At 37.8% G+C, this 72,089-nt stretch overlaps 2 long non-coding RNA genes across 2 annotated transcripts; both read right to left on the bottom strand.

The window, feature by feature from the left end:
- Positions 1-11,193: 11,193 nt before the first annotated feature.
- LOC123384748 lies at positions 11,194-27,756 on the bottom strand. The gene is made up of 3 exons (XR_006596246.1): positions 27,446-27,756; positions 26,456-26,555; positions 11,194-11,240 (listed from the first exon to the last, which is right to left on the bottom strand). It is a non-coding gene; the product is annotated as an uncharacterized LOC123384748 (long non-coding RNA).
- A 30,212-nt stretch (positions 27,757-57,968) lies between these two features.
- On the bottom strand, positions 57,969-66,580 carry LOC123385196. The gene is made up of 4 exons (XR_006597390.1): positions 66,454-66,580; positions 64,104-64,237; positions 63,798-63,873; positions 57,969-58,097 (listed from the first exon to the last, which is right to left on the bottom strand). It is a non-coding gene; the product is annotated as an uncharacterized LOC123385196 (long non-coding RNA).
- Between the last annotated feature and the right edge of the window lie 5,509 nt (positions 66,581-72,089).

The following is a 72,089-nucleotide window of genomic DNA, read 5'->3' as shown; positions in this document are numbered from 1 at the left end:
TGCTCAATTTTAAAAACCTTCTCATGAGACAATAAAATAAAACTTAAATCTTCTAGGCCCATATACTCCCCTGGCAAAAAAAAAGAAAGAAAGAAAGAAAGAATAAACCTCCAGTAACCATTCATGATTATAACTCCCAAAGAGTTATGCATAGCGGAGAATTTTCTTACCTTGAAAAACAGTATGAACAAAAAACCTAGAGCCCACATCACACTAAAAGTGGAAAGACAATAATTTCCCATTAAGGTAAGAAATAAAACAAAATACCCACTCCCATCTCTTCTACTCAATGTTGTTATGACGCAAGAAGGGAAAAAAAGAAAATAACATTCAGAGTAGGAATGATTTCATGATCCTATAGAGAGAAAACCTAAAGGAATATACAAGAAAGTTACCAGTATTAACAAGCAAATTTAGCAAGATGCAGAATATATAGTCAATAAAAAAACAATTATATCTTTATAGAAAAGCAGGGAAATAAAACCGGAAAATTGAATTTAAAAACAGATTCATCTTACAATATCATCCAGAAGCAAGATATTTAAAATAAGTATAATAATTTTGGGCAGATACATACAGCGTAAACTACAAAATATTACTGAGAGAAATTAAAGAAGGCTTAAGTCAATGAGGAAATACACCATATTCAAAGACCAAAGACTGGAAATTGTTAAGAAGCCAATTATCTCAAAATTGATCTTTAGGATCAAGGCAATCCCAATAAAACATGTGTTATTTTTCCCTCCTCCCTTATTACTTCCATCGATTTGCTTTCAGTATTACAGGTTGCTCAAGAGTGTTTCTGAGTCTTTGGAGTTGGGGTCGGGGGAGAAACAGGTAGACTAGAATAAAAGGAATAATAATTAGTGATTTATTCCCAAGAAGTATCAATGTTCAGGACACGGGAGAAGAAGAGACACTAGTGAGTGAGGGTAAGGGTAAGTTACCAGGGAAATCATAGGACAATTGGAGTGTTTCAAGAAGAAAAGCAAGGATGAGTATCATTTGCTGCGAAGAAATCAGGAAGGATAAAGAAAGAAGGGGAACAAAAAGATCATCGAATATAATAAGGAAATGTCTGTGGCGTCTGTAACAAACACCCCTAGAAACGTGCATCCAGTTTGTTACATCCCTTCCTTTGAGAATCATCCCTTACCCCCCTACCCAGAGGGCTGTGTGCCTTCAGTCATATTCCTCCTTGTCCCATCAGCATAAGTTGATGATCGATGCCAATAAACTTCTCTCTCCAGATAAGTTGGAGTTGCAATTCATCGAGTTCGGTTACTCAGTACTGAATTACTTAGAGGACTTAAATTTTTTAAACTACAAGGTGAGCCTGTCATTGTGCCTGTCAGCAAATTGTCAGTATCAAAATGTGTCAAACTAGATTCCTGAAACTGATCATAACCTCCAATTTCCTATCTCAATGAATACCACTCCACACACAATACATAACGTTTACACCTTCATTTATTCAACTTTAAGATGCGCACTCTATTTGGCATATATTAATAGTTCTCTTAATTACATTGTTCGAGCCCTCAATTGCTTCGTTACATTTCGTGTATTTGACAATAATTTAAAGAGAGTGGTTTATTAATGACTCTATCAGTAATTGTGCAGTTTTCAATTTACCTTAGATTTTTGCAGGCTTTTGTAATAGATATTTTGCTGCTGTATAATTTGCCACATAGTTTAATGACTGGATTTTCTTCATCACGAGGAGTTAATGCATATAATTAGCCTTCTGTAATCCACACCACCCACAGGCAAAAGCGAATACTTATTGTCTCACCAATAAAAAGTTACCCCTCTTTGGCCCATTTTGTTTAAAAAGTGCTTTTTTTTTTTTTCTAGGAACACTATGCACTCGTCACTGTGTCTGGCCTGTCACTGTGTCCCCGAAGAATTCACATTTCGGTGAGACTCGGTATTACAGCCTTATTAAAGAATGCAATAATTGTCTATCAATATAAAAATTACTGTCTTTTTAGTCTGATAAATGTGTACCCCTTCCTTGAAAACCTTCAGTGTAACTCTGTTTTAGGTTTTTCCATTGTTAGCAGCATACAATTGAATTTACTTGAGTTTTTGTTTTTAAACACAATCTGAGAGCATTTTTGTTTCAGTAGGGAGCTTTAGCCTAGGGCCATTTAGAGGAATAACTGTTGATCTTGGTTCTGTTTCTATTGTTTTATATTTTTTGGTTTATTAGACCCCCTATTGTTTCGTTTATTTTGTCTATTGTAATATGCACAAAACTCATCCTTTACTCTTCCCAATGATTAGGAAGTCAACCTGTTTTTAAATGTCCAGGGCTCTTTGTCTCTAAGTTTTCCAAAACCTACATGAGTTGACTTCTCCAAACACAAAAGTTAAGAAAACACACAAAAATGTTAATCTCCTTTCCCTCATACTGAAAGAAAAAATATCTGTGGCCTGTCTACCTCTTACCTCTCATTTCTATTTCCTTATGAACTGAATCTTGAAATGTCAATCCGAATAATCACTGTTTTATTTTTCACACCTCATAAGTAGTGCCCTTTTGTTTTATGGATTCCAACGGGAACTGATTTAGATTTGTCTTTTCATGTTAATATTTCAGTCATCCTGAATGCATAAGTATTTAAATATTATGAGCCACACATTCTTAAATTCTTCCTTTCTATTTGTCTCTAAGTCCTTTGTTCAGTAGAAGTTGAGTCTTTGAGACATTCACTCTCCTGCTGTTACCTCAACATCTGGAAAGCCATTACATTGCTGATGCATTTATATGTAAACATCAACTTGCCTGGGTGTTGACCTTTGATTTCAAAACCGTTTACTCTCAAAATTTTAAGCTTGGCTATTCTACTGTCTTCTGGTATTTTGTGTTTTGGAAGACTATTAATACGAGACTTTCAGTGTTGTTGTTGTTTTAGTAACCAAGGTTGTATTACTGTTGCTCTGGTTGAGAGCCAGTCAGATTTTATCATCTGCTTGAGACTGAAGATGCCACGCGTACTTCTGTAGGTGACGGTCTTTTCCTCAACTCTGCCTAGAGAACAGCAATCTCTTTCAGGCTTGAAATGTTATGTTTACTTCACTACCGTTGTTTTCATTCATACTACATTCATTCTGGTTTTTAATTGCTTCCGTTCCATTGGTTTGGTTTCTGATTCGGGATTTTATTCTTTTACAAGCTTAATACAAAACATTTCTACTCACTGTCTTACCTATCACTATTTTATCTATTTCTCTGCCTCTGTGTTCTGAGTAACGTATAAAGTACCTCATCTGACTCACTCAATTTTCCGTCAAGAGCTCTCTACAGGTGCCTGTAGTTCTCAGGCCTTTTGTTGTATTTTTAGGATTCCTTGCTCTTCTCATCTCAATGTCTCTCTTCATTTCTGCCCACCTCACAGCTCAGCCTTTTTCTTCCACTGGATTAAAAGTTTTCCCAACCGTGTGTGGGTTCACCGTTCCCTTCCCCAGACTGGCTTCCCTGCTCAACATCCAACTTGGCCTTCGTGGTCCCTTTGCCACAAATCTGTACCTCTGGAAGGCAAATCTGATTCTTCACCCACAGCCCAATACACGGTTTTCTTCCTCTGTTTCTTAACTCATTGATAAGCACGTACTGCAGATCTATGTGGACACATCAAAGGTCGGATATGATATGCCTTTGCCAAATGGGGTCTGTCTCATATCAGAGTGAATTTCTCCTGGTAATTGTTCCTCAGGAATCATTTTAAATAACTATTTAGCATAGTTATTTAGGTTTAGCATATACAACCTAATACACAAGTAGAGACTATCAACAATAGTATCATATTTAACTCCTAATAGTTTACATCAATGAATAATAATTTTAAGTAAATCACATAATTATTTTCAGTAAAACTCAATGCAATTTATCTTTATAATTTAGAATCCTTTACCTGTAAGTCTTCTCAAATTACATCATGAAAGTGGGACAAGTGGAAGGACATCCAAAAATAAAAACAGGTATCATTAATTCCTCCATGAATTTTTCTCAGGTCAAAGTCCCACGTAGTACAGAGAGAGTAGGTATGGAGCCTCCAAAGTTACCATGTATAATATAACATATCATGAAATACATGCACAATATAATATTTTTATGTTATAAAAGTATTTCCTATCTTGCACACAATATTCCTATCCTATAATATAGTCCCTGTTATGAAAAGTACTTGTTACTAAAGTGAAGGGTCAGTATTTCCCGAAGCTACTTTGGCCGCCATATTGTTCTCTGAGCCTTCTAAACTAATATCATTTCTCTGCATTCCCCCAAAGATCTCACGCAATCAGCCTAATCTCCCTCTGCATCTGAGACACACACATTTCAAAATTAAACGTATCTATTTTGAAATGCTTTCACTACCTGAGTGGGGGTGAATGGGAAGCAGCATGATTTGAATTGCATACTGTGATCACTGAAGACGTAACATGTGAATTTTAATACCACCTCAGAACTCCTCTTAATGAGGCCGCATACAAAATATTTGAAAAACAGTTACCAAAGTAAAAGGCATCAAGCCATGCATATACGTAATATACGCAGAATACTATGTGATTTGCACACATTCATTCATGTTCTGCTTGTCCCTCAGTGAACTTGAAATCATGTTAATACAACCTCATAAAGTATCTCTGAGATAGATAATCCCAGGTAAAACCTTTTTAAGAATGAGGATCCAAATGATTTCTTATTACTTCAGAAGGACCTCTACGTATATTAGATGCATGTTTTTTTTTATGAAGAAATATGTTAACCCACTGAATTTCAACTCAATCCTCTATAACTCTTAAGCTTAAACTCCATATTCTGCTTCTTCTAAATTGGTTTATATGTGATTTCCAGAATCGAAGCCTGTGAACTAGGGATTGTCTATTCTCTTTTACAGTGTAGACAGGGCAACATTTTTGTCTATTTCAGTAAGAACATTAGGTCTCTTCGGGGGGTTATTCAGAGCACTGCTAACCCAGGGTTTTATTTTAATGTTGAAATTATTGTTTTGCTATTTTGTAATTAAAGAGATTTTTCTTGATGCAAATATTCAGCAACATCCTTTAGGGACATTTTTAAGCAAATGTTCACATTTTGCGTGGTGTAGCAAATGAAGTAATTCTTGTATTTTTCCTATTATATTGTGTAAGACTGTGAGACAGCTTTGCAAGAATGCCCTACTACGGCTATAAGCGCAGTGGTGTGAAGAAAAGCTTTGAGAATACAGAAACACAATTTGAAACAATGTGGAATAACTGTCGACTTTTGGGAGAATAACAACAGCAGACAGACCGACCTGGCACACAGCAATCAGAAACGAGGTCATTCACATTTAGCAAAAGCCTTGGGCCTTTCAAGGGAAGAGAATAGCCAAAAACAACCATTTCCCCGAGCCAAAAGATTCTTCAGATATACAGCAAAAAGGCTCCCGATTCCATAGGGATCCTTGCAGGTACCTTTATGCCGACAGCTAACAATGACATCAGTCCCTATATTGTCTTCAGATGTGGAGTCCACCAATATCATGTATGAGTGGGGTTTCCACAAATTTCAGTTCTTTGACCAAGCTATTCAACATTACTTTCTCCATTTTCAACTGCTGACTTTAGCATTCTTATCCTCCATAGTTATTTCTTCAAGTAATTTTCTACATATTCAGAGAACTGGAAAAAAAAGGTTTATTTGAGAATTGTGAATCATGTTCAGCTAGCTAGTAATTGAAATGCCTTCTAAGCACACACTTTCCAGTAGGGTGTTGCTATCGGGGAAAATCTACCTCCCGTGGATTGTCTTCAAAGCTATAAAAACTCCTTATTTTGTTTTCTTATGCTGAGGGTGGGGTGGGGGGGTTGATGTTACATCCTCATTCAGATCAAATGATTTTTGTTCCATATGTTCTGTTTGAAGGCCTGTAATTTCACCACTGTTGATGGTGGAAATGAAGTTTGGTGGAGGAAATGATGTGGAAAGTCGCATTTGATATTTCTGGGCTGTCCCAGTGAGGTTGAGAGTGAGCAAGCTAACAGATTTTATACACAGCATCTTCCATGCCATCAGAAAGCTAAATATCCTTTCCTTTTCAAAGAATAATTATTTTGGTTTGATTTATCAATAATGCTTTCGCTGTAATTATAACAGAAATAATGAATGGATCTTCTGTCTCCTAAGAATTATGCTCTCTTGTATGGAGCTTGTTTGGTGGGCTCTACCAATAAGTCAAACAAATTTAACATATTAAGGCTGTTATGCACAGTAATTTTCAGCAGAGCGGCAGGGTAGCTCTATTTCCAGGCAATGGTTTCTTGTAACAAATTGACATCAAAACAAATGAAAAGTTGGAAAGTTATTTCTGCTAATACAAAAATATGTATTATATAATGAACCTGTTTCCATGCAGGTTTATGGTGAAATCAACACTTCATCTCGATGCCTAGTACAACGTTAAAATGCAGAAATGAACCAGGCTCAAGTCGAATGGACATAGAAAGCTCTGAAGTTGATGGTAGAACAAAGCATAAGTTCAAAGACCATCATTGCTCTTTTGATGGGCTTCCCCGCCTTCCCTTCCTTCCCCATTCTCTCTCCTTCCTTCCTCTTCCTTTCATCCTTCCTTCCTTCCAACAGACCTTACTAAAAAATGAATGTAACCCTTTGAATGAAATAATGCCACTTGATTTCTCAATCACTTAGCCTTTGCTTGGCCATTTGGTGTGGTCACGCCTGTCACCTCATGGCTACATGCAATAATGAAAATGGACCTTTTAATTAGTTATATACAACACATAATGGCTGCAAGCCTCTAACATCCTTTATGCAAATGATTCTTTAGAGATTATTAATTAGTTTTTGAGGAATATTAATTTCTCTAACCCTCCAAAATTATTACTACTGGGAAATAGGCCTGAATTCATTTTAACTATGATAAAATTGCACTCAGTGACAATTAATCGAGCACAGCAAAAGAGACCTTGGCGTTAAATGAGAAGTGCACTCGCTATCGCTTCTTGTGAAGACTTTTAATTTGTAGGCACAAACATGATTTTAAGCAGAGTGAGTATGATCTCTGGTCAAGCAAACGTTCTGGACACCTCTCTTGAAAATAATTTATATGCAGAAACACTGAGTTCAGAGGTGATTTTATAATCAACATGCGTATGTTTACATATAGCTTTAAAAAGAAAAGTAGAAAGTCAAAGCACGCCCAGAGGAGCTGATAGTGTTTTGCAGGAACACTATTTAAACTCAACCAATAGGATCGTCACATGATGCCAGGGGTCCGTCTTTTCTGACTACAAATGAGGCCCTTTGTTTTAACTAGAGATACCTTGGGGCAAACCTTAAAAAAAAATACATAAAACCCTGATGAAGCACAAAGTTAATTTTATTAAAATTAACAGCATTTTCTCTTCTACCAATTTACTACCAGATACAATACCTTAGGCAATATTATGAAGCAATCTATATTCAAATTCGTGGGTTAGGTATGTCGAAAGTTCCATTTTTGTTTTCTACCTTAGTAGAAAGTGAATATCATTACAGAACTCAAATATATTTTTTCAAATCTATTCTTGGAAGACAAAGTTGAAAACTCCACATCAAAAAAAATGTTTAAAAAAAAAACAAAGTAAAACTAAATATTGTGAACTGCATGTTGTGATTTATTTTTCCCTATATTACATGCTAGTTCAAAAGATTAGTAACCGTGACCTATTAAGAGAGGAAACTGACAAGAGAACAATTCATTTTGCAGAGAAAAATAACCCAGGAAGATTTGGAGATTCTCAGGGAAACAAAGGACAAGCTGTATTAATGAGTAGCAAACAAATGTTTCAAGGTGTGGCAAGCTGTTTATGTAAAGAGACACCATAGCATATGTGCTGTATATGTATGTATATACATAGGCAACATACATCAAGCAGTAGAGTGACAAAAAGACAATAGCAACCATTGGAACTTTTCACTAATTTTTTCATGCAGGCATATGTGTGGACTCCATTCAAAAGTGGTTCTGAAGTCATTAAAAACAGGTCAAAGGTATCTAACCTGTTGAAAGATCTCAGATCCCACCGAGAATGTGAGTAATGCTTTGGACTATTTTTCCAGGAAAATAATAGATATAGTATACATATAATATGTATCTTTACACACATGTATGTGCCATTGTTGCAACTATTTTTACTGTGGTATGTTCTTCACAAACATGTGGAACTCTGCAGGCAATTGTGGAGTCCTCTTGTAACCCAAAGATCCATGGTAACAACGTATGACTTAACCAGTGAAAGGCTTCAAAAGTTGCTGAAAACCTAACATGTTTTCTAAAAAAAAAAAATCTGAAAACATTACTCTTATTAGTCTGCCTTCATGCCTAAAATGATCCACTATTAATATTACAATATTATATCTCAAAAATTATCCACATGTATGATAACTGTAAAAACATAATATTATAACAGCAAGGGCAATTTTATCAGAATACCAGGGTATAACTTTATCAAGAAAAGCCAGGTAGATGTTCAGAAAACTGTCTACACTGAGGTGTTTTTTTTTTAATTTTTTTTCAACGTTTATTTATTTTTTTGGGACCGAGAGAGACAGAGCATGAACGGGGGAGGGGCAGAGAGAGAGGGAGACACAGAATCGGAAACAGGCTCCAGGCTCCGAGCCATCAGCCCAGAGCCTGACGCGGGGCTCGAACTCCCGGACCGCGAGATCGTGACCTGGCTGAAGTCTGACGCTTAACCGACTGCGCCACCCAGGCGCCCCTACACTGAGGTTTAAAACAAAGTGGACAAACAGAAACGCAGGTCCATTCAGACCCAGGTAAGGTGCTGGGGGAACCAGGGAGAGCATGAGGGCTCTAGGGTCCTGGGGGATGGTTGGGGGCAGGAGCCTCATAAGAAAGGAGTAGAAGAAGCTGAAGGCCAACATTTCCTCTTTCAAAATTTCTGTACTGAATGTGCCTAGTTTTTGATAGAGCTGATGTGCTGCATATCATGCATTAGGCTGGTGACCATACAGAACTGTATGAATCCAGAAGCTTGAAAATAGGCTAGTGTTTTAAAAACCGTTATCCAGACTGAATCATTTCAGTACTGAAAATTCCCAGGAAAGAAGCTTTGTTCTTCCCGTTAGGAAATTATTGGGAGACATTTCCAGTAATCAGAAATGTGGCCTACTGATCAAACAAGGGCAGAAAATCAGCTTAATCAAGCCCCTGAGTCCAGTATGCCTCAGTAGTCTGTCTTTGTCATTTCCATTTCCTATTACAATAAATAAATAAATAAATGTATTCACTGCAGGATATGTTATTCATTCACATATACTTATCTGTAACTCCAATCTTTCCCCCTCTTTTTAAAAAAAGTAAGTTCTATACCCAACATGGGGCTTGCACTCATGATCCTGAGATCAATAGTCACATGGTCTACCACCTGAGCCAGGCAGGCACCCCTCCTTAACTCTAATCCTGATACTCTATGGTAGGTGATAGAGACATAGCAAACTCCCCCCAGATAAGGAGGTAATGATTATAAAGGAGTGGACTAACCTGCAAAGAAATAATTCTACCGTGATAAAATGAGGCTATGATGTAGAGAGCTAACTTAAGGGGAGCACATGTTGAGATGGAACTCTGAAGCAAGTAGGATTTCTACACTTAGAGATTAGAAGCCTGTAAGCAGAGGGTGAGGACACAGAAGGACGAGGAGAAAGGTGGAAAAATGTGAAAGGCATTAAGTCCAGGAGGCATTATGAAACCCAAGATTGCCTTGATAATTCACTCTCTTCATGATTCAGAGTAGTATTGGAGGTATCATGAGATCCATCTAAGAGATGGCCTGCTACGCTATTACTACACCAACAATAATCTTGGAAATAAAAATGGATGGTTGTTCCTCTGAGATGAAAAAGTACGGGAGAGGAAAGAGCGATGAGGCCGTTTTAAGGCAGAGCAGAAAGAGGTGGTATTAAATAGCCTTGGTCATTTTATTAAAACCGAAGAGAAAGTCAGGTAATGAAAGGGAAGGCAGCTCTTGATGGGAATAAATGAGCTGAGGATAGCTAATGTTCAGAATTCAAAGGCGACAAAGAAGTGAAAAACTTTGTGGAGCAGCAGGAAGGATCCAGTTAGTGTTGAATAACACGAATTTGAATCGAACTCCATCAGTTCCAACACTTAACTTGCCATAACATTTGTCAGAATGGAAGCGGAAGCAGTGGAATCAAAACTCAGAAATATTCGGGGAAGAGAATTTCTTGAAAGAAACGTGTTGATGAGCTACTCCAAGTATAAGGTTAGCCGAATTGACCAAGGACGTGATCTTGTAACAAAGGGTGGTTTCAAACCTAAATGGCACTTGGGTTGCTGAGCGCTGGCATGAGTTGTGGTCAGTAAGTCTGAAGACAGAAAGCAGGTGGAGTAGAATAGGTTTTCATCATATAGAAGAACAGCACTTGGCTAGGTGATAAATGACTGACTATGCAGCGTGAAAAATTTGCCCTGTCTTCATAGTGTGTTGGGAAAGTGCCAAGGAATGAGATGATAGAAACAGAGTGCCCCTAGTCTTTAAGCCCTGTTAAGAAGTACAGCCCTTTTAACACAAGTACTACAAGGATATTGAAGAGCTTAGTGGGAGCCTCTAACATGGGGGTCTCCGTATACAGCAGCCTAGGTTGGGTTGAGGACAACTCAGGCAGTTACACTTAACTCTGCATAGTCTGGAATTTTACCAGGTAGGTGACACAGAATAGTGACCGCACACAGGGAAGAGAAGGGAGGGATGACAAGACTTAGAATCCAAAGTACATACAGAAGAAAGTAAAAACAGAAGGTGCCATTAAATTGGATAAATATGGCGGCAACAATAGATTGAAAGATCTAGTTTAGTCCCTGCGGCTGTTTCCAATGTTCCACTTTCTCTCCAGCTGCTTTTGGGGAGGGGTCCTTTTCCCGTATTCTCCCCCCCTCCCCAGTCTCCGTCCTCTCTCCACCCGCAAATGCGGTTCCCAACCCTCCATGGCTTCTCGCTCCCCAAATTCACCTCTCCACGCTGGGTACCTGCTGAATACTGTGGTTCAGGTTGTGCAGATTGTTGTGTTAATCCTCCAATCAGTTTTCTAAGTGTGTAGGATGGTTTAGTGTTGGTCTGGCTGTATTTCATGGACACGAGACACACAAAAAACTTCCATGCTCTTCCGCCATCTTGGCTCCTCCCCCAATAGATTGAAATATCTAAAAAAAGAAAAGAAAGAAAGAAAAAGAGCATACTTAAGAACAGCTGAGTAAAAACTGAAAGGATGTGTTTGGATTTTTCTCTCAACTTTATATTAGTAATACACTTTCTTCATGAACCTCTCTTCACTCAAAACAGTTCTGTCCATCCTACTACACACACACACAGTGGATACTTAAAATATTCCAATGGCATTACACATTAAGGCTTTTTCCTTCTCTGGCAAAGCTCAGGAGACTTAAATATTTCTGTTCTTCATCTTATCTTCATAATCTCAAGGCTCTTACAAATGGATTTGCTTATAAAATGGTTTTAAAACAGAGTATTATTACTCAGTATGATTTAAATCCTTTCAGTCTCTTCTGTACATGGGAGAAGGGCTCCTGTTTATATATAAATATATATTTATATAAATATATATAAACGTATATATAATATAATATATAGAAGTGTGGCCAATGAATTTTGTATTCCTCAAAAGAATGGTGGAAAATATATCTCTAGGTCTTTTTTTTTCTTTTTAGCGATGGCCTATTATTTTGTACATGATATATGAAAAATGAAAAGCACGGGGATACCTAAAACCCAGTGAGGAAGTGACTTCAATGTATTATGGGTACTACTCTTTTTTTTTTTTAATTTTTTTTTCAACGTTTATTTATTTTTGGGACAGAGAGAGACAGAGCATGAACAGGGGAGGGGCAGAGAGAGAGGGAGACACAGAATCGGAAACAGGCTCCAGGCTCTGAGCCATCAGCCCAGAGCCCGACGCGGGGCTCGAACTCACGGACCGCGAGATTGTGACCTGGCTGAAGTCGGACGCTTAACCGACTGCGCCACCCAGGCGCCCCTGGGTACTACTCTTTAAGACACCTGTGGGAGCAAAGTTAGATGAGTTTGTAGCTTCTTCAGGGGACCCTGGAGTGTCTCATGTAAAAATGTCATTTTAATTATTTATGCAGGAAAAAAAATTGCATCATGTACGTGAACTTTTTTTTATTAGTTTCAATGCACTTGTAGAAAGAATGAAACTCTGGGTTTATACAGTACATTTTGCCTTAGGAATACGAAGTGCTTTGAAAGCGTTATTGTAGGTTTTCCAATAGAGTGAGATTTGATGCCTATTTTTATTCTCGCACACAGGGTAGAAGAGTAACGTGGGCAAAGTTAGCCAAGTTAGTAAAAGATCTCAGAATTAAATTCAGGACTGTAAATTCCAAAACAATGCAGTTTCAACAAGGATAAATACTCCAAGACAAAAAGACTTACTCAAAGGAAAGGAGCACAGAATTTTTGTCCTTAAACTATACGTTATCAGATGGATCTTAAATAGCTTTTGAAAACCAGAATTCAAGACAGGATATACTACTAACAGGATTCTTAGAGGCACGTAAGGTAAGTCATGAATGACCCAACCAGTGTAACTAAAACATGCAACGCTGAACAAATGCAAAGTAACCATTTCTCATTTTTCTCAGGAATTAAGCTTAATGACTTAGGAATTATGAAAACACGATTTCCTTCGACAAGAACACAGTGCTGCTTGTTTGGTCTTGCTTGTCATTGAGACTGAGGTTGAGATGACTTTGCTGATTGGGTGACGGCAACCTTAATAAAAAGGAAAGTTCTATGCCTTACATTTTTCTTCAAAATAAACACATATGAGCCAACAAGTCATTCTAACCCCAGAAGAGGGTTCTAGGGTCAGCATTCTCTTGGTCCTCCACTGGAGTTTTCACACTATTGCAAATACAACTTCTGGAAACATTCAGCAATGGTGTCCTTGTGTCTTTATTCTCCTGCTATCTAGTCACATACTGGTGCTTCCTTTACAATTTTGGAAATGTTTTTAACGTAGTAATCTGTTGGCTCAACAGATATTTATTAAATGGCCTGCTCTGTGTCAAGTTCTGGGGACATGGAAACGAGGGAGAAAGCGGTTCCTATAGTCACAACCCAGGGAAGATGGCAGTCACATAAACAAGTATTACGCCATGTAAGGGATGTGTCAGCAGAAATATTTATGGAGTAAACCGGAGGAAGCAGGACAGCTGAGGTGCAGCAGAGAGAGCCTTGCCTCTGTTGTGGGTGCCTGGGCAGGCTCCGTGGGGAGGGGCAGACAACCATGGGTGGAGCTTTGGGTGAGAGAGGTCACACTGGTAACATCACCACGCATCCTTTCTAAGGCTGGAAACTATATTTCCCAGAAACCATTTGGCTTAAACAATGTGGGTTAGAATCTGCCCCTGGGAGGAATCTGTGGAAGATTTGGAAGGAAGAAGGAAAGCTTAATGTCAACCATTAAGCTTGACATTTTATAGTAGCCTGTGCTGCAAGTTCTGGATCCCTCCACAAACTTCCAGAATCAACAGCATCTTCCAGGCAGACATATTGACTATTTCTCTAATCTCCCAGCCTCAGCCTTCTAACCCTACCATATTCAGATAAACTCTAGTTCCCATATTAGAGGCTACAAAGATTCCTATACTAAATCACTCCTCTTCCTAATACTCATAGACAATCTTTGCCTGACTAAACTCAGGTGATGCAGATAATTTCAAAGAGAAGTTAAAACTTGGACAGGGTTTTGAAAGCGAAATAGGAATTGATCCGGCAAACAAGCTATAGACATCATTCCTGCAAAACTGAAGAGCGATGGGCATCAGATGCAAATTAACCGTTATAAGCCCATGAGAAAACAAAAAATAGTCATGTCTAAATACCCGCAGAAAGGTTCTTCCCTCTAGCCATGAGGACAGAGGATGCATTTTTCTGCTTAGTCTTAGCTCCTTACCCAAATTCTTAGGGGTGGCCCTGCCTTGGCAGAAAGGCTTCAGTCATCCTTCACCCACATCACCACATATAGATAGTTCGTCTGACAACAAATCCAAGAAGGCAGCTAGGCAGACAGCCAAGGCTGAGTCCTAAGTGAAATTGGTTTGTCTCTTGGATTTCTCAGTTGTATAAGAAAAATTTAAAAAAATAAAGAAAGAAAGAAAAAAAGAAAACCTTTTTTTTCTATAAAAACACTTTGACTTCAAGTTTATATTCACTCAGAAACAAGGGCGTCAACAATACAGTGAGAAATGTACACAGTTGAGTAACATTGAGATCACTTCTTGGGTTTCATACCAATGCTGAAATTACTACAAACAGTACGGGAATGAGGCCTCACAACTGTAATTCGTTTTTCAATTAATATTTATTGGGCCAAATTGTGCCTGGCACTGTACTGGGTACTAGGCATTCAAAAAGACAGGCAAAGATGTAGCCCTCAAGGAGCTTAAGTTCCCCTGGGTAGAATTATAAAATAATTGGAAATTTTTCATAAATAAGTATGTAGCATACCACACAGATGTAATAGATTTGCCCTTCCTCAACCACAGGTGACGGAAACAAGAAAGTGTCACTAGTTTGTGACGTCTGAGTGACAGCTGCTTGACAAAAGTTCCCTTTGACCCAGGGATGCCCCCAGGTCCTATCACTGGACGCTCCCCAGTTCCCTCCTCCCTTAAATGACACCTTATAACTCAGTTGATAAAGGGTCCTTACGACCTGCTGTGATAAATTTAGAAGAACAAATGTCCTTTTTGGAGACACCTGCAAAGGCTGGTTAAGGTTCAAATCCTGTCAGGTGATGACTAATAAATACAGTCACTCCTTGATCAATACATAAATTCTATTCCTTCTATAATCCTGCATTTCTCTGATGACCCTGTCACCGCCAATCTCCAGCTGTAACTCCTATTTTCTTCTGGGAGTCACTGTTGGTATGTATATTAATAATAAACCTTGTTCTCTTATGCTTGGGGTTGGTTATGTCCTTAGCTCAAGCATCTGGTACCTTCCTCAGTGGGAAGAGCACAGTGAGTTTCGGGGTTTCTCTAGGTCTCTCTAGGGTTGACTGAAACATGGTTTTATTATTTCACTTATCGGATCACATCCCCAAATCTCCTCCTTCACCCTTCCATCCACACCTTTAGTTAATGAATTTACTCATACTTTACAAAGAAAAATGGGACAACTGCAAGGTAACATTTAACAGACTCTCACCACCCCATCTATCACCTACCAGCATCCGTCTGTTCTCCCAACCTGTTAACTTAGATGAAACTTCCATAATCCCATCCAAAACCAATTCCTACACTTTACCCAGGATCCCCTCTCCTCGTGAGGCCTCCAGGACATCACTGCACCAGTTTTTTCCTCATTTTCCTACATCATTCATAATTTCTAAATGGTTTATACTGATAACACACAAATATGTATTTTTTCATGTAAAAAAACATGTGTATATATACACATCATTCTCGAGTGAACTTGAAAAGGAGCCTGAGAAGAAGGAGCCGATGAAATAGGAGGAAAAGAAAGCACATGTGATTTTGGTAGTTCATGTGGGGAAAAAAATAGTGTTTTAAGGAAAAGGAAGAAACCGTCACGCCACCGCCAGTAAATCAGACAAGATAAGATGACGACATCTCGCAGCACAAAGGGTGGTATTAACACAGAAGTCACCGATGAGTCATAAGAGCAATTCTGATGGAAAAGTGAGGGTAAAAACTTGATGGCATGTTTCACAGAGGCTGGGACAAGAGGACAGGAGCTAGAGTGTCAGCTCCTTCGAGGAACAAAGTGCTGTGATACTGACAAGGCAAATGGGGATACTAGTTTTACAGACTATCACAGAAACTCCTTCTGTGGGAACAGGAAAAAAAGCAGTCAGGCATTAGCACAGGAGACAGAGAAGGAGCAGGGAGAGCCTGTGGAAGGACTTCTCTGACTGTTTCATTTCTTTCAGTGAAATAGAAAGTGAGCCCAGAGCGAGGATGATGAAGGAGACTTTGAGGTAGAAAAATAGAACACACGGGGACCCCTGGCTGGCTCAGTCCATGGAGCGTGTGGCTCTTGACCTCAGGGCTGTGAGTTCGAGGGCCACACTGGATGGAGAGATAATTTAATAAAATGTTTTTTGTTTTTTTTTTAAATAGAAGCTATGAAGCGGTCTCCTTGGGAGAATAGACTCTGAACACACAGTATGATCCAAGCAGTCTACTTGAGGTTCATGGTCATGAATTCCAAGTGAGATCAATCAGCATGGTTGTGTGTTGTCTTTAGCCCCATTACAATAAAGGCACGGAATTAGGTGGAAAGTTGAATTTAATCAGGACTTTAGGTTTGCTGAGCCAGTATAAGCAAGAGAGGTGAAAAGAAAAGTTGAGATTATATGCAAAGGACTTACAATAGTGATTGACCATGAAATTCGTGCTGGCTAAGGAATGAGGATGTTAAGCACGTGAGGGATGGTTAAATGATAGTAACACCAGTAGATTAGTGATCTGGGCAGCAGTGATAGATTTCTAGGCTAAGGGTGAGCTATCATTTTAGGAAGTGTGGTAAGGAGAACAGGACACATGAAATTTAGGTTTTAGAGAGGTTATAATTATTGACAAAGTCTAGCACCATTTGCAGAAGTAGATGCCGAGGAAAAGAACGAAAGGCAAATACGATAATTCGAGTAACGTTATAAGGTCTTTATCTTTAAAATTATTGGGCAGCTTTTTGTTATTTGCAATATGAAAGTCACAGCTTCGTTGCACATGACACAGGCTCTTTAGTCTATAACTCTCTCCCTGTCCTATCTACTCTAACCGCCCCCCCCACCTCGCCCTACTGCACCTTATCCATCAGAAATGCTGAACTACCTCAGTTTCTCTGAATATTACTTTCACTGTAGCACATCTTTGTATATAAACATTGTTCCCTCTACCTGTAATTTTTTCCCCTCCTTGCCTGACTGATAAATTCCATTAAGCTCAATCATCTGTGAATTTTTTTCCTGATGAATGTATATATACACATATATATGGGATTTTTCTTTTTAAAATATGGCTTTTTGAGAAAAGAGCCAGATTACTCATGTTTGTACATTTTGGCCTCATACCATGTCTGACATATAAAATAAAATATCTGAGATGAATAAATGGGAAGATAAATATTAATAGTTTTTCTTCTTTTTTTTTTTCAACGTTTATTTATTTTTGGGACAGAGAGAGACAGAGCATGAACGGGGGAGGGGCAGAGAGAGAGGGAGACACAGAATCGGAAACAGGCTCCAGGCTCTGAGCCATCAGCCCAGAGCCTGACGCGGGACTCGAACTCACGGACCGCGAGATCGTGACCTGGCTGAAGTCGGACGCTTAACCGACTGCCCCACCCAGGCGCCCCTAATAGTTTTTCTTCTTGATAAAGCGTTCATATTCCATTTCCTAATAAGTTTGACACTTTCACTTATAGATATTTCATCATGAAATCAAACATTACTGAGTTGATTGAAAGGCATGTACTAATATGAATAGAGAGAGGAAAAACAAATTAAGCTTCTCTTCCTCATATTCTTCTGTGAGCCAAATATCTTCAGATTGCCCTAATCCAGAAATCCGATAGCTCCTCTCCTACATAAACTAAGCCACACGTTTACAAATCATCCTTAAAATATATTTGGAAAAATTTTGCTTTACAGAAGTCTATACACAAGACATTATGCTTTGTTGTAATAGGAAGGGTCATATTGAATAATGTTCTTAGTTTTTCAAATAGAAAAATAATATTATTGGGCACAGGGGCGGCTCAGTTGGTTAAGCATCCGACTTCGGCCCAGGTCATGATTTCACAGTCTGTGAATTCAAGCCCCGTGTTGGGCTCCATGCTGACAGCTCAGAACCCGGAGTCTGCTTCAGATTCTGTGTCTCCCTCCCTCTCTACTCCTCCCCCGCTTATACTCTGTCTCTCTCTGTCTCTCAAATATAAATAAACATTAAAAAAAACCTTTGAAAACTAAATAAACAGGGGCGCCTGGGTGGCGCAGTCGGTTAAGCGTCCGACTTCAGCCAGGTCACGATCTCGCAGTCCGTGAGTTCGAGCCCCGCGTCAGGCTCTGGGCTGATGGCTCAGAGCCTGGAGCCTGTTTCCGATTCTGTGTCTCCCTCTCTCTCTGCCCCTCCCCTGTTCATGCTCTGTCTCTCTCTGTCCCAAAAAAAATAAATAAACGCTGAAAAAAAAATTTAAAAACTAAATAAACAGAAAAATAATATCGTTAACTGAATGTTGTAACTTAATTAAAAAGACCCCGGGAATACAGGAAGATATTTAAGAATTTCTGAACTCAGCAACTAATGCACATTTTGATTTAGGGCAAAGGGACTGTGGCTCGTAAGGAATGGCCACTCCTTCCACTAACCTCACAAGGAGAAACAACTATAAGAATCTAAGACAGCCAGAAGATGTGAATCAGAGTAACCATAATGTAACAGAAGTCTCCCCAAGTCACTGGAGGGTCTCCAACGGCGGAAATTGTAGCAAAAACGGTTATTTTGCAGTTCAGCCCCTTTCTCCGACTGAAAATACAGGCGAGGTCCTCAGGATGTGTCCTATCTGCTGTGCTGGTCCTTCCCACACGCTGTAGTGACAAGTGCCTGTATTTGACCATGACATTTACAAACTGCCCAGAGAATCCAAGCCTTTTTCAAAGAATATAGCAACTGCTGTTTCTCTATTTACAGATTATGGGTGCAACGTTATTTCACATTCAGTCTTTGTGGGGCCTGGGAACCAGAAAAGGACTACCAGATACCTTTTATGAGCCAGGTAGTCCCAGGAGGTTCCTGCTCCAAACAAGATAGTAAAATCTCCTTCACCTCCTTTGTGCGGACCCTGGGATCCCTCCACCAAGCAAGTAAGCTTCTTTGTTTCAATTCTCTCCCACTCAGGAGGAAGAAGCCCTGGATGAAACCATGAATAATCTCTCAACACAAAACTTTTATTTAAAAGGTGTAAAAACAGTGGTGTGTGTGTGTGTGTGTGTGTGTGTGTGTGTGTGTGTGGCATCTGTAAGTAAAGACACGGCTGATTAGAACAGTATAAAGAAATCCTCAGAAACCAGCTCATGATTATGCCCATGAACGGAGGCTGTGATTGCCTGAGAAACTGTGGTGCTATGGGTAAGCTAGGGCATGAGTAAAAACCACAAACCAGGATGGGCAAAGAGGCCTTGAGGAATTGTTACTATGAACCCCACATATACTTTAGATCAAGACTCAATACAAGTATATAATAGGAGGGAAAAAAAGGTTCCCACTGACAGAGGAAGACCAAAAATATTTTTTGCCTGGTTTAGGCTGGGCTCTGGTCAGGAGATTTAAAAATCTCTTGGAAATTCATAAATACAATAGGCCTGAGGCCTGAATTTCAATCCTACTTCAAGAAGTCAACATTAAATGCAGGCTGAACTGAGAAATCTGTAGCACCTGAGAAACACAGACCAAAAAAAAAAAAAAACAAAAAACAAAAAAAAAATGCTTCTCTTGAGAAGCATGCCCTCTCTACAGCCCCAAAGTTTTACTGCAAATAAATTCTCACTGAAGATTTTCTCACAAATCTTGTGGAATGTACTAGAAAACAACCCACTATCAGCGTGAACCAGGGCACAAGAGGTTGAGGAAGAAATACTTAGGAACTACAAATAATAAAACTATCAGATATAGGCAATATAATGAGTTCAAATGACTAAGACATAAAAGAATTCATAAAAAAGAAAAATTCCAGATCAACAGACTATTAAAAAAATAGGCATACTTAAAGAAAATAGAAGTTTGAGCACTGAAAAATATAGTAATTGTAGTAAAAAAAGTTAATTGAATGGGCTAAGCAGTCAATTAGAAAGGAAGAGAAAAATGGTGAATTTGAATATTAATCTGAGAAAATGACTCAGAATTTAGCAGAAAATGAAAATAGACATGAAAAAATATGAGAGTTTAATAGATACAGAAATTAAAATAAGAAAATCTAATGAAGGGCTAATAAAAAGCTTTTTTAAAAAAATTTTTTTTAACGTTTATTTATTTTTGAGAGAGAGACAGAGCATGAACAGGGGAGGGGCAGAGAGAGAGGGAGACACAGAATCTGAAACAGGCTCCAGGCTCTGAGCCGTCAGCACAGAGCCTGATGCGGGGATCGAACTCAGGGACCGCGAGGTCATGACCTGAGCCGAAGTCGGATGCTCAACCGACTGAGCCACCCAGGCGCCCCAGAAGGGCTAATAAAAAGCTTTAACACTGAGAGAAGATGGTTGCAATCCAGGACACGGACACGGGGAGCTCCTGAACTCACCTCCTCCCAGAGACACACTGAACCTACAGCAACACGCAGAATAATTACTTCTGAAAGAAATTGTGTGTGTTGAGTAAACAAATAAACAAACAAAAAAACCCCCACACTGAGTAGGATAGGTGAGATACACTCTCACCTTAAACCTCACCCCAGCACAGGGACATATAATCAGGAAAGAATTCATCAACCCCAGCTTCTTCCTAAGGAGTGACGGGTTTGAACCCCAACTCCCAAGACGTCCGTCTGAGGGATGGGCCCCCAGAACACCTAAGGCTGAAAGTCTACAGGGCTTGTTTCCATGGAATCCTCTCCAGAGGCAGGCGAGACCAGTGGGCACCATTTTCATGTCATCTGTCTGGCCCACTCCAGGTCACTGGTATCTCCCTAAAAAGAGGTTATGCATCTATCTGACAGTCCGGCTTCTGTGGCTACCACGCAGAAGACACACCTGTTGGCTGCATGGCTGTACAGCCAGTGAGTCCTGTAGTGGCCACAGGACCATAGCAAAGAAACAATTCTTAACCACTCAGAAGATGCCCCTGTTGACCACCTGGCTGTAGTAGCTAGTGGGTCCTGTAGTGGTGACAGGACAGTGGCAAACAACGAAACAATTCACCTATTCCCCCAGGGCTAGCTGCTACACAGGAAAAATAATGATGAGCAAAATAAAAATGCAACCTACAAAAAAAAAAAACGGGGGGGGAATATTTGCAAATTGCATATTGGATGAGGGATTAATATCTAAAACATATAAAGAACACTTACAACTATTTGGGGAAAAAAAATAAACGGTCCAATTTAAAAAATGGGCAAATGAATTGAGCAGACATTTTTCCAAAGAAGACATCCAAATGGCCAAAAGATACACGAAAAGGTGCTCAACATCCATCATCATCAGGTGCAAGCAAACCAAAACCACAATGAGATAGCACCTCATACTCGTTAGAATGGCTATCATCAAAAAGACATGAAAAAGCAGGGGCACCTGGATGGCTCAGCCAGTTAAGCGTCCGGTTCTTGGATTTGGTTCAGGGCATGATCTCTGGGGTTCATGAAGTCAAGCTCCACCTTGGATTCCATGCTGACAGTTCAGAGTCTGCTTGGGATTCTCTCTCTCTCTCTCTCTCTCTCTCTCTCTCTCTGCCCCTCCCCCACTCGTGTGCACACTCTCCCTCTCTCTCTCAAAACAAATATATCAACATTTTTAAAAAGACTTGAAATAGCAAGTATTGGTGAGAATGTAGAGGAAAGGGAACTCTTGTTCACCAAGAGTAGAAATATAAATTGATGCGACTACTATGGAAAACATTATGGAGATCCCTCAAAAAATTAAAAAAAAAAGAAATACCATATGATCTGACAATCCCACTTCTGAACATTTACCCAAAGAAAATGAAATCAGAGTCTCAAAGTGATACCTGCATTCCCTTGTTCATCGCGACATCACTCACAATAGCTAAGATATGGAAATGACTTAGGTGTCTGTCAGTGGATGAATGGATAAAGAACTTACAGTATACATATACAATGGATTATTCAGCCATGATAAAGAAGGAAATCCTGACATTTGCAACAACATGGATGGACCTTGAAGGCATTATGCTAAGTGAAATAAGACAGAGAAAGACAAATATTTCATAGTATCACTTATCTGTGGATTCTAAAAGAAAGAAGAAAGAAAAAAAGAAAGTAAGAAAGTAAAACCCACAGAAACAGAGTAGAAAAGTAGTTGGCAGGGCCTGGGGCATGGATAGGGAGAGTTTGGTAAAAGGGTACAAACTTACAGCTCTAAGATGAAGATTGTCTAAAGATATAATATAAATCATGGTGACTACAGCTGATTTAAAAAAGGGAAAGAGGTAATAATATTGAAAAGGATAATCTTAGAGAATTTTCCTTAAACAATAAAAATATATGATTCCTCAAAAAGAACATGATTCCTCATATTCAGAACAAAATATACTACATATGGATTTATTTTAATGGAGAAAGAAAGAAAGAAAGAAAGAAAGAAAGAAAGAAAGAAAGAAAGAAAGAAAGAAAGAAAGAGAAAGGATCTTAAATGTTATAATAAGGCAGATTACTTTCAGGGGAATGATATTTAAACTAATGGGAGGTTGTTAAGTATGCAAAATTACATACAAAGACAATGGAAAAATATCACCAAGGTACTAGTGAAGAAAAAAATCAGTTGTAAGTCTGGGTATGTTGTATATCTTGACTAAAGTTTTGGCTTTGCAGATGTATACATTTGTCACAATGTCTCCATTATATAGTTTAAGTTAATGCAATTTTTGCACTTAAATTATACTGCAAGAAAGTTGGTTTTAAAAATCCAACAGGATCGTGTTTCCAAGGACATCAGACAGGAGGACGGAAAAAAAATTCAACAAATTCAGCAGTATTATGGGCTGAATGGTATCCCCCAACTCCTATGTTGAAGTCCTAACCCTAGTACCCCAGAATGTAGCTATATTTAAATATGAGGCCTTCAAAGGGTGATTATGTTAAAATAAGGAGCTTTAGGGACAAGCTTCAGTCCAATCTGACTGTTGTCCTTGTTAGAAGAGATAAAGAGAGAATTAAGGCATGAATGTGCATACACAGTGGAAAGTTCATGTGAGGACAGAGAAAATGTCACTGCAAACCAAGGAGAGAGACCTCATGAGAAACCAACCAGCTGACACATTGATCTCAGACTTTCACGGTCCAAACTCTGAGAAAATAAATTTCTGTTGTTTAAGCCACAGAGTCTGTAGTTTTTTTGTTTTTTGTTTTTTTTTTATGGAAGCCTTAGGAAACTAATACAACCACGTTTCGTGATCATAAGTACATTTCAGTAGATACATAAAAGTCATAGGACAAAGTTCAAATGCTTTACATAACTTTAAAAGGAAGTTATTAGCAAAATAGGTATAGAAGGACACTACCGAAAGTGATTATAGGTATCTTTCCAAAAGACCTTGATCAAACATGACACAGAGAGAAGTTTTCCTTTTAAAATTCAGGTGCCTAGGTGGCTCAGTCAGCTAAGTGTCTGACGTTGGCTCAGGTCACGATCTCACAGTTCAAGGGCTTGAGCCCCGCATCAGGCCCTGTGCTGACAGCTCGGAGCCTGGAGCCTGTTTCGAATTCTGTGTCTCCCTCTCTCTCTGCCCCTCCCCGGCTCATGCTCTGTCTGTCTGTCTGTCTCTCTCTCTCTCTCATAAATAAACATTAAAAATTTTTTAAATAAAATATAATGATAAAATAAAACAAAATTCGGGAATTTACAAGGATTCTTACTATTACTACATTTACTCAGGATTCTACTATAGTCCCTAAACAGAAAAATAAAAAGAGTAAAATAAATAGAACCATAAATACGAGAAATAAAATAGGAAAACTCATTATTTGCATATGTTATAATTGTATATATGGGAAATATAAACATGTCTACAAACTTTTAGAGCAAAAAAAGTGAGTTCAGCAAGTTTGATGACGGAAACGTTGTAAAACATCGATTGCTTTCCTGTAACATAGCAGCAACAACAAAAACAAATCTTTAAAAATTCAACGTTACAATAAAAAATGCAACTATAATTTATCTAGGAAGGCCTCTGGCAAAGAGATGCAGTATCTTTGTGGAATTGTAAATACAAGAAGTGGTATATTAATTGAAGATTCAATATTGGAAAGATGTCAATTTCTCCCAAAATTGGTCTCTAGAGCCAAAACAGTTCCTTTCTACATTAAAACAAGTAATTTGTATTTTTTTGCTATTGTTTTGGAGAAACTTGACAAATTGCCCCAAAAGGTATATGAAAATTACAATATCTAAAAATGGCCAAAATTCTTAAAAACAACAGTGGAAGGAGAGGTAGTGATACTAAACAGTCATATTATAAAACTATATAATAAATCAAAGAGTCTGAATTTGTCAAACATAGAGAAGAAGACAAGGAGAACTCAAAAATGCTCAGAAATGGAGCCACATATTTCTGGAAACTTGATATCAGGTAGATTTATCAGTGCAAATCAGTGGGGAAAGAAATAAAGCCTTTTTTAAGTAATCTGTTCTGGGACAGTTGTGTATCTGTGTGTAAAAGGAAAAAAAATGACATTAGATCCCTATTTTCAAGCCATACACAAAAATAAATTCTAGGTAGACTAAAGATACATATGTGGAAAACATTTCCATACAACTTTTGGAATATAATATGCAAGAGCATTGTATGATTTCAAGAGCAGAGAGGATTTTTATATAAGGCAAAAATTCATTAAACTTAACATGAAAGACTGAGTAATTTCTGTAAAACAAAATTCAATGTAAACAAAATAGAAAAGAAACCACAAACTGGAAGAACATATCTATAATCTATGCAACCAAAAAAGAGTAAGTATCAATGTATTTAAATAACTGCTTTAATAAGAAAAAGAAAAGCAATATATATATATATATATATATATATATATATATATATGTATATATATAGGCAAAAAATATTAATAACCAGTTTACAGAAAAGGCATATGGCTGTCAAGTACATATGAAGTGTCTTCAACTTACTAGTAATCACAAAAATGCTAACTCTAACAATAATGAAATACTGCTTTGGGATTTTTTAGATTTGTCAATATTCAACATTTGATGAGATTTTTAAAATATAAAACTTTAGCAATACCAAGTGTTGACAAAAATAGGAAGTAATCAGAACTCCTGCAAACACCCTGCAGGAGTATAAATTAGTACAACCTTTTTGGGGAAATATCCGAATATGGAATTTCATACCCGTGTACAAACCACTGAAATAATGTTTGCAAGGAGAGCACGTATATATATGAATCTTCGCACAGCAGGGTTCAGTGACATTCCTTGGGTCACTCAACTAGTAAGTGGTAAAATCATGATTCAAATCTGAGAGTCTGACTCCTGAGTCTCTAGCCTAACCACACCACTGATGTGTAACCTATCAGGATCATAAAACACTCAGCGGCCATTAAAGAGAATTACCCAGCTCTGTGTCTAATAATATTAAACGACCTCTAAAATATACCATTACACAAAGAATCAATGCTAATGAATGTAAATAATGGAAAAGTATCTACAGATGATATATGAGAATAAGTGAGCTTGAAAAATTTGTTGGCTACTAGGTCAGTATGTAAAAATCATTTTTATTTCTGTGCACCAGCAATAATTACAAAATTAAGGGTATTTTTTCAGTTTATTCATTTATTTTGAGAGAAAGAGAGAACCAGTGGGGGAGGGACAGAGAAGGACAGGGACAAAGGGCTCAAAGTGAGCTCTGTGCTGACAGCAGAGGGTCAGATATGGGGCTCAAACTCATGAACCGTGAGATCATGACCTGAGCCAAAAGCAGACAATCAACCAACTGAGCCACCCAGGCGTCCCCAAAATTAAGTTTTAAAAAGGGATACCTTTTTATAAGCAAATACAAAATAAAATACATAGGTCTAAATCTAAAAGTGTATAATTATTGAAAGAAATGAACAAATCCTAAATAAATGTGTGTGATAATATATATATATTATATATATATATATATAATATATATATATATTAGCTATAAAAGAAAAGACTGATAAATTAGAATATAGGAAAATTTAAAGGTTCTATTCATCAAAGGTACTATTAAGAAAATATAAATCAAATCAGGAAATGAGAAAAGATGCTTGCAATACATATAACCAACAAACAATTTGTGTACAGAATACAAAAATCACTCCTTCAAACCAATAAAAAGTATATCTAACTCCATCATAAAATGGGAAAAAAATGATATTATCTCACCAAAAAGATATACAAATGACTATTAAACATATGAAAAGGTGCTCACCCTCATTAGGAATCTGGTCAATTTGAAATAAGGCTTCCATGAGAATGGCTTCAGTTAAAATGAGATTTACAGCCAGGTTTTGGTGAGCGTGTGAAGCAGCAGGAACTCTCATCAGTGCTAGTGGGCATGTAAATTGGTACACCCACTTTGCAAAACAGTACTTTATCGAAACTGATCTATGACCCAACATTTCCACTTCTAGTACGTACCAAACATCAATGCATCTTCGTGTGCTCCAAAAGACATCTCCTAAATATCTACAAGCAGTTTTGTTGCTCATCTTCCCAGACTAGAAAACAAATCCATCACCTGTGAAATGAACAACGAACTTGTGATACAGCCATATAATAAAATCCCATGCACTAATGCAATGAAATGAACTGCCGTTACACACTCACAAGCAAAAACTCACAAAGATCACTTTGAGCAGAAGCAGCCAGACGCAAAAGGATATAGGTGGTGTTATTCCAGTTGTATAAGTTTAATAAACAGGCAAAAACAATTTTCTGTGATATTCAAAGTCAGCAATGGAGGGGAAAGTACAACTTGTTATTGGAAGGGCATGAGCGGTTATGGTTTGGGGTTTGGGCAAAGTTTGAATTCTTGACCTTGGGCATGGGTACATTGGTGTTAGCTTTGATCATTCTTCGGGTTGTATATTTATATGTTGTACACTTTTTTTAAAGTTTATTTATTTATTATGAGAGAAAGAGAGAAAGAGAGAGTGAGCAAGCAGGGGAAGGGCAGAGGGAGAGAGAGAAAGAGAACCCCAAGCAGGTTCCATGCTGCGGAGCCGAGGCTCAATCCCACCAACTGTGAGATCATGACCTCAACTGAAATCAAGAGCAAGACACTTAACTCACTGAGCCACCCAGGCACCCCTTTGGTACACTTTTATATGTGTGTATCACGCTTCAATGAAGAAAGTTTTTTTTTTTAATTCAAAATCATGTATTTTTAAAATTATCTGCCTATATGTGCATAGTTTATCTAGATGTATTACTTAACTGATAATGGTTACATTTGAGAGTAATACAGATAGGTGAAGGACAGGGCTGTCCAACATATTTGAAAATCTTCCTCATATTTAGATAATTCCCACTTGAAACGTCAAGCTAAAAAACCTAAAACTTGGTTTTCTATTCAGACTCTCTGAGCTTCCGGGTTGGTGAACAGGAGACACAGGGAGAGCGGCATACCTGATGAGGGCACCACACGTCTCGTCTTCGACATCTTTTCCATCTGGATGTTCATCTGCGTCTTTTATCATGCTTTTACGTGAAACCGGCAAACAAAAGAGGGTTATCAGGGCAGGGTTAAGATGGCGGGAAAGTAGGGGGACCGGGATTTTCCTCATCCCTCAAACACAGCTGAACTGAAATCAGATCCCTTGGAATATCCAGGAAATCAATCCGCAGAGTGGCAGAAGGAGACCTCCACAGATGGAAGGAGGAAGCTTGGCAGGATTGAGGGTTACTTCAACAAACAAATCAGAGCACCGCTGGTTGAAGGCCCAAACACTCTACCACAACAAACTCTGCAGAGGACTGACTAGTGGGACAGAACAGCCGAACGCAACAACACAGTGCACACAACATACACCAAAAACACCCCCTGAAGTGACCGACCCTGGCCAGTGTATGACCCCTTTTTACTACGGTACTACTCACAGGTTCAAGACGCGTAATAAGCTATTAAAACATGAAAAAGACAGAAACTTAGCCAAAATGACAAAATGGAATAATTTTCCCCAGCAGAAAATTCAGGAAGAAATCACAGCCAGAGAATTGCTCAAAACAGATATAAACAATATATCTGAACAAGAATTTAGAGTCATAAGACTACTAGCTGGGCTTGAAAAAAGCATAGAAGCAGAGAGTCTGTTGCCACAGAGATCAAAGACCTAAGAAACAGTCATGATGAATTAAGAAATGCTATAAATGACCTGTAAAATAAACTAGATACAGTGACAGCAAGAATGGAAGAAGCAGGGGAGAGAATAGGTGAAATAAAACAAAATTAAGGAAAATTATGAGGCTGAAAAAAGTAGGGGAAAAAAATTACTAGACCATGAGGGGCAAATTAGAGACCTAAGTGATTCCATGAAAGAAAACAATATCTGTATCATAAGAGTTCCGGAAGAAGAAAAGCGAGAGAAGGGGGCAGAAGGTTTAGCTGAACAAATTACAACTGAGAACGTCCCTAATGTGGGGAAGGAAACAGGCATCCAATTGCAAGAGGCACAGAGAACTCCCTTCAAAATCAACAAAACAGGTCAACACCACAACATACCATAGTGAAGCTGGCAAGACGCAAACATAAAGAGAGAATTCTGAAAGCAGCTAGGGACAAACAGGCCTTAACCTACAAAGGTAGGCACATAAGGGTGGAAGCAGACCTGTCCACTGAAACTTGACAGGCCAGAAGGGAGTGGCAAGAAATAGTCAGTGTGCTAAATAGGAAAAGGATGCAGCCAAGAATCCTTTATCCAGCAAGGATATCATTCAGAATAGAAGGAGAGATAAAGGCTTTCCCAGACAAACAAAAACTAAAGGAGTTCATGACCACTAACCAGCCCTGCAGGAGATTCTCAGGGGGACTCTGAGTGGAAGCAGCAAAGACTACAAAGGACCAGAGACACCATTACAAACACAAAATCTATAGATAACACAATGGTACTAAATTCATACCTTTCAATAATCACTCTGAATATAAATGGACTAAATGCCCCAATCAAAAGATAGAGGGTATCAAAATGGGTAAAAAAAAACAAGATCCACTGGGGCGCCTGGGTGGCTCAGTCAGTTAAGTGTTCTGACTTCGGCTCAGGTCATGATCTCGTGGTCGCTGAGTTCAAGCCCCTTGTCGGACTCTGTGCTGACAGCTCAGAGCCTGGAGCCTGCTTTGGATTCTGTGTCTCCCTCCCTCTGCCCCTCCCCTGATCACACTCTGTCTCTCTCAAAAATAAATAAACATTAAGAAATTTAAAAAAAAACAAGATCTATCTATATTCTTCCTACAAGAGACTCATTTGAGACCTAAAGACACCTGCAGATTGAAAGTGAGGGGATAGAGAAGCATCTATTTTGCTAACGGACATCAAAAGAAAGCTGGACTAGCCATACTTATATCAGACAAACCAGATTAAAACAAAGACCGCAACAAGAGATGAGGAAGGGTATTGTATCATAATGAACAATTATTAATAATATAATAATATTAATAATGACAATTAAGGGGTCTATCCATCCAGAAGAGCTAATAATTGTAAATGTTTATGCCCCCAACATGGATTAACCCAAATATGTAAATCAATTAATCACAAACATAAACAGACTCTCCAACCACCTTGGAGAATCTTCAGGCTCTCTGATATCTCAGTCACATCCCCTTGCTCCAGGAAGAACCAGGGTGGCATCTGTTGCTTGTGTTGGAGAAATAAAATTAAACTAAACTTAAATGGAACTTAATAGAATGAAAGAATGAAAGTACATCTCCCGACTCAGAACACCTCCCATGAAAGTAGAAGAGAAAGAAACCAATTTTATTACTGAGTAAGCAATAAGCCAGAATGTGAAGTGCGTCACACAAAAGCCTGTAGATTACAAAGACAGAAGGAAATCTCACCTTTTATAGAGCCAGGCAGATACAGTCTATCACACACAAGTTCTCAAGATAAACGATAACTAGCCCTCACGTCAGAGGACTTGACAAGACCATATGTCACACATGGTTCATCCACCCCTAGTTGGGGCAACCATCTGTTAGTTAATTGGCTCTATCCAAAGGAAAAATAAACTTCTAATAGCTTTATGAATGGGGGTAGTGTAGCACCTTGGAGTGAGGTACCCAGTGAAGGCTCCTAGCTTCCCACAGACACTGAAGCCAGGGGCACTTTCTTCCTTAAAAATTACATTTTAACGGGGCACCTGGGTGGCTCAATTGGTTGAGCATCCAACTTGTGATTTCGGCTCAGGGCATGTTCTTGCAGTTCGTGGGTTCAAGCCCCGCATCCGTCTCCACGCTGATGGTGAGGAGCCTGCTTGGGATTCTCTCTGTCCCTCCCCTGCTCCCTCTCCCTCCTTCTCTCTCTCAAAATACACAACTAAACTTCAAAAAATAATTACATTCTAGAGATACAGCTCCTGGGTCCTTGAGAAAGACAATTCTGGGTTGTAAAGCTGGCCAGAGGTTTATTTAGCTATTCAAAATATTCACATACATTTTAAAGAGACTGAGAAAGAACTTGCAAGTCTTGTAAACTACATGCTTTATGAAAAGGGGAGAGAGGAAAGTCGCTTTTCTTACTCTTGACAGAGAAAATTAAGTCTCCTATTTTAATTTGCATTTGCCCTTACATTTGCCACCAAAAACCTAATGAATGAAGAGAGAAACGTCACTTATAACATTTGATGCATATTGAATTTTTTACTATGTCCATGTATTCACCATGTAATTACGTATCTCTATACATTTATATATACATATATGCAAATTATACATTGTGCTTAAAAAAAGAGAGAACTGAAAGAGAAACATTAATTTAGTTCAGAGATATAGAGGGTTAAAAAAAACGGAGTTTAATCATTTCCAGCGTAATATCTATAAGTTTCCCAACCATGTTTCCCATTCACATGGCAATATTGAATCAGGCTAAATTCCTAGCGGCAAGTCCGAAGAAAATTAATACTTGTTAACTCAACAAAGCACTGTAATGAGCTACCAGGATGAAGGGAGATACAGATTCTGATTTGTGGCTGCAGCGGCAGCCCCGATTTTGTCATCACTGTATTTAAAAATAGCATTTTAATATTTTGAAACTCAGCATCTCCATTTTTAAAAATACAGCAAGTCTAATTGCTAGCCTCATCAGGGTCTTACCTGGTTGATTAAACCTTATTGAAAGGTCTAGTGGGGGATTTTCAAACTGCTCGGTTGTCTAATAAGCTTGTATTAAGTGATTCTGCTCACCCACAATATAAGCAATTCAGACGCGTAAGGGACCTAGTTAGGGGATAGTATTAAAAGGTGTCTGGTGAGATTCTTAATTAAAAGAAAAAAAATCTGTGATACAGTGAAAATAGGAATAATTTGTTTAAAAGACTCTGTTACCCTTATTTCACTCCCAAAACCAATGAGGTACGCGTGAAATGGGAAAAGTATGGCTATGCATTTTATTAATGTTATTTTCAAACAAATACAAAACACTCTGTGAAATATAGTTCTTTACTTAATCACGGGAAGCCCAAACCCAGGTAAAATTGAGAGGGAAGGAAGGAGGAAGAACAAGAATTCTTTTTTTTTCTTGTCTCCATCTATGATGGCATTTAAACAATTAAAAAAAAAATGAATAACACCCTGAGACATAACTATCCACAGCAATATATTCCAAAAGCCTGACACCCTTTAACAGGAAATTCTTTCTTATGAAATCAAACTCTATGATGCCAAATTAAATATATTTAAATTTGCTCTTGTTATTTCTTATGGGGACTGTACCAATATACCCTTCATTCTGTGTTCATCAAATGCTATACATCCTGACAAAGTCGGATTCAATCTCATTTCTTTTTTTTCTTCTTAATGTTTATTTTTGAGAGATTGAGTACATGTGCAAACGGGGGAGGGGAAGAGAAAGAGGGAAACAGAAGATATGAAGTGGGCTCTGTGGTGACAGCAGAGAGCCTGATGCGGGGCTTGAACTCATGAATCGTGAGATCACGACTGGAGCCAAAGTCGGAACCTTAATTGACTGAATCACCCAGGAGGCACCCCTCATAGATTGTTTCATGTGTCCCAAACCCACTGATGCTATTCTCTAAAATAATACTCGGTGATTAGCCCGAATCTCACAATTTAGTAATCAATGCCCATAGCCTCACACTGTTCTACAACTGTCTTATTTTCCAGAATAGATTATAAATTTCTGGAAGCCTTTTCTTAATCATCTCTTCACAGGTAAACTATTTCAAATTGATTCAGGCTTTTCAACATCACTATGATATTCTTATTAAACCTCTGAAATCCTCTGCATTCCTTTCACATTTGGCTCTAATACCTTTCTCAGAAATGCTTCACTCTTTATCGATTGTAATTTCACGCATTTTTAGAATGGGACCAAACATGAGAGTCCAATTTAACTTTTGAATTTGACCCCATTTTTTCTTGTGTAGGTACTTAGCCATTTATTTCTTTTTAGTTTTTGGTTGTTTATCCAGGTTTTTTGTTTGCTTGCTTATTTTCCCTTTGCAGGGTGTTCTTTCCCAAGAACGTTTATTCTTGGCAAGCCTCACTGAATGCCTTCCTGGTTGCAGTTCCAATTTTCAAGGGTCAATTTTATGATCATCCTACCACTACAATTCATCTCTCACAGAGTAGCAAAGGGCAGAGTTCAAACTGGTAAACTGGATAAAAGACAAACTAGTAGGATCAGATTAAATGCATTTAAGGTGTCTAAAGGAAGTCAAGGGGAAAAATAGGGGAGGCATTAGCAAAGATACATAACCTGCCATTGTGGAAGGTGATTATTACAGAGAACTGAAAGTGCCCAGAGAATTATCAGTCGCGTCTGAGCCCCACCTCCGCCAGCTGGTAAAATAAAGACCAAGACATGGACAGATTGCCACAGCCCTCTCAGCAATCAGTAGGATCTGCCCAAGTGCCATATCTATATTCCCCTGGCCCCTTGAACTTGCAAGATCTGAATATAGTCTGGATTCCCACTGAAACCCATCTTTCCCTCTACCCTTTTGCTACAAGCTTCACCAGAAAATCAGGTTTCCCTCAGGGTCTCTGTATGAAAGTCTTGTATGAACCTTCTTTTGGAAATCTGATGCTTCAAATAGGAAGATAAATATCTTCCTGACCATCGTTACAGGATCAAATATTGCCCCTAAGACCACCACCACCATTAGCACCACCAGCATCATGCTACCTGCTACTGGGAAGGTTAAGCAGCCACAGGGGGGAGAGGGTACAGAGTTACCAGTGAAATGCTCTTGGTGTTCCTCCTATATAAATTTTACTTTTAAAAACTAAAGATAACTTATTCGTGTCTTTAAACTTCTCTACTATCAAAAACTTATCAAATCTGTAACAGTTCACATAGGATTTAGTAAATTCATTTATTTTATTTATTCTTGCCTCTCTCTCCCTTGTTTTTGTTCATTTCATTTTATATTTTTGTTAATGCTTTATTATTCCATTTTGGATTCTGTATTGCATATAGCCTATGAGTTTGTTAAACCTCTTTATCAAATACCCAATATTAGTTTTTGTGGGGTTTTTTGGTTGCGCTAGAGTTACTTTGACCAAAATAATAGTAAGGGTGGGTTAGAATTCTCTGTACTAAATGTCAGTTGTATTGCCAGTCATCAAGGATGCAGGGGCAATAACCAATCATCTCATCTGCAAAGGACTTCATAGCCCAGCACTGCTGACTGACCCATGGACAAGTCATTCTAGGTACACAGTTCAATGACAGACACGCACAGGAGTAGAGTGGTGACACAGAACCATTTGACAAACGAAACTGACAGAACCAAAAGAAGTTTCCTAGAGAAGGCGATATTTCAACTGGGACAAAAACAATGATCGTTGAACAGGAGATGTTAGACATTTTGGGAATAGATGAAAGAGTAAATAGAAGTTTAGTAGCAGTAAGCATCTCTAAGAATGTTCTGTATTACTGATGACCAAACTCTGATGCTTCTCTCTGAATAGTTTTTATCTACCATTCTAATTCAGCATGAGATGACCCACACCCCACCCCCGCCAAAAAAAAAAAAAGAGAGAGAAATGGTTAAACTAGGAGGGTTCTTCTGCTGATTTAGTAAGTCATGAGTAAATAAAATTAGTATCTGGAGGCTGAATGGTCTCAGATGGCCTCGTCTATATTCTGGAGGCAGTGAGTGTGCTTCTGGTCTCCACCTGGCCTCACATCCTCCGGAAGGCTGGCTCAGATAAAGACCTGCCTGCTGAACACAGATGCATGAGAAACCTCATCAGAAATCAAACCGGATCAAACCAGAAGAGCTGTGCAGCTGGTCTTTTTAAACCACCAAATTTTGGGGTGATAATGATACCCATGCGTACAATGAAATACCATGGATGCATTTGAAAAAATGAGGTGGAAATATGTACAGTAGTGTACGGACATGGAAAGCTTGCTGAGACGAATTAATAAGAAAAAACCCCCAAAAACCTTGTAATTCTACAAGCCATCCTATAGCCTTCCGATGAATTCTTTTTCCTCTTAAAAAAAAAATTACTATCAGTTATGAGACAGATAAGTGAGTTGCTAAAGAGAAAGAAAGAAAGAAAGAAAGAAAGAAAGAAGAAAGAAAGAAAGAAAGCAAGCAAGCAAGCAAGCAAGCTTAGAAAAACTATGTCAACCCTGGAAATGTTTTCTGCTTAGCATTTAAAATATTATCAGCAAACACACCGAAAATTACCTAAAAGATGAATTGCTTTTTGTCTAAAACTCGGCACCTCACTGAATCTCTTGTCCTACAAAGTTCACCGAGGATGCATGCTGGTTTCTTTCTCCTTGTAAGAGACAACTTGCCTAAATTTGATTTGTATGTGGGTGAAACATTCAACATGCTAATTTACTGGTTAATATTCCCCTTTGGCACGTACCAGCGAAGGATAATTGGCAGTAATGTGATTTAAACCTACTTGAATTTGTAGCTGTTAATGGAACCTTCACTTTTAGTAACTCTGCATCACAGCATAGAAATAACCGCATCCACGTAAGATGTTCCCAAAACTCCTTCTGAACAGAGAACATCAGACCAGGAAACTTTCCGTATCCTCCCTCCCATCTGGAACCTAGGGAATCAACTCTAAATAACCTCTAGCATTATCTTCTAATCTCATGATTTGATGATTATGGAATGGGCTACTTATCTATTTATCTCTCAAAGAAAGGCGAGCATAGCACAGTGCGAGGAGGAGTCATTAATCCAAGGAGGGGACTTTGAACTAATTTCAGTGAGGGATGAAGACAGTCAAGAGGTAATTTTAAATTGTAATGATGAAGAAAGAAATCAGCTGATGCAGATTTGAGAAGTTGTACCAGGAACAATAATGAGAAAAGAGGCTACTTAATCACATTCACAAAAGAATTATAGGAATACATAATTAAAGCAATGATAATGAGTAACAAAACTCTCGGTGAGATATCTTTCAGATATCACCAGAAGTAGAGGAAGGAGCAAAAAAGACACTGTCTTCTGCGTTAGCAATAGAGATTTTGCATGGAAGTTCAAGTAGGCAGTTGGGAAAATGAGAAAATCTTAGGGCTACACGCAAACGGCCGTTGGATACGTGTGAAGGGGTTTAACAAATTTGTAGGGCATACACTGTAGAGAGAGAAAAAGGAAAACAAAAACAAGAAGACAATTTAGTACTTTAATATATTCTAATAATAGAGAAGTAACTAGGATTTCGTACATGAAACAGGAAAACTTGTAGGAAAAGCAAATGCCCTTCAAAACTACCGATGTTAGCACAGGGAAAAAATACAGAAGGTCTCATGAATCAGAGGAGGAAAAAAGGAGCTAGGAAATGTGTAAAAATTATTCTGTGCAAAAAGGAAAAGAGAACAAATTAAAAATAAGGTTTATAACCATCCAGAGACCAAGTGCAATGCAATAATGTAAGCAATAAATAGCAAACTGCAGGGGAAATAAAATTACAAAGAGTGATAGAAGATATATTATCACATGTATATTCATATATATGAGTTGATCATGAAGCAAAAATTTTCCAACATTTCTAATGACCTGTATTTGTGTGTGCACGTGAATTCTTAATCCTCCTTTAGATCTGTTTTAAAATCTTGTTGGATGAATGGATTAAAAAATTGTGGTTTATATACACAATGGAGTACTACGTGGCAATGAGAAAAAACGAAATATGGCCTTTTGTAGCAACCTGGATGGAACTGGAGAGTGTGATGCTGAGTGAAATAAGCCATACAGAGAAAGACAGATACCATATGGTTTCACTCTTATGTGGATCCTGAGAAACTTAACAGAAACCCATGGGGGAGGGGAAGGAAAAAAAAAAAAAAGAGATTAGAGTGGAAGAGAGCCAAAGCATAAGAGACTCTTAAAAACTGAGAACAAACTGAGGGTTGATGGGGGGTGGGAGGGAGGGGAGGGTGGGTGATGGGCATTGAGGAGGGCACCTTTTGGGATGAGCACTGGGTGTTGTACGGAAACCAATTTGACAATAAACTTCATATATTGAAAAAAAAATCTTGTTGGTTCCCTCATTAATCGGTATGCCAAATATTTTTGTATTCTTTTTATATTTGTGAGAATACTCACATCTTCAAAATACTTGAATTTATTCTTTAAATATCTATAATACATACATAAGTGTGTGGAATAAGTAACAACATACGAAAGAAACAAAATGTCATGTGTGTATGTATGTATGTATATGCTTGTATTTAGGAAATATAATATGATGTATGTATATATTTAGGAAATATAATATATATATACATATAAATATTAGGTAACTAAATGAGAATTAATACTCATAGTGTCCACCAGGTGCCATATACTGTTTTAAATGCTTTATGTATTAACTCATTTAATCCTTGCGGTTGTCCTACAAAGTGGGTAGGTCCCGCTACGGCTCCAATAAGCAAACATGCTCATGAAAACAGCGGCAAAGCTAAGATTGTGAACCCAGAACACTGGGCTCCAATGGCCACACCCTTACTCTTACTACTGTACACTGCTTTCCCTTGTGTGAGGATGGTCAAGCATCAGCAGATAAAATTGCCTACAAAGGAAATCAACAAATATTCTTAAATAAATAACAGAGAAAAATCCAATACACCAGACCCCAAATTGTATCTTCTCTCCTCTTCCCAAAAGGGATTAAGCGCGATCACGGGCCTCACATAAATTTCAACACTGATGGCAAAGCAACTATAAACAGTAGCTTACCAGGCAAAGGACTACTTAGCCAAGCTACATGCTTTCAAGTAATCTAGACTTGATGAAACCTACCCTAGGGCACTCAGCAACTACCAATTAAATCTCAGCGCCATTACCTACTATACTTAAAAACTCACTGAGGAACGATAAGATCCCAGCTGTCTGAGCAAATGCAAACACATCACCCACTTCACAAAAAATAAATAAATAAATAAATAAATAACGTTATCCTCGGGAATTATCGCCGAGTAAAGCCACAGAAGGATCTGGGGAGGTTCTGCAGCAATAAATGAAGGAATCAATGGCCAAGACTGCTACGATTACAGGGTAACGAGTAGGGATGAATATAGATTTATCAGAATAGATAAGAGCTCCCCAATGTGCTAGCTTCCTCTGCCTTTGAAGCAAAAACGGAGTTTGTAAGTTGTAGGGGATGAAGGAAGATGAGTAGAGAAAATATGCCTGAACCTTTCAACTCGAATGATTTTCACACAACGTTTTCACACATTCCAGTTTCCCTGGCCAGTGTTATATTACCACCTTCCTATTTGTACTTACACACTAACGTAACTGACCCCGAATTTAAGCAACTTAGAAACACCCGAACCTGCCAACGTACGCCTGCGTTACTGTTGTGTCCCACAGTCAGCATGGGGCTCGTGAGAACAGCACCTAACTAGGGACAGAGGCAGAAAAAGGATATAACAAGCTCCAGCTGGAGAACCTTCCTTGTGATTCCCCCTCATCCAACACATGTGCTTCCGCATCTAGCTAACGATGAAAATATGTGCCCATTATTTCAAGTGAAACTGTTCTATTGTTAACTTTTACAAAGCAACCTTTTTGTGTTCAGTTTCCTTCCCAGTTCCTACTGCCCAAAGGCTGCAGTTTAACCCCACTGATTCTTTTAGAAATGCAGCACCCCCCTGTTAAACAACATGGCACATTGCACGTCGCGTGAAGCTTCTCACTTAGTTCTGAAGAGAGATTCTGTGTGGAGGGTGCCTTTCTACAAGCGGTCCAGGCCGGTTGGAGGTTCGGGGAGCATAATGACGCAGTTGATATCAAAGTGCCTGAAGCGAATGATTAAAAGTCTATCAATAAAAATGGGGAAAAACTGAAATCAGAGGTTAGCCTGTTCCCCTTTTCTAAGAATTTGGTTTTATTGACCCTTTTTTGATGTGTTGAAACATTTTTGAATGTGTGTTCCTCTGTTTCCATTATCTATAAAAATATAATCTTTTATCAAGACTTATTAATTCCTTATCTTGTTGAGAATATTGTATTTCCAAATTGCCTATGTACTGCTAGGCAGTACATTGAATCCTGTTACTTACACTTCCCTAGATTTTATTCTGGGAAAGGCAGCAAAGGAATGGAGGTAGCCGAAGCACTGTATTTGTTCGGAGTCATTTCTCTGTCAAGTCTACATGCTTACATCAGATGGTAACTGCCCAAAGTTATCCAAAAACGCAATCAAAACTTATTATTCGAAGTGGTTTACAGATATTGATTCAGTCAAAACGCAAGAGGCAGTTAAGATTATAGCCCCATGTTAAAGATAAGAAACCTGAAACCCAGAGATTTTAAGCAAATCGCCCAAGGTTACTCAAGTGGTAACTGATGGAGACAGAATTCCAATCTAAGGAGATGCAGTTCTGAATCCTTGATGATATGAATTCCTTAAGAAAGACAAATCTCTTCTAAAAGGAATTTATCCACTGAGTCCTTATATGAGGAACAGGCAGAAGCATGGTGGTCATTTTTTCAATAATAGTGCTTTTTTAAGAGTGCACAGGGATTTTTTTTTTTTTTTTTAGTGGTCTAATCACATAATTAAGTATCCCTCAGTAAGGAAATTTCTGGAGCTGGTACGCTGACTTGTCTATTCATCTATTCAACCTTATTAGGCGATTACTCTGTGCAAGGCACTGATAAGGAACACAAAATGAACATAATCCCTGATCTCCAGAAGCCTGCAGGCCAGTGGGGAACAAAACAAATGAAACAGCATGGAAGGTAACAGCAGCGAGAAGAGATGTACATGGTGTTATGTGTGCTCAGGGGAGGGAGACATAAGCTTGCTGGGTGCAGGGGTAGGGGAGTCAAGACAGGTTTTAATGAAAGATGATACATGAAATGCTTAATGAGCAGTAAATTAGAATGCCAATTGAATTTAAAAGAAGAGTAGACTGTAAAAGAATACACTTAATGAAATGCAAAATCCCTAAAAATATGGAAATTTTGTTGAAAAATATGTGCTTAGGAACCTGAAGTTAGTGACGTATAGGTATATAATTTTCTTCTGTTTTATTTCTATTTTAGTAAGACAATAAAGCTTCTAGCAAAACCATACGGTATAAAATCCAGAAATGGACCCACAACTATATGGTTGACTAATCTCCAACAAAGCAGGTAAGAATTTCCAATGGAAAAATGATATCCCTTCAACAAATGGTGTTGGGAAAATTGGAGAGGAAGAATGAAGCTGGACCACTTTCTTACACGATAAACACAAATAAATTAAAAACGGATGAAAGACCTAGATATGAGACAGGAAACCATCAAAATCCTAGAGGAGAACACACATGCAGCAACCTCTTTGACCTTGGCCAGAGCAACTTCTCACATATCACCAGAGGCCAGGGAAACAAGCAAAAATGAACTATTGGTACCTCAAGCTTCTGCACCGTGAAGGAAACAATCAACAGAAATAAAAGGCAACCAATGGAATGTAAATAACTTAGCAAACTCCACACCCAAAAAACAAATAACCCAATTAAGAAATGGGAAGACATGAATAGACACTTTTCCATAGACATCCAGATGGCCAATAGACACACGAAAAGATGCTCAACATCACCCATCATCAGGGAAATACAAATAAAAACCTCAAGGAGATACCACCTCACACCCATCAGAATGGCTAAAATTAACAACACAAGAAGCAACAGGTGTTGGCAAACATATGGAGAAAGGGAAACCCTCTTGAACTGTTGGTGGGAATGCAAACTCATGCAGCCACTCTGGAGAGCAGGCTGGAGGTTCTTCAAAAAACTAAAAGTAGAACTACCCTATGACCCAGCAATTACACTATTAGCTATTTACCCAAAGGACACAGAAATACAGATTTGAAGATAAACATGCACCCCAGTGTTTATAGCAGCATTATCACAAGAGCCAAACTATAGAGAGAGCCCAAATGTTCATCGGTTGATAAATGGGTAAAGATGTGGTATCTATATACAATGGAATATTACTCAGCCATCAAAACAAATGAAATTTTGCCATTTTCAATGACATGGAGCTAGAATATAGTATGCTAAGCGAAATAAATCAATCAGAGAAAGACAAATACCATAGGATCTCACTCATATGTAGAATTTAAGAAATAACTCAGATGAACATCTGGGAAGGGGAAAAAAAGAGGAGAGAGGGAAATAAACCACAAGAGATTCCTAATGACAGAGAACAAACTGAGGGTTGATGGAGGGAGGTGGGTGGGAGATGGGCTAGATGGGTGATGGGGACTAAGGACGGCACTTGTGATGAGAACTAGGTGTTGTAAGGAAGTGATGAATCACTGAATTCTACTCCTGAAACCAACGTTGCACTGTATGTTAACTAACTAGAATTTAAATTTTTAAAAAAGGTAAGAAAAAAACCATGATGTGATTGTGAAAAGTGGCAGTTCCTTAACCACTCTTAAACCTACGGCTTTAGAATCTCTCGTAGCACAGCCCCGAAAACTGTCCGTTGAATAAGCTCCAGCAGTGGCTTTATGCACAGGAAACTCCAAGCATAATGAAGACATTTAGTCTGTAATGTTTTTAGAGATTTTCCAGTCTCTCACTTCAATCATCTTTATTTTGTGCAATGCTGTATCAGGTTTAGGGGAACACTGCCTCAACAATGAGTTAGTGGAGACTTGAATTAGTGTCAAGATAACACATGCCTGTAAATGAACAAGTTGGTCTGCTGGGTGGAATTTTTAATGCTGATCATTTGTAATTCTAATTTGGAAAACATCTACACAAAATAAAACAATAAATTGAACGTTTATAGTTAGTAATACACTGTTCTTTATGATAATTATTAGATAATGGTCACTTGAGTCTTAAGACTTCTCCATTATGAAAATAAAATCTCACATCGGAAATCATTGGTTACAAAGGCTATCGCTACCTACACAGGGATGCTCACATGTTTTGCTCTATTATTCAGCCTAATTTTTACCTGGTGGTCAGACATCAGCCTGGAATAAGCTTGTTGAAAGAGCAGAAAGGCAAATCAAATCGAATATACGGTAACAGTGGTAGTATGCTAAAATTTTTGTTTTCTTCTAGGATCTATATTGTGCAACAAAGTTCAAATAAGAGAGAAATGTAGTGAAGTATTTTTGATGTCTTCATAAATAATCATACTTCAATAAAAGTCAAGATAGATCTCCCTAATGACAGTACCATGAAATACAATTCAGGAGTCAAGAAAGGGATGGTCCATACTATTGTGATGTTCTTGGTTTTAGCAGAACCATTCACCTTTTCCCCATAATGCCAAGGTTTTCTGTTAGAGGCAGAGCCACAGTGGTGTGCTGGAATGACACAGACTGGCTCAGAAGAACAGGTACAAAATATGTGGAAATTTTTAGAGATTTACAACCCTTCGTAATCTAAACGTGGCCATAATGGGAGTATTTACATCACAGAAAATCACTTGGTTTTTTTCTTTAAATGTTTATTTAGAGAGAGCGTGAGTGAGGGGGTGGGTGCAGGCGGGCAGAGAGAGAGAGAGAATCCCAAGCAGGCACTAAGACATCAGCTCAGAGTCCGATTCTGGGCTTGAACTCAGGGAACCGCGAGATTATGACCTGAGCTGAAATCAACAGTGGGACGCTTAAGTGACTGAGCCACTCAGGCGCCCCCAGTTTTGTTTTTTGGGATTTTTTTTTTGCTTTTTTTTCTTTTAAAAAGCTAGTTTTTCAGGTTATCAGTGCTGTACCTTTGCAAGCACACGACTTACCTCAATCAAATCTGTACTCTGCAATCACTACCGGTATGAATTAGGTATGAACCTCTCTGAACTTCAGTTTATCTTCTCCCCAGTAGGGAGAAAGTTTCCTACTGTTATAGAGAAGTAACTTTATATAAAATAACGTTTGGTTAAAACACATCAGCATTTTGAAATGATGCCGAGTATTCCATGACGGCCTTGTCATCTGTGCGCCTTGTATTTTAATATAATAAATATCCTGTGGTTTGAAATTTGCACGTATGTCCTTTATCGCAAAGAAGTTTTCAGCGTAGGAAAAGCTAATTTCTTCAAAGGATTGCTTTGAACGTCAAACGTCTGATGCAATTACAAAACAAGACATTGTGAAGAAAAATTCATTCAAAGAAGGAAGTTTCAAAAAAGGCAACACTTTTTTTAAAGCTTGCCTTCAAACAAATCAAGGTAAATGATTTTACTATTTTTTCTGAAATTCCCATCACGTTTTCAAAGTTTTTACTTAAATTCCAATTCGTTATCCTACAGTGTAATATTAATTTCAGGTGTACAATTTAGTATATAATTGAGGTCAATGATTTTATTTTTTTTTCAACGTTTATTTTTTATTTTTGGGACAGAGAGAGAGCATGAACGGGGGAGGGGCAGAGAGAGAGACACAGAATCGGAAACAGGCTCCAGGCTCCGAGCCATCAGCCCAGAGCCCGACGCGGGGCTCGAACTCACGGACCGCGAGATCGTGACCTGGCTGAAGTCGGACGCTTAACCGACTGCGCCACCCAGGCGCCCCTGAGGTAAATGATTTTAAAATGTTTTAACTACAAAAGTAGCCAACATGAATGTTTACTCTGTTTCCCCTAAAAAAAGCTTCTCTTCTTTGCTCTATAGTGTGATTAGTACATCAAACTGTCCTGTTATTTCACGGGCATGTTCTTGCGAACGTAAACTGGAGAGCAAACAGGGGTGATAATGTTTTTAAATTTGAGGTTTGTGACATATACATGGATGTCCATCACAGCTCTGTGCTCTTGGACAGAATATATGACCGGACATTCAAATATTGAATCTACAATAGCAAGAAAGAATCAAGGGTATTTGAAGATACCTTCTTTCACACTGAGAAGTCAATTAGTGGGGCTTTCCAACAGAACTTTCTGTGATGACAGAAAGGTTTTAGATCTTTGCTCTTCAAAATGTTGCCAACAGCCACAAACAGCTTTTCAGCGCTTGAAATATGACCAGTAAAAATGAAGAAATAAGCTCTTTAAGTTAAAATTTACTTGAATTAAATTTAAAGTTAAATACAGGTGCAGAGTGGCTACCATAACAAAAGTACAGAACAGACATTTTAAATGTGTTCTTCTTCATGTGTGTGTGTGTGTGTGTGTGTGTGTGTGTGCACGTGTGTGTGTAGAAAGGTTGGTGAAAAGGATAGCATAGTGGAAGAAGCAATTGTAGCATTTATATAATAGACTACAAACCCCATGTCTCTTCCTCATTTTAAAGGTATGTGGGAGTTATGAGTCACCTCTCTTGAAGTGCTTTATTTCATGTCCTGTTATGCCATAGAGCTATGAAAAGATATTACTTTTCAGGCTTCACAAGTGGCCTAATACATTTAGTTCTTACTGTATAATGAATCGGCTGACATAAACATATAGCAAACAAATAGTACAATATTGTATTTTCTCAACAAATATTAAATAATATTTGTGTTTCCAAAGCATTGGACTGTGGAGCCACTGATGGAGACAGTAACTTGTAATAAAGTATCTTGAGATTAGGACATTTACAATTTGCTTTCCTTTTATGTAATAAGTAGAAGTTATTTCTTCTTCCAGCTCTATTCGTCTTTTCTCTCCTTCATGTTTTCATAATAGACACCATACTTAAAATTAAAATGAATACTGAATTTCATTGAATTTTTACCCCAAAGATTCAAGGTTTTACTATTTAAGCTAGTACTACCACTAAAAGTCATTTAATCCAATTTATAAATCTATAAATTTATAAAGTACTTTATAAATCCAATAACTTTAAAGTTGCTGATTCCTTTCATACTTAGAAATATGTTGGCATTACACTAAATGCCAAGACACCTCAATTAATGTATTCTTTTAAAATCTTCACATGTTTTTTTTAAAGAACACTTTTTAAAAAATCAAATGTCAATATGTCATTAATATTAAGAGAAATGAGGTTAGCCAGGTTCAATATATGAGGGGAGTTTTTTCCTTGACATTTAACCCATCATATTAAAAGCTTCTTCAAAGGAAAGAAATATCAGCTTGTCACCCGGAGATCGAAATTGAGCTGCTCTGAGACAAACTACTGTTTCTTTCCCATGATGAAATTCACAGGATGGACAAAAATGTCAGGATAAAAATAGGCCGCCTGGGGGAAAAAAAGCCATCAGGGAAAGAAGGAGAGCTATTGTTATAATTACGACTAAAAATCATTTAAAAGTCAGTTATTTTTCTCCGGTAGCACAGGAAAGAACACCCAGCACCTTGATTTATATTGTTAAATACTTAGGTGAGAACAAAATGTTCAAAGACTATGTTTATAGGAGTCCATGGATTTAATTTTTAATAAAAGATGAATCATGGATAAGAAGGTACTTTAAAGAATGGCAAATATTTTAATTCATCATGTACAAAGGACATACCACAAGCTGGCATTCTGAAACTCCAGAATGACAAAAAGATATGTATCAATATTAAATCATGCAAGATGTTGGAGGATTAGATGCCAAAATGTGCATATCTTCTAAGGAAAGCCTCTGACAATTCCAGAATGACAGAATTATCAATAAATCTAGTAAGAATCAACAAGTTGCACGTTTCTGCAATTTAAAACTTATCTTGAATAAACACCACATAACAGAAGCAGAGAACTCAAGATGAAATCTCTTATTCCTGAAAACATTCCCCTAAAGAAAACTTAATACAGCAATCTATCAGATTGTGCTGTTTCTGTGTAATAGAAAAATATAAATTAATCCAGATTCTGCTAAATGCCACTCTTTGCCACTGACCACTCCATATTATTAGTTGCTCAGATTTTAATTTTACATACTAAGAACACTCTGAGCTACTTTCATGGATAGTTAATCCTGTAGGTTTGATTACATTGTTATCTACTGGGATTTTAATCATTGGCAGATGGTTACAATTATACCAATTGTATAGATTTTATATAAGAATTATATCACATTTTTGTAAATCATTTTCAATTATTTAGGGAAGTATTTTCTAATCTCCTTATCTTTATTTTCCATTGCTTTCCCAATTGGCATTTCTTCTACCTAATGAATAATGCAAAGAGAGAAGTTTAGGTCAGGTGTGGGCCAAAATCCAATGTGCCCTTAAAGTAAATAAATAAATATCATAATGTGTGTTACAGCCAGCACATCAGATTGAAAAAAATATCCTTTAATTTGATAAAAGTGTTAGATTTAGATTTCACCAGTAAAACAGGGAAGGAGGGGAGAGAGGGCTTCCTGGATTAATTGGGATTGGGCAGAAAATATGTTACAGTAGGGATAACATACACAATATGGTAATCACCGAGTCCTCAAAAACAAAAACCATTACAGTGTGATTCTGTACAAGTTAGACCTAGACTTGGTATGTGTTACTTTCTCAGAGCTAAAATATTGACTAATGTTAGAAGAACAGAATAGCAGACTCATCGGTTTTCCCATTTATGATGACAGAAATGTGTTATATATTCGTTGTGTGTTCAATGGCTTTGTAAAGACACAAAGAAAAAGCTTTAACCAGAAGTCATCCATACCACATTCAAAATTGCCTAACATTTTAAAGCCTAATAGGCAGAAAATTTTAAGGAATAACACTGAACATTCTGCTCAGTTTTATTAAGAGATTTCAAAAAAAAGGTTTAGAAGACAATATATATGATAAATTGTCCTTACGTATTATAATATACTTTAACATGATATTTGATTTTTATCACAGGTGCAAATAACTAATCAGACATGTTGCACAAATCACGTTTTCACTGTTTCAGTCACCATTAGATTTGTCGATTGGACATGTCGGTTAAGTATTCCACAGTCTGTGACCAATACATTTGCCATCTTTTCCCTCAAACACCTAAGTTGTCTCTACGTCTCTACTTCCATGAACATAATCAGGTGTGACCCTCTTGGAAGTGAGGGCCAGATTTTCTGGGTGTAATAACAAATACTGGATTGTTGGATAATAAGATACGAGCACTCATAAATTCACTGCGATGAGTTTCTTTCCAGAAGGCCGAACAGTCCGTGTTGCCATGTTGTGATCATTCCTCCTCATTCTTGTCAACACTGGGTTGTATCACTCTCATTTTGTGAATCCAATGGGGGTAAATTTGTATTTTATTTCTGTTTTTATTTTCCATTTGTCTGATTATTAAAGCCGCTGTGCATCTTTCACATAATTTGCATAATTTTGTGCCTCTTTACATCCTTTCCCAATTTGCTTACTAATTTCCTCATCAGTTTTGGTTGCTTAGAAGACAGTCTTTATGTAGTTTCAATACTAAACCTCTTGCAAACATCTTCACTCAATCTGTCATCCATCATTTAATTCTTTCTTTGATATTCCTAATTGAACAAAAATACTAAGTTTTTACGTGGATAAATCCATTGCGGACAAACCCATTTGCATTGTGCTTTCAGGGCTCTGTAAAGAAATTTCTCCCCGTAGTTTTTATAGTTTTACTAGTTACAGTTATATCTAATTCCCAAACCAAGGGTTCTGTTTTGAACTCTATTTTGTTACCTTAATCTTTTTACTATTTCCTACAATGATATTAATTGTGTTTATTACTTAGACTTCATAGTGTATCTATATATCTCTTAGGAGATACCTTCTTTTTTATCAGTTGAGCTTTTCATGGATATTTATATATGTATGCTCAATTCTTCAGGATGAATTGTTATTGAAATCACATAGAACTTACACGTTATTATAGAAAAAATCTTTATATTGTTAAAGATGTACTATGTCTCTACATTTATTCAGCTCTGTTTTTGTTTCCTTTACTACAGTTTTAAAATTTCTATTATAAGGGTTTTGCATATTATTTCCCAGGTAAATTTCTACATCCTTTTAATTGTTGTTGCAATAATTTTATATTACATTTTTAATTAGTAGTTACTGATTTAGATAGATGCTGAAGAATTGAATAAGTTGACCTCATGTTCAGAACACTTATTCAATTGTCTCATGAACTCCTAGGTTGTTTATTCTGCTAGGATTTCTATAGAGATCATATCTACAAAATGATAGAGTTTTACACTTTTCTATTATTTTTCTCAAAATTTGCCAAAATTTATATTTATTTTATAGGAATCTACAGAATTAGCCCTAATCTCCAGTAATTCTTTGAACTGCAGTAATGAAAATTGGACACACTTGTTTTCATCCTGGTCAAAGGTAATGTCTATAATTCATCTTTAAATATGACATTTAATATATTATATAATTAAATATAACACATTAAGAGAACTTCCTTTGAATTTTCTTAGCATTTTTAAATACATATTGTGAACAGAAATACAATTTTATAACTTACTTCCGTCTTTATATTGTTTGTTTCAATATTAAAAATTTTGTTTTTAATTTTTATTTTTGAGAGAAAGACGGGCAGAGTATGAAGCAGGCTCCAGGCCCTGAGCTGTTAGCACAGAGCCCGATGAGGGGCTCGAACTCACAAACCATGAGATCATGACCTAAGCTGAAGTCAGACGCTTAACCTACTGAGCCACCCAGGTGCCCCTGTTTCAATATTTTAAAAAGATAGTGAACTTTGTCAAATTCTTGTTCAGCATCCACTGCTATCCTTATATGACTATTCTCACCTATTAATGGGTTGAATTACATTAGCAAATTCTACAAAGTAAAACTATCCTTTCATTCTTATCATAAACTTTATTTGATCATAAAGTACTTTGCAATACATTTCAGATTTAGTAAACCAATCAATGATATGCTCAAATGGGATTATTCCCATAATATGTATGGCGGAAACTAGGAAGACAGGTGTCAACCACTCCCTTAATCCACAGCAGGCTAGCCAACTCCCCTCCAAGCAGCACTTGCACTCATTACTGTTGGCTTAGAACCCACCTCTAGCTCATTGGGAAAAAAAAAAAGTAGAAGCTTAGAAAAGTCAGAGACCTAGGAGATCATTTTCTAGGAGAAAACCATCAATCGGTCTCTGAGTGGACAATTTTCTCACTGGGAAGTAGTTGGGAGTATCTGAAGCTTCAAGGAGCCCTGGATTTTTAGGAAAACAATTAACTGGAGCCTGATCAACGTCTGTGAAACAAAGTGAGAAGGTGTGGTAAAGACAGCGCCATGCAGACAGAGCAGGGGCAATGTTGGAAACCAGCTACTGTTTCCCCAACAGCTGGGGCAAGGCATGCGTGTTTCTCACAAACCTAATATGGGCTAAATCAAAATAACATTTGCCTAAGAAATTTTAAATCCTTCCACCAAAAGACCAAGTGACCCCAGCGCTGAACCACCCAATTTCAAAAGACTGTGGAAGAGGACATCACCTGCTTTGTGGGAAATACAGTCACGTTTTCCACTATAGGCTTTCAAATGACTTAAAAGTACTCACATAAGACAATGAGTAAAACACAGAAACTGATCAGGGCCAGAGAAACTAAAAAGAAGACAATTTAAATCAATCCCGGTGGGGATGGGGGGGGGGGGGGAATGTTACAATGTAGGTAGGTCTATTAGCATTTGACAATTTTTTTTTCTGATCCCAGCTATTAACAACAACTCCCAATTTTTAAGGGTGTAAAAGTCCTTTCCCGCCTAACATCTGAGTATGAATCTCTCACCCAATTCAAAACCTTTCTCATTCTCTCCTCCCCAGTCTCAAACAATCACTAACCCGCAACTCAATTCTTCTATTCTGTCCCATGGAAGAGACAATTTCTGAGACTGTTCGATGACCTTCTGTCACTGGGATTTCCTACCGGTGGATCCTCTCAGAGAAACCAGCCTTCTTCAGAGGATTGACTTCGCCCCGCTGAGCCCCCGTTACAGGAGTCCACTGGCACTGACTCTTGTGTTAGTAACATCCAGGGGGCCTTTCTGAAGGGGCTCCTTTCAAAACCACAAAGCCCGGCGTGTCCAGCTCCTGCGGAGTGCTCTATGTCTGGCCCCGACATCAGTGGGTGTGCAGGTGCCTCTCAGGCTGGCCATCGTTCTTCATGCTCTATCTGTGACTATGAAGCTGTTAGATGTTTCTCACCCCTGAGACAGGTACTCACCCCTGTGTCTTCAGCACAGGGCATACAAATCAAGGTTCCTAAGTGCTTTTCCAAAAGCTCTTCTCACTTAGTTTAAGGAGAAAATGTACCCCCATGTCCCTAAAATCTTTGTCCGAGGACATTCCCGTTAAAAATGTTCCCATAATGCATGCTTAGACGCCTTTTACGCACCTGTTAACGAGTGACGCTCTCATGGTGCAGAGTAGTTTGTGAGTAGTTCACAGCCGGTCTAAAATAGCATTTTAGAATACGGTAGCACCTGGCCTCTACCTCATCTCTGTCTTGGTGCTTCTGCTAAAAGTATAAGAACAAATACCACGTATCAAGTGCCTTCGATATGATTTTTAAAATTGAATTACATAAAATCCCAAAAGCATCAAGATTTAATTATCTTCCAAGCTCTTGCATAATGGAGTTTTATATGCTTTGTATCCATTCTTTTCTATAACCAAGGTATATTAATTGCTTCCTATGAGTCAGGGCCATTCTAAGGACTGGGATCATAGTAGGAAATAAAACGGAAAGGCTCTATGCTCATGGAAATTACATCAGAGTGAGGCAGATACATATAAATAAATAAACTATTTTATTATAGGCCAGTGCTATGACAAAACTATGCAGGTGAATGACTGGGCAAGAGGAAGCAAAATTTGTGGTTAGGAAAAGGGAAGGTGTTGACAATTTAGCAGAAGTTCTAAAGAAGTGATAGAGTAATAGGGTGAGGCTTGCTTATTCTATGGAGAAACATCCCGGGCAAATGCAAAGCATGCGTTGTCCCTGTTCAAAGAACAGCAGGAAGGCCATTATAACTTTGAACCTAAATGGTTAAGTTAGATGTCAAGTTCTGGAGTCAAAATCTCCTTTCTCTCACGGTCCACTTTCTTGGTGATAAAATTCACTTTTCAATCTATACCTGGAAAGCAAGGTGATATACACTCTTCTTGCCTTTTTTGTTGTTGTTGTTGTTGTGGTTGTCTACTTGATGAAGCTTTCCTAAAAACACCGTCCCCTTCCCAAATGTCCATCTCTAGAAAACTGTGACACAGTAGAAAAAATGAAAAAAACACAGATTGTGCAAGTATTCTGATTTAAGGATGAAGCGTTATAGACTCATGCCGATCAAGGTGTTCAGGTACAAATGACCACATTTAAGAGATGAACCATGTAATTTTGATTCTCTTCAATTCTTACTCTTTAATTTTCTCTAGGAATGTTTGTAAACATTATTCTTGCTTGATTCGGTATTGTTAGTAAGCTTAATTTTAGTAGATACTATGTTAGAACTTGAATTTTAAAGAAGATTTAGAATGACCTTGGTCTTGCATGAACTCAGTCATTTGAGGAGAAGAGAAAACAAGTAATGTCTAACAGAGCGACAATGAGGCATTACCAAATGTCAGGAGAAGGTACTACGGTTACAACATCCACAGTCAGAAAAAGATGGCCTCAAATTCTTTGACTTTCCTCTCATGAGGAGGTCAGGTCTCTGTCTCCTCCTTTCAAATTGGGGCAGGCTCGTGACTGCTTTGAGCCACAGATTACAGAGGAAGCGATTCTATGTAACTTCCAGGACATGGTCCTAAAAGGCATACAGCTTCTATCTGGCTCTCTTGGGAAGCTCGCTGTCTGGATGCTCCCTCTCAGAACACAGCCCTGGGAGCCAGCAACCATGTTGGAAGAATCTGGAGCCTCACAGAGCAAGAACGTAAGGGCCTGGCCAGTAGTCCCTGCTGAGCCTTAAGTCAGACTCAGAGGTAGACAGACACACAGGTGGCTTCGGCCATTTAAGTCTTCCCCGGACACGGAGCAGACACAGCCTGTCCCCAAGATGCCGCTTTCACTCCCATCCACAGGTCAAGGCGCAAGGAAATGACTGACACGTTATGTCCTCAAGCGTGGGTGGTTTGTTATGCTGCAGTAGACAACTGAAACGTATCGCGGTCATACGTTTCAGAATTTTCAGATGGCCTTTATTTCAGATACTCGGCAGCTTTAATCCTCACGATCCCTCAGACTGTCAGAGTCTGGGCTAAAATTTTATCTGTTGATCAAAGCTGTCCCAGTACCACTTATTCTGCCTGGGAAAGACGGGGAAGGCTTCACAGAGCACATGCCATTTGTCAATACTATTGAAAAATTGTCCGATCTATTTCATGTGTCCTCCGGGCCACTGTTCGGGGCCAACACCCAAAAGCCTTTAATATTTTGAAAAGCGCCTCAAAATCATTTTTTTTTTCAATTGCATATAACTTGATCTTCAGTTTTGTCATCTGCCTGAACTTGGGACACATTCTGTGTCACTCTGGAGGTAATTTTGCAAGGCAGGCCGGTCAGTATTGTGACAGCAGATGATGGAAAAAGGAAGGCTGCCTTCTTTTGTCCCAACAAAGGACAAGAAGGAAGGTGAGAGGGAGACGTGGGCCCGGATTCTGTTGCCTTTCATCTTTACATTATCACCGCCTGTGGCTGCTCCTCAACGTAGAGCTACCATTCAGACTGCATCTGCAAAGAAAGCGGGCTTGTTTTTGTTTTCTTTTCTGGCGAACCTAATTTTTAAAAAATCATTTAATTGGGCCCGAGGGCTGAGCAATGGGAGTATCTAGAGTTTAGGGAAAATAAGACCAATGAGTGAATCAGGACATTTTGTACACTTTAAGCTTTTAGGACAAGAGCTAACTGAGGACACTGTCACATTGTTATTATGACGGATTAGTCACTGAGGGCTTGCTTCCAGAAAGAAAAGGAAAGGAAGAAGCAGCTCGGCATTGTACACAAGGAGCTTACTGTCCATTCTCCACAATGACAACGTGAGATACAACACAATGTATTCAGGTTATATTCACGTATTATTCGTCTCTTGTTCCTCTATGCAGGCTTCACATTAATCTGTTTATTGTAAATAGGTTTCACGTATGACGTTTCTTTCCGGGTTTTCCTACTCGATTTTCTGTCGCCTACCTTCCGTTCGCGTGGCACCAAACCCTGAGCTACTATCTGTTCTGATAAATTCAGATCCCACAAGATCTCTCTCGCCACAGTATCACAACCAATTTTCTCCTTTCAATTAAAGGTCATCGTGTGTTTGAGAAGAGCAAAAAGAACCGCGAGAAGCATATTGACATTGTGTAAATGAGAACGGAACATCAAGGGGTGGGGAGTTAATGAACAAAGGATCGTTGCTTAGTGTCTTAACTGCAGCACTGCGGCATCAGAATAAATTCACCGAAAAGGTGATGCCCCAGAGGACAGTCAGCCGGGCGAGAGGGCACTCACCCCCTGCGGTGGGTTCCCCAACCTCCTCTCCCCATTTCTTTCTATGTAGAGTTGGATTCGTAGGATTTCGACACCCGTTGGAGGGAAAAGAAAGCATTTCTCCCTTTTGTACAGAGATCTAAAGTAATTATAACATATGTGCTGGTATATATTATTCAGCACAACAATCCATATCATGAAGTCGTGTTTGCTCTCTTGTGGGCTGGGAACAAACATGTCAGGAGAAAGGTCACTCTGAAGAACACAGGAGGTATCACACCTGTTGATTCAAAGACTACATGTTACAGGCATTCAAATAACAAAGGCAGATCTAACTATGTCTTATAATTTAATCACTTTACAATGCAGAACGATAAACACTTATTTCAGAGGAAAAAATATGAAAAGTAAATTGCTGGAATACATTTCTACCTTACATAAATATGCTTTAGGTAGACTCATGCTTTTGAGAAAGCTCTGCCATGCTGGCATAGTTCCGTGCACGTGTCTCCCAGAAAGAGGACATAACATGTATTTTAATATTTAAATTTCAATGTTAACTTTTCATTAGCATGTAACTTCAGGGTTTGCTAATAGCTTATAGATTTAGGGTTGTAGAAAAAGACACACTGGTAGATACACTAGAAATTCATCATAATATTACCTGCTATGAAAATTATAAAATACATAGAAATCTTACTTTAAAACAAACTTAATGCTTAATCCCCCATTAAATTTGAATACTGGCTGCCAGTTATACATCATTACTATCCCTCTAGTCAACAATTAACGATTTTGGTGTTGGTGAGAGATGACATCATTTGTCTGAGTTTCCTGTTTTAAACAGGCTAAATTTCACATTTTAAATATATGTTAAGTCACTCATGTAAAAGAAAAAAAGGATACTATTTTTAGCAATTCACCAATAAAAATACTAATAGACAATGTTAGTGTAAACGCACACTATAGAAAATCGCAAACAGTGCAAACAAGCTAAAATAATTTTGCTATTTATTTCCACATTTACATAATTTCTACAGATAGCTTTCTTTACCTATAGAAATTAAAGTTTCAATTAATATGCTTGCATCTCTATGCTGTTATTGTTAATGGTTAATCACATGCATAAATATCCTTTGTTTAAAAGCTTGTTGAGTAACAAATTCAGTCTTCTTATTAACAATGAAAGCTTTAGAATTCTAGACGTATTGGGAATGTACAAACATAACCTCTGTCCTAAAATACCTTATCATTTCCTTCAGGGGGCAAATCTAACACACATGAAATGATTGAAGACAACATAAAATTAGGACAAAGGTGTGTTATTTTAGCTGCAAAAGCTGTAAAAGTTCACAGGCGAAGAGATGGCGGAAGCTAGAATAATTGGAAGCTTTTATGGGGGAAGCTCTCCCATTTGACAATTCACCGTATTGAATGCTTTCAGCTAACCACCTCCTGGTAACTGTGCACCTGAACTTTTACTATAAAAATATAACTGCATTTAGAAATGGAAGCAAGGGAAATGATTCTTTTTAAATTTAGGAAGTGTTTCTTGACAAAAATTTGATTTTCTACGAACAACGTGATTTCACTTACAAATTTTTAAACGCGCAATTCCAAGGAATAGAGGAGAACCAGTAATAAATGACACATTAATGGGCAAAATTTTTGTGGCATAAAGACCAAATAAAATAACCGGAATCGTACTTGTTAGTTTTACACTCACAAGTTTAGAAAGCAAATTATTCTGGAGGAAGAGATTATCCCTGGAAGAATGAAAAAGAATGCCAAGCCAGAAAACTCTACACTGGCTAGGGAGTAATAAGAGATTTTCTCAAAGAATTCAAAACTGTATCATGGGACAGCAGTTCCATAATATAAAAAGTATTTGGGAGAAAATGTAGATAATAACTCATTATCTGATCACTGAGAGCAAAAACTCAAAATATTATTTTTAATTTACAAATAGTCACAATGGAAATTCAAGCACCTAAGAGCATGTCAGGATGAGAGGAGAGGAAGAACATATCAAAATGGACTCTTTGCCCGCCTTCAAAATTTATAGAGGAGAGACCTTACGTTGGTGGGAGAGATGGAGATAATCAAGATAAATTAAATGGAAAAGTTATAATGATCTGTACTGACAGGGGCTAGATAAATGTGCAACAGCTCAAAAGAGAACAAGAGAAAATCTCCTGGGTGATTTTCTGACTTGCCAGTGTTGAACAGACAGTACACGATTAATAAGTGAATATGCCTTAGTTGACTCCACACTCCAACATGAGAATAGTTAATATCCTAGAGCGGCAAAGTGCATGGAATGTGTGTGTGTGTGTGTGTGTATGTACATGTATATACACACACATATATACATACACACACACACACACACACACACACACACACACAAAATGGGTCATGAAAAAATGAAACAATGTGAGAGAGTACTAGTTACACGCCACTTAGAAGTACAGTTAGAATTTAAAAAATACACTTAATAACTTATGAATACTAATCATTATTTACAGATGTGCATGTGAAGAAAAGAAAGGAAAAAATTTTAAAGAGCAAAAAGTATTGAAATAATCAATAGGATACTATAAAACATTCAGATGCTCTTCAAGCCTTTTAAGAGGGAATATGAAAAAAACAAGTCGTACAAAATTGTGCACCAAATTACATTTTCTTTGTTATTCCCCAACATGATCTCAGAAACAATAGCTAAGTAAACTTAGCAGTCATAAGTAAATAAGAATCACATTGAAGCTGGAAAGGATAAATCCAGTGAACTATTTCTGATTTCATAAACTGTGAGGCATTAACAAATTTAAATAAATGGAGGAAAATGTACACATAAATTCAATAAATTACTTAACTGATAACATATTTGAAACATGAATATTTTCCCTTAATTGAGAATAAATGTTTATTTTCCACATGAAAAGCTTGTCAAGGAAAAAGTCAAAATTAAGTAAACCTCTAAAATAAATAGTAAGCATACGTCTACATTAATAAAATGGGGCTTTTCTTTAGCTTTTACATTTCCTTTTGCAGATTTAACAAACATGACAAAGGAAATGACTGGCTTCCAGCTTATTACCTGTGTGGTTGGCAACCGGGATGCACTGGACCCATCTTTCAAAGTGAATAGTTAATATCACTATTCTTAATTTATCTACAAGAAAGGACAGAAAAGCAAAATACCAAAGGAGCCCTGGGGATGACTTCACTAAAAGTGAGGACCCTTTGAGCAAAAGAGCCTCCGAGGTATACTTCAGTCAAAAAGACCACTCGACTGTGACTTTATTAACTCACAACATACAACATGGCAATGGGTACCAGGAGGGCTTTGAGCACAAAGCGACGAGAGCACATTCTCCAAATAGCGGACAGGTGGTTTGTTATCCATTACCCAAATGCGTTATCTCCAAAGGGAAAAAAGTGATGATCTCTATGGTTTTCTGTGTTCACATTAAGACATACATAGACTTACTATGCTTTTTAAAAAGCCACGGATATATATTTCTCTTGTATCTAAAATGTAGCCAAATATAAATAATACAAAACACATTTGGAAAGGAATCTTAAATGTTTTTCATGTAAAGCAAGTCACAGTTGTCATGCAAGTCACATTTATGCTTATACTAACACACCTTTGAGTGCAATTTTTCAAAAAGTATACCAATTGGAGTACATTTTCATAAATTCAGTGTCATGTTATTACAGATGGTAAAGGAAAAATCAGAAGGAATATTGACTCTAGAGAGAAGGACTAAGGCACAGTTGCAAAGGGTTAATTTTTTTTTTCTAATATGTCTCCACCGTCCCAGGGGTCTACCCTGATGTGGGATGGTTCCCTAATTCTCCAATGTGTCTACCATGACCTTGAATATCTCCGAAATTCCCTGAAATTCCTACTCTAACACTTTCACTTCCTCCCCAAGGTGTCTATACCAGCTAGCTCCCTAATTCCCAGGTGTGTATACCACTGACTTGTGATTCCTCCCTAACTTCCCAGGTTTGCCAACTATAACGTAGGATGTCTCTCTCACACGCAGTAGTTTCTAAACTATCCTTGGACATCACCCTAATCTTACAAAACAGCAAAGTCTCTCTAAATCCTCAGGCTTGTCCACACTGACCAGTGCTGAATCTACACTTGCCCAGTTCAATCGCTATCCTTGGATGTCTTTTCAATTTCCCAGGGACGTCTTTTCTGATGTAGGATGTCTCTCTAACTCACCTAATCTTCCAAGATTCTACCCTAATCTTGAAAGTCTCCTTAGTTCCTCATGACGGCCTAAATTAAACTGGATGCCTCCTCATCTTCCAAGTGTGTCCACCCTGACACTGTATGTATGCATAACTCCCCTGATATGTCTACAGTGACTTGGCATATGTTCCAAATTTCCCAGGAGGTTTTATAATGACTTGGAACGTTAAAAGTTCATTCAATTCATTTTATTTTAGAAAATATAATTTAAGCCAGAAGCAAATTCATTGGAAACATTAGAAATATCTTAGATGTATATTCTTCATAAAATATTGATAAATTTTCTGTACCAAAGAAAATACTTCAATAATAAGAATTCACAGAAGAATTGAGCCAATTAAGTATACAGAATAGTGAAACTTGAGGATCTCAAAATAAGTATGGCTTATATATGGGTGTACTAAAAAGATAATACGTGTTCGTCCAAATGCATGCTTTGCTAAAAGGAGTTAATTTGTTCTAATGGTTTAAGAAAAAGTTAACATTTTTATTGTCAAACCAGGGGTATGTTAATGTTAGCGAATACTGTATCTCAAAATTCTCTAATGACAGAGAAATGCTAAATACAAAGTAGAACTAAGTCTGTGTATCGATGGGGGCATGGGGGGGGGGTTCTGTTGCCATAATAAATTAATTCTGCTTGCATGGATATCCTAATATAATGCAAATAATTATTCGTTTCTTTAAAAGAAATGCATAGGAAATAGCATTTCAATATTTTTCCAAATAAACCACTTCACTTTGCAAGAAAAGGAACGTCCTTAGGGAAATTTTCAAATAAGGATTAAACTCGGAGACAGATTGCCTCAAAACAGAGATCATCAACTGTACTTGCAAATGAGGCATCAGTGCAGAGCATTTTTGAACATTTCCATGTTAATTACTAGTTAAATTGTACTTATTTGTAATTGTGAAAATCAACACTCTGAAAGTTATGTTTAAAGACTACTGCACGGAGCAGTCATTACACTTACCCTGTAACTCAAATCCTCACGTACATGAGCAACTCTTAAGGTTACGGTTTCACGTCTCTGGTGCTCATTCCGAGGCTATGGGCACTTAAAAGAATCCAAAAATTGTCACCTACCTCCTCTGTACTTCAGTTACTAACAGTTATATACCAGGTACAAGGAATCAAGTCAATTATCTGCATAATAGTAAATATTTTCCCATTTCGTATCACACAGGGGAAATTAGGCTACTTAGGACTCAATTTTAATTACTTATTCAGACATTCAGTGTCCTGTGGATAGGATTACACATGAACCGGTTGGGACTTTTGGACACTTATTTAAAAGTATCCGGAGGGGCGCCTGGGTGGCCCAGTCAGCTAAGCATCTAACTTTGGCTAGGGTCATGATCTCGCCATTCATGAGCTCGAGCCCCTTGTCAGGCTCTGTGCCGACAGCTCAGAGTCTGGAGCCTACTTTGGATTCTGTGTCTCCCTCTCTCTCTGCCCTTCCGCTGCTCATGCTCTGTCTCTCTCTCTCTCTCTCTCAAGAATCATTAAACATTAAAAAATATATTTTAAAAAAGAGCCTGGATACCTTCCATTAGGAAGGCAGCAACGAAAAATGTATCATATTCATATTTCAATTTACTTGGAATTAAAGAAATTAAGTTTACTTCTGTATTTTGAGACAGACCGAGACAGCACAGATGTGGGAAGGGCAGCAAGAGAGGGAGAGAGAGAATCCCAAGCAAGCTCTGTGCTGCCAGCACATAGCCCAATGTGGGGTTCGAACTCAGAAAGTCATGAGATCACGACCTGAGTGAAACCAAGAGTTGGGTGCTTAACCAACTGAGCCACCCAGGAGCCCCCAATTTACTTGGAATTAAAATGTACATGATATTCCAGGCAAATTTTTGGTGTACAGTTTTATTTTTCATCTACATCCTAATTGTTTGAACTGCAGAAATTGGTAAATTACTGTAATATTCATTAAGGAGTAGGGATTATGTAAAATATGTTATATATATTTGTATTTTATTCAGCATTTAAAAATATGCACATATTTTACACACATAACTCTGATTTGTTTTGAGGTTTTGGGCTCTAAATTACAGAGATGACTGCTAATCTAAGATGTTGAATATATGTTAAAAATAAAGCTATAAGATCATTAAGCTTTCAAGTCAATAATCAGATATACCTTACAGTTTGATAGACAACAATATTTTGTTTTCCTAACACAGAAACCTTCAGGCAGTGACTTCTGCTAATGTTATCTGAATACAACAACCTTAAAAAAAATAACTACTTAGTATTAAAAATTTGTTTCACTCTTTTAAAATTATATCAGTGAAGGGGCACCTGGGTAACTCATTGGGTTAAGCATCCAACTCTTGACTTGGCTCAGGTCATGATCTCACAGTTCACGATATTGAGCCCCATGCGCGCGTGCACGCTCTCGCTCTCTCTCTCTAAAAAAATAATAACTGCGATATATTAATGAAATTCAACCTTCCATAGTTGAAGAGAAAAATTTTATTTATATACGTAGAGAGAGAGAGAGGAAGAGAGACATTTAAAACGTGTTTTACCGTAGTAAAGGGACTTTTTAATGATCCATTTAGTAAGGAAAAATTGTTTCCCATCAGAAATTCCACAGATTTCAAAACTGCCTGAAATGCACAACAGTGAAATTAGTCAAGCTCAGGTACTGCCTTTTTTTAATTATTTTTAGTATCTGCCATTCTTCTGTGAAAGCACATTCATTCATTCTGTCATCTAATTAGCATCATGGCAAGTTATGACAAACCAAACAGTGTAGGCAGGGAATCAAAGATAACATATTTTGTCCACAAAAATAATCCTATTTGTTTGCCTTATTTTTCAGACACATCTCACATTTTATTGACTCAGTCTCTGAAAATCAGACTTAAGTCCAGTTTCATTACCCTGGATTGTTCTGAATAAAATCTGCATTCTTTGGGAAAGTTAGTGATCTGAATATTTGATTACAATAGAAATGGCTTTCTAAATTGGGGAGCTTCTGAAACTTTATTTTTTCTACCTGTATAGTGAAAATACTCCTACATGTTCATTTTAAATTCCCTCTGTAATTTGATCCAGTTATTTTTAAACCACAACAGTGCTTTGCAATAGAGCAGATCCACCTGCTTTAATAAACACGAGTAAGACTGTGTGTCTCTTAACTTTAAGCTATTACCATGACAACTGCCTTTTTCACACAAATGAATAAATGACCTTATGAAATACATTTACGAAACATTACTGGGATAAATTTATGAAACTAAGAGAGCATTTATAATTGTTTAAAAACTAGGAAAAAATAATAGTATACATTTCGGTGTGATCTTATCCCTGATTATTTCCTTGGAACAGATTTTGAGAAGTGGGATTAACCAAAGAAGACTATACAAACATTCTTAAGATTCTTGTGATTTGGGTTAAGAAGTTGAGTACCAGTCTACTCTATAATTTATAACAGATTCTTAAAAAGGTAGGAAAACTTGTTAAAGACTACCATTAACATATCTGCTTTTGAAAGTTGAAACTTGGTTATTTGGATTGAGGAGAGAGGCTCAAATTTATCACTGAAAAATATATTTTCAAGTAAAAAAATAATTTAATATTATAATTATGGAAATCATCTTTGAACGACAGGAGTTTATATGTAGAAATTTTATAGAGAACTTCTAGACTATTTAGACAAAAAAAAAAAATCCACAGATTTAGAACCAAATCACATCAGGAGTTTAACCTGCCTCAAGAGAGCCCTTCACTTTGTGTGTACACAGTTGTCATAAGTCATTGTGAGGCTGTTTAATCAACAAACATTTAGCGACTGGTGTTTAAGTGCCAGCGATTGTGCTAGAATGCTGAAGAACGAAGAACGTGATGATGAAGGACACAGAAGACCTCACAGAGCTACGAAGTTACAATCCAGCAGGGAACACAGCCCAGAAAATCAATTACATGTTAATACCGCTCTACAGGAGTATAGCAGGTGCAATGCGATTGAAGGCAAAGAACGGAAAACCTGACCTGAAAGAGGGTCAGGGCTGGGTCTCCACCCAATCATCCCTGATGGCAAAGGTAAAGTCAGCAAGTCCAAGAAGATGAAAAGGGTTTTTTCTTGCTCTTGCTGTTTGTTTGTTATGAAGTAACAGCAAATGCATAAAAAGAAAGACACTGTAAGTTCCATACAGCTAGAGCAGAATTTGGTGATTTCCACTGACCCAAACAACTGAGGTTTATTTTCATAGTTTAGTTGTTTCTATATGTTCTATTCTGTATTTCTATTTGTAGAAATTCCCTTGTGTGGAACTATTTAAAATTTTTTGAAATATCTAGGGATTCCATCATACAAAAATAAGTGATATTAATATTTCTGTGTATTTCTTTGCATTTTTTTTTCTTTTTTTTAATTTTATTTATTTTGGAGAGAGAGAGACAGAGCACGAGCAGGTGAGGGGCAGAGAGACGAGACACAGAATCTGAAGCAGGCTCCAGGCTCCAGCTGTCAGTACAGAGCCCGATATGGGGCTCAAACCCACACACTGTGAGATCATGACCTGAGCTGAAGTCAGATGTTTAACCAACTGAGCTACCCAGGTGCCCCTGCATTGTATTTTTTAATGGAGCTATGTAATTTTTTAATTGGAGTTATTGAGTATATATAATTTTAAACCTGTTTTTCTATGTAACATTGCAAATATTTTCCCATATCATTGAATAGTTTAAGTTCTTTTTAAAAATAATATTTTTAGTGACTGCAAATACATCATCATCGTCAAAATGTACCAGAATGTATTTACTCAAGCTATTGTTTTTTTAAATTTTTTTAAATATTTATTTATTCTTGAGAGAGACAGAGACAGAATGTGAACGGGGGAGGGGCAGAGAGAGAGGAAGACACAGAATCCGAAGCAGGCTCCAGGCTCTGAGCTGTCAGCACAGAGCCCAATGAGGGGCTGGAACTCACGAACTGCGAGATCATGACCTGAGCCGAAGTCAGATGCTTAACTGACAGAGCCACCCAGGCGCCCCTCAAGCTCCTATCTCTTTTGCAATTAGGAACTTGCTATGAACTAACTGTATCCTCCCAAAATTTATATGTTGAAGTCCTAACACCATTATCATGGTATTTGAAGGTGGGCCTTTGGGAGGCAATTAGGTTTAATGATATCAAGGGTGGATCCCATGAAAGGGATATATAGCGCCATTATAAGAACACAGATCAGAACTCCTTCCCCCTCAGCCATGTGAGAACAAGAAACCAACAAGACACAGCAAGAAATCAACCTTCTGCACACCTGGGAAAAGGCCCTAGCCAAGAAGCAAAACGGCCAGCACCTTGATATTGAACTTCCCACCTCCAGAACTATAAAAAAAAAATAAATATCTAAGCTACCTATGGTATTTTGTTACAGCAGCCAAAACTAAGATAGCATTTATAATTTTTTTAAGTTTATTTATTTATTTCGAGTGTGAGAGAGCATGCATGAGCAGGGGAGGGGCACAGAGAGAAGGAGAGAGAGAATCCCAAGCATGCTCTGCATTGTCAGCCCAGAGCCCCATGTGGGGCTCGAACTCATGGAACTGTGAGATCATGACCTGAGCAGAAATCAAGAGTTGGACACTTAACTGACTGAGCCACGCAGGTGCCCCATTTATAATTTTTTTAAGCAGAAAAAATATTAATATACATTTATGTGTAATATTATTCCAGATTATGTCCTTTGGGTAGATTTTGAGAAGTGGGATTACTGGAGAAGAGTATACAAATAGTTTTAAGGATCTTGATGTAAATTTCCAAACCAATTCTAGAAAGAATACATTCCTACCAACAGCATATGACGAATTCCATCTCCTATGCATCTTTTATTATCATATTATCTTTTCATTAGGTGGATAATTTTTTTATCTTGGTCTAACTTTTCATTTCAAATATGCAAAATAAATCTAAAGGCTCTTAGTCACATTATATGTAGAAATAATTCTAATTAAACTGTTATGATAGCATATACTCATGGCTAACAAAGTTAAAATTTTTTAAACCTGGGATTGAAAACTTTGGTTTTTCAAAATAAGAAGATTATGACAGGTATAGCTTTCCTCATTAGTTGAAGTTTTTGAACACTCCTTATCAAGTGACTATTATTCACAGGCTCATAAGGGAACATAAGGAGGAAAGACAGGGTCTGTGTTTCCCTCCCCTGCTCACACTCTGTCTCTGTCTGTCTCTGCCTCTGTCTCTGTCTCTCTCTCTGTCTCTCTCTGTCTCTCTCTCTCTCTCTCTCTCTCTCAAAAATAAACATTAAGAAATTTTTTTCTAAAAAAAAGAGGAACAAAAGAACTTATAGAGAATTAAATCCACCTTGACTCCTTGAGTTTTTCATCCACATTTTTTTCCCTTCTGTCAAGACTACATAATATGAAACTTCCCTTAGAATTCACAATACCTCTGTACATTTTGTCATGCTTCTGCATAACCCATAACGGGATGTTCTTAAGTTGAGCATTTTTTATATAAGACCAAAAAAAGAACTTTAAATAAAATCCCAAACTATAGGGTTGAACCCCTTGACCAACCATTGGCTAATTGTATTTTCCACTAAGATCAAAATTAATAGTATTTGCCACTAAGCTCTCCACCTTTCAGAAGATTCAGAGATGGTATGGACAATGTGTGACACCAGAATGAAGTCAGAGCTGACATTCACTGTAGCTAGGAAAATCACAAAATGCGTGCCTCTGTTTTCTGTAGACAGGAACAGTTTCCACTTACTCAGAAGTTCCTACGTAGGTACAGGACCCTATGCAGTTCTGGATTAACATCAATTTCTGGATCCTTAATTACGATCCTATAAAACATATATACATATAATCAAAGATTCTGTGTAATATATATATACAAAGCTTGTTAAATGCACGCTCCTGAGAATGATTAAATTCGCTTTTGCAAGAGACAAACATCAAACACTAGAAGTAGACTTCCTGTCCACCTGAAATCCAACACTGCCATCTGGAACACGTGCTTCCAAAGGCACAAGAGAAGACAGTGATTTGGGGAGACACATCCACTCCTACCTACCTCGGCTGGAAGTGACGTGTCTTTTGTGCTCAGAGTTCATTAGCCAGGACAGCACGGAAGGCCAGGCAATGGAGAGGAGCTGAAGGGAAGAGTGATGTGCCCTGCCACCAACCCCAACCAAAGGTTATGAAAATCTGTAACGCAGAAAGAGTTAACAGAGGTCAGATGTCTACTGTGAAATCTGGATTGCATGTGTCCTCGACTTTGCATCAGACAGTGTGGGGAAACAGAAGACATTTTAAACATATTCCCTACCCACAAGAATTCTAAAATTCATAATATGGTTAAGGAGTTGACGAAAAAATGTATGAATAATTTAAGGGCTATTTTTTTTTCAGTACAAAACCTGAAAACTTTAGAATCGAAGGAGGAGATCCATGAATAATAAGGGTAGGCTTCATAAAAAGAGGTAGGGCAGGAGTTTGTCCCTAAAGGACAGCAGAGTGGGATTTATATAGGAGCAGGAAAAAGAAAGCACATTTGAGGCAAGATGATGGGCTCCAGGGAGAGCCAAGGTGAGAATGAGCATGACAGCCTCAGAGAACCTTACGGAAATGGGCCTAATTAGAGAGTACATTTTGAGAAATGGTGGAAGATAAAATTAAACAGACAGAGCGGAGAATCTTGGAAACCCCACAGAGGAACTTAGAACTGATACAGTAGAAAAGCGGGAAACATATAAAATCCTTGAGCAAAAGGCTGAGATGTATTTGTTTAAGAATTGCACTTCACCCTTTTCCATGAGGACACGAAGTAGCTTAGAAAATTAGGCGTCAAGGAATAAAAAGTGAGCAAAGTCTGCTTTGAATTTAAGGGACTTAATGAACTTAATGAAACAGAAGGAAGAGATGCTGGCCTACACAGCACTCGAAACAACAGCTGGGCAGCGATTACTCGCCTGTGCAATGAGTCTAGCTCTTAACTTTCTTACTTAAAACAAAAAAGGAAAGTAGATTAGGTTAAATAATGTGTACTGATTGGGCCAAAAGGAAATCACCTTCACCCGTGTGTCATGATACAAGCAGGGTTTCAGGAACACTTGACGGGCAGCGGTCTGCAAGGTGAGTCCAGGGACTGGCAGGAGAAGGAAGGAAGGAAGAACACAATGGGCACAAGGGCCCCTGAGCCATTTTGGGCAACAAACAGGCCAATGACCAAAGTAATATGGCTGCTGTAGTAGAAAGTGCTTTGTGTGAGTCTATCTTGGGAATCCCTAAATATTCTCTGAGAAGTGTTAGTAAATGAGGGTGGGCGCAGTCTCGAGTTTTCACAAATTAAAAGAGACATCACTGAAACCGAAGCCAAGAGCCACACGCAGAGCTCAACACCGACACTCCCAGGAACGTAATTAGACTCCCTTTCCCTTCGACTCGTCCCTTTTATTTCCGCCAAGGAGCATAACGCTGATGTTGCTCAAGCTGCACACGTGCTAGCATTGATTATTTAGACAAGATAAGGAGATGGCTTATGAATAATTTAACTCACCATGACTAATGGAATTGCTTTGGGAACACCCAAACCCCAGTCAGAAAAATCGCACCATCTTAAAGCTCTAAGAAACCTTTGGCGATCATTCACAGCACTTTCTCTTCTTCGTGTAATGCACATCTAAATCATTATGATGACTACTATTTTAAAGTCTTTTGGAACAGAAGACAGTATATTCTATAATTGATAGATGGCCTTAGACATAGTAATATATATCTAGTTTACAGGCTGTCGGTTTTAAAGAGAAAGATAACTGAAAGCTTATTGTCTGTACTAAAGAATAAGAAAACCAATACAAAAAAAAATGTTTTATAATGCACTAGTGAGGTAACAACTCTCATTCTTAAGATTTTAAAACAAATTAGCTGAGGAAAATTAAGATAACATTAAGATAAATTTTCTAACTCTCCTCTTTGAGGCCTGCACTGTTCTTTTTTCAAATGCCTAAAACGCTGTTATAGATGTTCTTGCGTGACCACCAAGAAAAAGTGTGGCCACTTTTTGTTTTGCAAAAGCGTGCTGTTAAAAAATATACATTGTATTATTAGAGGGTAATGACGACTGGTTTGCTCTCATTTAATACTAACTCCTAGGTAATATAGAGAAAATCAAATTTTAAGCCAAAGTCAAGAAAATATGAAGAATAATTAGAGTGAAATGTCAACATGGTAAATCAGTGGCCTTTAAGTCACATCCATCATTTTTTATTATTTCTAGGTAATAAGTAAACCAACATTGTTCAGTCACAGATATTTACAGATACTCTCATTGTGCAGATGATACAGTTTTGTACCCTGCATTAACATGGGACAATCCTCTAAGCCACTGGCTTAGACAACAGACTGTGGGTCTCAAAACTTACTTAACACATTAGGACATGTTTGGGGCTTCTTTGAAAGAAAAGGTACCAATCTGTCCATTCTAACATCCACAGGTCTTGATGCAGAAGGAATTTATAAACTTGACTGACCACTGTACAAAAGGCCACTCTACAACAAAAAACAGAAAAAAAAAAAAAAAAGGTTGAATTTGATGAAGTATACGCATGACCAAAAAGCCACATTTCCTGGGGCTCCTGAGTGGCTCACTCAGTTAAGGATCCAACTCTTGATCTGGGCTCAGGTCATGATCTCAAGCCTGCTACCAGCTCCATGCTGGTCATGGAGCCCACTTAAGATTCTCTCTCTTCCTCTCCTTCTGCCCCTCCCCTGCTCACGCACACACATGCACACACACACACACACACACACACACACTCTTTCTCTCCAGCAAAATTAATAAACATTTAAAAAGTAGATAAATAAATGCCATGTTTCCTTTCAATCAAATAATAATATCTAGCAATCTTTTGAGAATCTCCAAACAACAGGCTGATTCTTTGACTGTCAAATTACATTAAAAATAACAACCTACAAAGTTTTTTAACTCTTTTTTATATAGTCTTTCTTTGTTTGCTTGCTTCATTTGTTCATCAGTTTTGCTCATTTCTTTAAAATAAAATCTCTTTAGGGGCACCTGGGTGGTTCAGTCAGTCAAGCGTCCAACTTCAGCTCAGGTCATGATCCCATGGTTCGTGGGCTAGACCAGGCTGAGAGCCTGGAGCCTGCTTCAGATTCCGTGTCTCCCTCTCTCTCTGCCCCTTCCCCGCTCACGTTCTCTCTCTCAAAAATAAATAAGCATTAAAAATAAATAAGCAAATAAGACAAAATAAAATATTTTTTTAAATGGAGACAATGAAAAATACAATGAAAAAGACCACTTAGAGAAACGGTTATATGGATAATTTTGAAAACATTAATCTGTAGCTTGAAATCTGTGAAAGCACACTGCGATATTGACCTATATGTGTGAAAAAGAAGCATTATTGACAATCAAGTTAATATGTATTTAGGTATTTTTGAACCGGCCCAAGAACTTATGACAGCTTCTTTGTAAACATCACGATCTAAACAATTTTCTAAACATATACCACCCTTTTCATCATGTAAGGATTATGAATGTAAAAGATCTAGTAAAAAGTTTAAATAAGCAAATAGTTTATTCAAAAAGTAAACTCCAGAAAATTTCAAGGCAGGTGGTACAACTTTCTGTTCTTATTTTATAAACTGATAAAATTTCAAATGCCCCAACTTCAGGTCAATTTAATTTGTTAACAACCCACCTAAACTGAGAAGATCATATTGACTTTTCTACAATTTACTAATGGCTAAAATAGTATCACTTTTAATGTTGAAAAAAAATTCTAGGGGGTCTTGGGATATGGACACAGAGCAAAACAAGTTTACGATTGAGCTTCCATTTGTCAGAATAGCTAACATCACTCTCGTATCTCTGTGTTGCCAGAATGACATAATAAATCATTAAACTTTAATCAAATGGCAATTTTGTTGGGGCTAAAGTTCAATTCTCCACGGTGTAAGCAAAGAAGCTCCCTTCCAAAGAGGCAGTTTGGCCAAGGCCTGTAAAACACCAATGCTTCTCTCAAAGCATTTAGCAATAAATTTATTTGTAAAACTAATTTTTCATGTATTTACCCCACATGCAATAAGAGAGTGTATATGGATATATAGTCACAATAAATGTATGTACATCATTAGTGATAACTGCTATGTATATGTGAATGCATATGAGTATATTATTGGTCATATTTCGATGTTAAGTTCTTAACAGGAGTATACTATACACACCGTAAGTATTTACTACGGGCATCTTGCACAAACAGGTAAGCCTCAGTCTCATGGCTGAGAACCATGACCTCTGATAATAAATATAGCAGATATATTGGTACACCGTATATGTCACAAGGCACCTATATTTCTGCTAGCTGTAGTTTCATGAATTCTAGTTTTGCTTTGTAGAATATAGAGATGGCATGATATAGACACACATTTTTAAAACTTACAAGTACTACAGTCCCACAGAAATAATGTAACTTGTCAATATTTTTTCTAAGAATAGGCACCACTGTCTTTGATGCTTTAATAAAACAGATATTTTTCAACTAATCTCTTCTCTCTGCCAGCCCTTCTCCCCATAACGTATCCAATAAAACCTGGCATTTCTGTGCAGATCGTACATTATGCAGAAGATAACAGATGAGCATATCAGCTGTTTTACAAGTGCAAGGATAAATGTATTGATAAAACTGTAAGACATGAACCAACCTGACTTTCATCAGTAACATCTGACTCAATCAGTTTTGACCAGTTACCTGTTTGGAGTACTCCTCAAGGCGCAGTAAAACAAATGACTTTGTAACATTAAGAAAATGGGCGCCGGTGAAAAGGCTCAGAAATTTTCTTTTCCATAAACTTAGAAAAGGCTTGCTTTAAATTTAGTGTTGTAACCTCCTGTGTGAGTATCTTACCACCCGTTCTCTAATAACGTCTGCACCAAAGTGTACTCACTGTGCCATCTTCAGGACATTTTTAGAAAACATCTCTACGAAGGAAGTGAGAATAGACCACTTTGATGGGTTTTTTATTATGTTAAAAATATAGAAAGTTTTGTATATGTATTAATTATAAAATGTGTTGGCTGAAATTCTATTACAAAGCAAAATAATGCACACTTTCATTCATGTTGGAATATAAACATGAAAAATTTTACATTTAAATATATACATATATACATTTTTAGGTACTTAACAGTTTCCAAAGGGCTTATATATGATCTTATTTCATATTTATAGCATTCCTGTAAGATGAGAACAGGAATTAGTATCATCTTTTTCACAAACAAGAAACACATACATACAGCTTGAGTCATCGACCATACAGCTTGAGTCATCGAACCATATAGCCATGATTCAAGCCTACACCTTTTCACTCCAACAAAATTATTTCCACTAGCAAAGTAATTATTACCTTTGTAATCAATGAAGAAAATTAAATGTAACTCCTAATTATTCTCGGTCAATACCTTCTTAAAGTATTTATACTGAAAGTTGGAATAATTCTTGGCTATAATGATCACGTATCAGAGAATCAGACATGTATATAGAGCTCAACTATTCCATCATTTCTGGACTTTATTTCACTCAGAAACCTACAGTAAATCAAGGATGTATTTCACTAATAGAAAATTACAGAATTATACAAACCCATCCAAATATGTAAAATAAATGGTCTATGTGATAAGCCTGAATATGCAAATACAAATTTGCTGTTCTTATATCTCGAAGATGTCCTAGAGAAAACCCACAAGATGTCATACCCACTGTCATTTTGGATGACCACGTTTCCTGGTTTGTTTGGAATGGTGGTAATTACCTGGTGAAGCACATGTTTACATTCAAACGTGTGCTCATTCGGACAACATATTAAATGACCAACTGAAGATGGTGTGTGAAGGAGAGTGGCCCGCTTGATCCAATGGGAGTAACTGCAACCCGAACGGGGACAGTGAGGTAAGTACGACAGCACAATGAAACGCTTCCCAATTTTCAAAATCCATTTATTTTATATACAACCTGGACAGCACAGTAGACTTAGAATCAGAAGACACATGTTCCAATTCTAGCCTTGTCTTTTGTGAAGCTAGTGAATTTGTGTGTGTATCTCTGAAATTCTCTAAGCCTCTATTTCTTATAAAGGACAATACCTCCTCCCCGTGGTTTGTGCAAGGACTAAATTAGACGGCCACGTGAAATCAACTAGAACTCCGCCTGGCAGCCAGGACTTTATGAATGAATGTTCATTATAAATCTTTAAGTCTCTGAGAAGACTGTAAGTCTCTGAGGAGATGTCCTAGACATGAATGATAATCAAACAGATGCATTTACTGAGTGAATTTTAAGGGACAGGGAAGGCATTACCTTTACAAGAGGAGATCTTTTTTTAAGAAATTATCAGTTCTAACAAATAAACCAACCACATATGGGTTTCCCTAGTACAAAAGAAATACCAAAAACCCACTACATGCCAGTTGACTTAGGGCGTCGCTGATTCATGGACTTTTCTAATGAAAATATCTCTTCCTAGGGATAATGTTCCTAGACGTATGCGTTGTAAGTCTAACTTGAAATCCAGAAGGAAGCTATGACTCGCCCTAAAAACAAACAAATCGTATATATTATACAAATCACTGTACATATATACGTACAAGTTATACATACATATGTAATACACACATATGTAAAACTAAACATACAATTTCAAGAAGTTTGTGAAAAACTCTAAAGCCTCTATCATAGGTTTTTAGTCAAGGACGTCTAAACGGGGGTAGTGGCACATGCTCTTTGTTGACCCCACAAGACACATATTATTATCGATATTAAACAACAGAAATGACTGTTTAATGAAGTAATACTTAGCCGTACCACATAGTGGTGTATCCTGGCATTTTCTACTCTATTCCATCCTGGACTGTCCCATTCCATTCTATTCTATACTGTACTGTTCCAATTAAAACAAACAAACAAAAAAGGCTGATTTAGCCAGCTGTATCGATTTCAGGTTTCACGCTCAAGATTGAACATTGCTGCAGGGTGTGACAGGAGCAGGAGACCACGCAAGGCAGGATAACACCAGCTGGCCACCACTGACCTAAAGGACAGGGCCCTGGAGGGAAAAAAGTGTAGGACAGGACCACTGGCTCAAAGGAAGTGGGGAAAACAAAGCCTTATGGCCTCCTCCTGTTTGCACATAGACCTCTGGCACAGGTTGGGGATCCCCTACAAAGCCACTCTTTGCTTTTATTGTAAGTAGACTACTTAATCTACGTTTGCATAAAAATGATGGGTGGATGGGAGAAACAGGAGACCTGGACAGCTCTATAGTTCCTTGAAATAAACCATCCTGATACTCTGCTTTTAAGGAGAAATCTTTTCTTAGCAAAAAGTCCCAAATAAAATAAGTGGGAAGTGAAAATGGATTCAACAGTAGATTTATGCATTTATTTATACTGACCTTATCTCCAAAAGGATTTGGGAGGACTTCAACAGGAATTAAGAACGTGTTTTTTTCAAATTAATTTGGAATTAAGAGCGTAAGTAATGAAATACTTAAGAATCGTCTAACAGTTGGTTCAATGATAATATTCAGGGAGGCACAAGAATAACGCATTGCTGAATCCACAGTATTTAGACTCAGACAGGCAGGCTCTAGTTGTGATGAGGGCAACCCGGACCATCTTAGTAGTTAACAGTTCGCATGAAAGCCACAGTTGGGGTGATCCTTGCTGTCACTGTTTTGAGTGAAGAGAAGGCTAATCCCGTGGAAAGGGTCCACAGAAATACTCAGAGTTAGATTCATATTTCAATTTAGAAACAGAGACCGGGAAACATTCATTGATTCTAGAGTGTGCAAGCGAAAAGAGGGAACTGACAATAAAGCACATGACAAGTAAGCAAAGTGTACCATCGATTGAAAGGCGGTCGATGTTGCAAGAGAAAAATAGAGCAAGGGAAGGAAGAGCAGGAAAGCAAGGCTGGGGAGAGCACAGGTGGCATCAGTGAAACGGTGCGGGGACAGGACAAAAAAAGTTTAAAACAGATGC

This window comes from Felis catus, chromosome B1 (genome assembly GCF_018350175.1).
Source record: "Felis catus isolate Fca126 chromosome B1, F.catus_Fca126_mat1.0, whole genome shotgun sequence".
Classification (NCBI taxonomy): Eukaryota; Metazoa; Chordata; class Mammalia; order Carnivora; family Felidae; genus Felis; species Felis catus.
This window is presented reverse-complemented; position numbering and strand designations above follow the sequence as displayed.